The following is a 72089-nucleotide window of genomic DNA, read 5'->3' as shown; positions in this document are numbered from 1 at the left end:
ACCTGTTTCAATATCCCTGAGAAAGACTTCCAGCTTGCTTTCAAATGCAAACACTGCTTGTTGAAGGGATGAGATTGTGTTTCCAATACCTTGCATTTTCACATTGAGCTGGTTCAGATGGCCAGTTATGTCCACGAGATAGTGAAACTGCAGGAGCCAGTCAGTGTTGTCTAGCTCAGGATGCTTGACGCCTTTCATTTCTAGAAAAGTCCGGATTTCACTCAGGCAAGCTGCAAAACGGCTGAGCACCTTCCCCCTTGACAACCAACGCACGTTGCTGTGTAAAAGCAGACCGGGATAATGATTCCCAACTTCTTCTAGCAGAGCTTTAAACTGGCGATCATTTAAAGCGCGGGAAACAATAAAGTTGACCACTCGAATGACCAGCGACATCACCTCACCAAGCTCCTGGCCACACGTCTGAGCGCAAAGCGCCTCCTGGTGCAGGATGCAATGAAAACTTAGGATGGCTCTCTTTTCATGTTCACGGAGAAGCGCTACAAATCCTTTGTTCTTACCCAACATACAGGGTGCACCATCAGTACATACAGAAATAAGTTTATCCATCGGTAGTTTTTTTTCTTTAGTAAACTCCATGAAAGTCGTGAATAAATCCTCTCCTCTTGTTGTCCCTTTCATTGGCAAAACAGCTAAGCTTTCCTCACGCAGTGTGTCACTTGCAGCATACCGGGCAATTATACTGCACTGAGATAGATGGCTAACGTCTGTTGACTCATCTAATGCGAGAGAAAAGTATGTCCCGGCGTTTATGTCCTTAATTTGTGTTTCCTCAACTTGATTTGCCATCATGATGCTACGATCATGCACAGTTCTTGCTGACAGGGGCATGTCTTTTATCCGTTTGATTATTTTGTCTTTATTTGGGAAGTCATCAAACAGTTCATTGGCCACATTAAGCAGGAATGTTTTGGCATACTCGCCATCTGTGAATGGCTTTCCATTCCTTACTATTGCCAAAGCACCCGCAAAGCTAGCGGAATTCCCGTCACCTTGCCTGGTCCACACGCGTAGTTGCTGCTGACTCGTATGCACTCTCCGCTGTAGCTCCTCGCATGCCCTTTTCCTGCTGTCCCCCGCTGGATATTTCGATGCAAATGAAGCATGGTGCGTATCGAAGTGCCGCTTTATATTTGACCGTTTCATGGATGCAATTTTATCATTGCATATTAGACATACCGCAGATCCTGCTCTGTCCACAAATGCAAATTCCTCTGTCCACGCAGCCTGGAATGCACGGTAATCATCGTCCTTTTTTCTTTTCGCCATCTTTTCTGTTACAAGGGTTGAAGCGGATAAACTAGTTGGCTATCTGATCAAATTGATTTCTTCACCTTTACAATGACCCGGAGATGCTCGCGAGCCATTGGTCCCCCGACCTGTGACCCGCGAAATTTATTTTCAAAACTAATTTCGTTTACTTTAAAATGACACAGTATTATTAAGAAATATCATAAGTATTGTAAAATCATTTTCAAACTGATTTTTTTTTCAACTCAAAATTGTCTGGGAGCCATATGCCGTCACCGGAAGAGCCATATATGGCTCGCGAGCCACAGGTTCCCAACCGCTGATATAGATAATGATACAGATGCTTTAGGAATGGCTTTTAAAGACACTCTTAACTCCATGGGCGTTTGTCAACATGTGTCAGGACCTACTCACCTTCGTAATCATACTTTAGATTTAATATTGTCTCATGGTATAAACGTGGACGACGTAAAAATCCTTCAGCAGAGCGAGGACATTTCGGATCATTATCTGGTATCATGCTTGCTTCACTACCCAATGGTGGCAAATCAAACTCCAAGTTACAAATATTGTAGAACAATAACTTCGACTACAAAAGGTGCGTTTCTTGATAATTGGCCTGAATTGTCTCAAATCTCTAGCATGAGTAATAACGTTGAAGATCTTGACTTTACCATTGAAAATATTAATGCCACCTTCTCGGAAACGCTAGACATAGTTGCTCCTCTGCGCTTAAAGAAGATTAAAAATGACAGACCGACACCGTGGAAAAATGAACTCACTCAGGCTCTAAAGAAAGCGGCACGAAAAATGGAGCGCAACTTTAAGAAAACTAAATTAGAGGTATTTCATATTGCCTGGAAGGATAGTATTAAAAAATACAGGAAAGCCCTAAAAACGTTGAGATCTGCCTACCTTTCATCACTAATAGAAGAAAACCAGCATAACCCTAGGTTTTTATTTGATACAGTGGCTAAATTAACCAAAAATAAATCGTCAGCGACTTCTGATTCTGTATACCAGCATAGCAGTGATGATTTTATGAACTATTTCACAAATAAAATCCAAGATCTTAGAGAAAAAAATTATAACTATGCAACCAGAAGTGAATCCCGCTGAACAAACGACTAACTACAGCGCCTCTAAGGAGAAATTACGTTTATTTTCTACTATAGATCACGATGAACTCTCTAAAATCATTAGATCATCTAAATCAACTTCATGCATGTTAGACCCTATACCTACAAATCTACTGAAAGAGATGCTCCCAGAAATTATAGATCCTCTACTTAGCATTATTAACTCATCTCTGACATTAGGACATATGCCTAAAGCATATAAGGTGGCTGTTATAAGGCCCCTTGTCAAAAAACCCCATCTGGACCCTGGGGAACTAGTTAACTACAGACCTATTTCAAATCTACCTTTCTTATCTAAAGTTCTGGAAAAAGTAGTGTCAACTCAAATATGTTCCTTCCTCCAAAGGAATGAGATTAATGAAGATTTCCAGTCTGGATTTAGAGCACATCACAGTACAGAGACTGCTCTGATTAGAGTTACAAATGATCTGCTTATGGCATCCGACCGAGGTTGTATCTCCTTATTGGTCCTGCTAGATCTTAGTGCAGCATTCAACACCATTGACCACAGCACGCTCCTACATAGACTCGAAAATGATGTCTGTATTAAGGAAATAGCTTTGAAATGGCTTAGATCTTATTTATGCGACCGTTTTCAATATGTAGCAATAAACAATGAGGTATCACGCAAATCGAAAGTCCAGTACGGTGTACCACAGGACTCAGTCTTAGGGCCTATGCTCTTCGCATTATACATGCTACCTCTAGGAGATATAATAAAGCGACACGGAGTAAGCTTTCACTGTTATGCTGATGATACGCAACTTTATATTTCCTCGAAGCCTCATGAAACACAGCAATTCCATCGAATAGTGGAATGCATAGTCGATATAAAAAAGTGGATGAGTAGCAATTTATTATTACTGAACTCGGACAAAACTGAAGTGTTACTTATCGGACCGAAAACCGCCCTACGTAACAACCAAGAATACTGCTTAACTATTGATGGATCTTCCATAAAACCCTCATCTTCAGCTAAGAATCTTGGCTTTATATTCGATAGTACTCTGTCATTTGAGAACCAGGTCGCCAACACCTGTACAATTGCGTTTTTCCATCTTAAAAATATATCTAAACTACGTCATATGCTGTCACCATCAGATGCAGAGAAGCTTATACATGCCTTTATGACATCAAGACTAGATTACTGTAATGCACTATTAGGTGGTTGCCCTGCAGGCCTATTACAAAAACTCCAACTGGTCCAAAATGTGTCAGCTCGAGTTCTTACGTGTACAAAAAAGTATGAGCATATTAGCCCGGTTCTGTCAACCTTGCACTGGTTCCCTATAAAGCATCACATAAACTTTAAAATCTTTCTTATTACCTATAAAGCCTTGCATGGTTTAGCTCCTCACTACTTGAGAGAACTTGTCACGTATTATAGTCCATCACATGCACTACGCTCTCAGGTGTCAGGTCAGTTGGTAATACCTAGAATTTCTAAATCAAGTGCAGGCGGCAGATCCTTTTCCTATCTATTTTTTTATTTTGCCTTGTTGTGCAAGCACTGTCGAGCTTGTGCAGAGGCAGCAGTTTTTGCCAGAGGGGAACTGGAATCCCCTGGTTAGGCCTGGTTTCCCTCTGAGGGTTTTTTCTCCTACAATGGAGTTTTGGGTTCCTTGCCACCGTTTGCAGACTGTTTTGCACTGTTTGCCTGGCCGGGGGGCTGCTAGAATTTGATAGTCTTATTTAAGTAACACTGCATATAGGAATTTATTGTGTGTCTGATATTTGACCTGTGTTTTGACTTCCATAACCTTTTATGTTTTACTTATAGTCAATATTTTCTTGTACAGCTGCTTTGTAACAACGAATTGTAAAAAGCACTATATAAATAAAGCTGACTTGACTTGACAAGAAGCGAACCTGGATCAAAGACTGCTATATATCCTGGCATTGTGGGAGGTCATCAAAATGTTAAAATGTATTGACATTCACATCAGTAGAGCAGACACCGCAACGACTGTTTCAAATGACAGCACCACCGCTAATACCGGTTTACTTAACAATATGGAAGAGAGACTTCTCATCCCGAAGCCAACCGACAGCAGAAAGGTGTTGCTAAAAATCGTTAAGGTCATCTTCATTAACGGGCCACCCAGGATGAAAGCCTACATGATACTATATGATGGATCTGAGAGGTCCATCCTTCTGCACGGTTCTGCACAGCAGTTTGGTCTTGAAGGCAAACAAGAGGACCTTCAGCTACGGACAGTCAGGCAGGAACTACAAACATTGCGTGGTGCAATGGTATCATTCCACATCTCCCCCTGTCCCAGCCTAGCAAACTGTACCACATAAAGGGTGCATTCACCACCTAACAGCTCAGTCTTGCCGAACACACGCACCCAGTTAAGACTTTGAGGGAGAAATACCACCATCTCAGAGGGCTTCCCCTGCGAAATCTACTGGTAATTCACCCTGTCTTGCACATCAAATCCCTTTATCCCCACCTCATTACTGCAGTAGAGCCAATCCGCCTAGGCCCTCTAGGGTGTCCAGTAGCCATCAAGACCCTCCTTGGCTGGACTTCACAGGGCCCAGTGCAACACATGCAGCATAAGGCCTACACAACGGGAAGAACAGAGTGGTATTAAACTGCTCGTTCTACTATCAGGGTCAAAATCTGAATGAGCTCTTACTGCCTGGGCCAGTGTTAGGACCATCTCTTCTCGCAGTGCTACTCAGATTCAGGGAACACTCTGTTGCCATTAGCAGTGATATTGATATTGGGATGTTCCACCAGATCAGACTGCTCCCAGAAGACAGACCACTGCTTCATTTCCTTTGGAGAGACCTGAAGGTTGAGGAACAATCCAGTATTTATAAATGGCAGGTCCTTCCCTTTGGCACAACATGCAGCCCCTGTTGTGCAGTCTTTGCACTGGAAAAACATGTCTGGATCACAGCCATTTCTGGATGTCTGGATCAGATTTTTTTTTTAGTCCTTCTATGTCGACAACTGTCTGCAGAGCTTTACATCATTGGAGGAAGCAAAAGGTTTTGTCAACAATTTTCGGCACTTACTGGCAGAAGGAGGTTTCGAGTTGAGGTAGTGGGGCTGTAATCAGCTTTCTAATATAAGCCATTTACTTCCAGAGGCCAGATCAGATGGCGCTGAACGTTGGATATCCCAGGACCAAACTAATACCCAAGAATCTACACTCAGGCTTCTCTGGAATCACCAAACAGACAAATACAAATCCTACAAATACAGGCCCATTCAAACAACTGAGAACACCATGCGCAACATTTACAAAATTCTGGCAAGTCTGGACAGAGTGGAAAAGGGAGCTGCCCACCTTACGGCATATTGTCCTGCCGAGATGTTATACTAGCTCATCCAGAGACACAGATGTGAACCAGCATGAGCTACACATTTTCTTTGATGCATCTGAACTGGCCTATGGTTCAGTCGCTTACCTCCGCACAACATTCAGACTCTTGCCGATTTAAGGTATTTGTTGGCACTCGTGTAGCCAAAATTCAAGACATCGCTGAACACCAACGGGTATGTACCTTCTGCTCATAACTTTGCAGATGATATAACAAAAACTCCTAAATGAGCAGAGAACAAAGAGCCATTGGTACCAGGGATTGGACTTTCTGAAGGATCCTACAAACCTTTGGCCAGAAATCCCACATCCGGTTGTTCGGAACAATAAGGAGCTCTGTAAAACTTCTCCCTGTTTCCATGTATGCTTCACAACAAGTGTAGCATTCCCTGATATCAGCCAGTTTAGAACTTTCAGAGAACTGCTGGAATCCAGAGCTCGGCACGGGGTGGCGGGCACTAGTCTGATAGCCGATGACTACAAAACTGAGTTTTACAGCAGGCTCAAGAGGAGTGCTTCCCCTTTGAACTGGAACAGTTGAAGGCAGGTAAGCCCCTTCACAGAAGCAGCCAGTTAAAGACTCTATCCTCAGAACTCGAACAAGAGGTCAACTGCGCTATAGTCCCTACTTAGACCCTGAGGCAATGCACCCTATTGCCTTAGACCCACAACACCCGATTTCTTAACTCCTCATACAGAGTTATGACTCCACACTGCATCATCCAGGCCCCGAAAAATACTGGTGCCACGCAATTACTGGATTCTGTGTGCAGCGAGGTCATTAAGCGGTTTCAACACATTTGTGTGGAGTGTCAGAAGCTGAGGAAGATGCCTGAAGTACCCAAAATGGCAGATCAGTTTATATTGATCTGCTACATAGCCTTGATGCAGATTAATTCATCATGGCTCTCAGACACATTATAGCGAGGCGAGGTAAGCCCTTTTAGTTATTATCTGATTAAGGCACAAACTTCAAAGGAAGTGAGAGTGAACTGAAGCTTTTGCCACTGAACTGCAAAGGCAGCTGGCCAGCCAGCAAATCCATTTTCGCTTTAACCCTCCTAATGCTCCGCACTTTGGTGGTTGCTGGGAACGTGAGATTCGTTCACTGAAACAGGCCTTGACAACCACTCTTGGAAGTTCTACAAACTGTCCTGGTGGAAATCGAGAGGATCCTGAATTCCAAGCCTCTGGGCTACACTCCTTCTGATGTGTCTGATCAAGAACAAATTGTCTTCTCATGGTGCGGCCAGATTCATCACTCCAATAACGATAATTATACGTATTTTACTTTGAGCTTAACTAATTCCTTGACTGAAACTGAGGTTTTAAATAACTCAGTTCATGGATATGATCTTGATAGATCTGGTGGATAGTCTTATTTGGTGCAGTGCCAAAACAGAGACCTTAAAATTAAGTGTCTTTTATTTTTTACAAACAACATAACTCCCGTATTTATTAGATTTTTTTACAACAAATTAGTTTTTTATGGGCCTAGTCCCATATGATCTTTGGACCAAGCTGCAAATAAATTGCTGAACAGATTTGGAGAAATACCTCTGCAAAGACTGTGCCTGTGACATTGTCATTTTCTCGTATTCAACTACTTTGACTGTATATAAGGGGTTGTGCATTACTTTGCAACATTGATTTTCCTCTGTTTCATTGTCACTTTTGATATCTGTTTCTCTTGTAGGTTGCATTTCTGTCATTTTTGCTCTACACTCTCATTTCAGCTCCTCCGGGGATTGGATGCTTGAAGCTCTGAAAGCTGTCCTCAGCAGGCTGGGTGCACTTGGCAATAAAATGTACATTGTGATTTCATTCTCTGCTGTTTTTTTGCTGCACCTCTATCACGATTTCTCAGCAGCCCGGTTGTGTGTGGTATGTTGGATTCGGGGGCGAGACTCGTTAAGTTACTAGCGTGGAGTCTTTGGGGTCAGTGGTTCGAATCTGGCTGTGTTCCGTGCTTGTGTGTGTTTTGAGTTTGTTTTCACCTATTCTTCTCGACCTGTTCCTTTTTCTGCCTATTTTTGCTTTCATTGCTGTAGTGCATCTAGGGAAACTAAGAAGTTTACCACGGTAAGATATGTATAATTAACGGTGATTAACCATACCTATCTTTTACACTTTACCTGATGCAGCAGAATCAATAATAGCGACAACTAAAATACACTCGTCCAGCGGGTGATCAGCAAATCGTATATTAACTCTAAGAAATATCACCTTCCTGGCCTTGGAAAACAATACTCTTACTTAGGGATGGGCCGGTATGAGATTTTGACGGTATGATAACCTTGCCCAAATCTATCACGGTTTCACGGTATTACTATAACATCTCTTAAATGTGTTATTCTTTCAATAAAAACAACTTTTCCACTGAACATAATAAAATAATAATTTTATTTTGAAGAAACCTATACAACATTTTGGAACAGTAAACATGTCAGGTTAAATAATTTAAATGAATATGTGAGTTCTTCTAAATTAAATTTGTCATCACAATAATGCTCATGCAAACTTTTTTAGATGGTGGCAAATGTTTATTTAAAGACAGCATTGCCTTGAATTTAGCGAAGAGTGATGGGTGGCGCTCCCGTAGATGGACTATCATATTTGACGTATTGCCTCCCCGAGCAGCCACTCTTTTTAAACATTTTTTACAAGTTGGATGTCCTTCCTCCTCCAAGCCACTGCCGTCTGACCTTTTTCGGTACCCAAAAATTCCCACACGGCAGACGTAGTCTTTTTTGACGGGGGAAAAAGTTCCAAAGATTCACCTCATTCGGCCATCCTCCATACACGTGACTCACTTCCTCTGACTGCGTGTACCAACCGGAGAGGGAGGGGTCATGTGACTCGTTACGTTCGCACACAACCTGAGGGATTCCTGTATCTTACTTTTCATCTATGATGACGACAAAAAGCTGCGCATACCGCAGAGACGGTATAGCGTACATTTTTAGTGGTTTTGAAACCGCGGGAATATTAAACCGCGGTAAACCGTGAAACCGGTTATCGGCCCATGCCTACTCTTACTGAAACACAGTACCACTTCAGTCTTATAACGAAATCAAGCAGTTTCAAGTGACGTTGAGATGTGATCAATAAACACAGAAACAATTCTAGCGTGACATACAAATTGGGGTTTATTGACTACGTAAAAGGGGAAACAAACGAACTAACTAAACAATGATGAACACTAAGACCAAACACACATGAATGTAAAGGCGGTAAAGAATGAAAGTAATAGACCAAGAAATAGGGGCAGTATTACATTAGCAATTCACATCTGCATAAACCATCAAGGACAATCTCCTTATTAAAAGGGGCAAAGCTTACGCGCAGCTATTTAGAAATAGACCAGATACTTGAATTGGCTTTTAGATGTGCTGGGATAAACTCTGGTTTGCGTTGATGGAAGTCCTGGTGCGTTTAAAGCGAGTGGTGAGTCCGTTGGGTTCTCCCTGAGAACCGGATTGGCTGGCGAAGGAAGAGAGAAGTTAGCCGAAGCAAACTGCCGGAAAAAGGCTGTCTCCAGGGAGGAGACAGGTCTCGAGAAATTGAAGGAACAGCAACAAGCAACGTTTCTTCCGTGCACAGATGTTTTAACCCTGAGGGCGTCACGCCCCTCCAGAGAGTGCGATCCAATGTAGTGAGCTGATTTTGAGCGGGAAACATGTTTCTTTGTCCGCCTCAATAGCTCATTTGCATTTATGGTCGCCTGGAAGTTTTGGCGCTGTAATATTCTTAGACGAAGATAGAATGAGCATGCTATACAATACATTACTGTGCTATACACCATCATTTAAAGAAGGAAAAGGGGAACATTTATATATGAAACATTATAGGGTTATTAGAACATTGACCTATAATTTGTACAAGAACACAGTTATGAGCCTAGCTACGGTGAAACACCTATGCCTTTGATATTATGGTTAGGCTAGCATACCATGGGAACAAACATATACAGTATAGATACATTTATTTACACTTTAAGCCTTTCTTAGGTGGCAAGAGGGGAGAAAGAGACATTCTTTGGTAGAATTTGAATCTCTCTCTGTTGGTTGGCTTTTGTCACCTTAGGACACATTCGGGACACCCCCAAGAATGCCTTTGAAGCTTGGGGAGAGTGTCGCAATGTGCCCTGATCAAACCAGAAAGGTGATAACTGACATTTTACGACCCCAGGTGTTGACCTTTCCGACCCGACTCTACACTGCTCTTCGCTGGAGTTGCTCCGTCTTGCAGTTGAGGCGCCTTAACAGGCTTGGCGCGTATCGCTACTTGCAGCCATATTTCTTCTTCTTCTTCTTCTTAACCAATGTGAGTCTATGGCAGCCCTATGAACCGAAACTTGGTACACTTGTAGTGGTGGTCGTCAACAGTCATGTGGCCAAGTATGGGATCTTCTAGCACTCACTCTACATACTCTACACACTCATTCACTTTTCAACCAAGCTTTTTAAACCATTTATCTACTCTGATGTAGCTCAGTGGTAAGAGCATCGCGTTAACAATGCAAGGTTGTGGGTTCAATCCCAGGGGATTGCAGATAACTATGTATAAATGTATATGATAATACAATGTAAGTCGATTTGGATAAAAGCATCTGCCAAATGCATACATTTAAATGTAAATGTCATTCCACTCATTCATATTCAATGCATTAAATTAAGGCTCTTCCCATTACAGAAGTGGCCATCTTGAAAAGTACAGTATTGCATTTAATCGCTACTAGTCAAAGAAATTTCTACCAATTGTCATGAAGATAGGCTCGGACGATTTTTGGCCATGACCTGATAGAATTGCGATTCTAGGCACTGTTCAAAAGTTATGAGGCTGCAAACTTTTCAAAGTTGACCAAAAAATGGATCCGAGGGTGTATCTTGGCAATTCTTCAATCTGTCTGTACGAAACTTTGTACACTTCATCAACACCTTGGACTGCGGATATGTGCCATTAAATGATTATGTAATGCAAATTGAAGTGTTTATCTTTGATTTGCCATCACTTCTCGTAAACCACCTCAGGATTCTTGCTGGGGGGGCAAAGGGAGGGGGTGTCACGTTTTGAATACTACATAAACTCTGTTGTGCAGGAGGAAAGAGGGCCTTTTTTCTGCAACATTTCATTGCTTATGCAAAGAACCTCATGCCTCTCTGTGCGTTGCGTTTGTCTGGGCTGACTCACCTAGTTTAAGGAATAAGAAAATTCCACGACATTCATCTTTGTCTGCTACAAATAAATGAGAAAAAAACACTAACTCTTTCTCTCAACAGGTAGTGGTCTGGCTTTTGTTGAAACTAGTAACTTTGTATTAGCACCTGTTGTATTATTGCTCCTTTATGACATATCGCTTATTGCTCCCTAACCTCTTTGTAAATCGCTTTGGATTAAAGCGTCTGCTAACTGACTAAATGTACATTTTATAAAATTGCTTATAACTCTTGAAGACTTTGTGTGAAATTCATATTCTGATGGTCATTATTTAACAGAATTTTTATTTCTTGGGCATTTTTTCAAGAAATACCTCTTCAAAGTTGACTGTGCCTGTGACATTGTCTCTTTCACATAATGAACTATTCTGACTGGATGTAAAGTTTTGTGCATTACTGTGCAAAATGATCTGCTTGAGTTCATTTCCACTTCTGCTGTCTGTTTCTCAAATACATTGTATTTCTGTTATTTCTGCTCTATTCTTTTCCTTCAGCACTTTTGGGGATTGTCCTTATCAATGCTTGCAGCAACGAAGGCTCTCCTCTGCATTCTGGGTCAAGCATGTCAACTGAGTGGCACACCTGATAAACTGCAAGCCTCATGTAAACGTAAAGTCTAAAATTGCATTTCTTTCTCTGTGTTTTGTCTACAGTTTGATTTAATTCTCACCTGTGCATATAGAACTGTCTATTTTCACTTTGTTCTGTGGTTTTTGCTCTAGTTGCTCTGTTGCTTCTTGAACCCTTCAGTGCAAGTGCACAAATCCAATTCAAAAAATCACAAACTGATACTTGCGCAATCACATTATTGCTACAATTACTGCAGTAAATGTGGTGCAAAACACATTCAAACACCTGCACCAAAAGACAAGCATTCGTCTGGAAATCAATATGTACATTTATGCTATGGAAGTTGAATGCATTTTAACAATACATTTGACCTTTTAGGCATTTGGCAGACGCTTTTATCCGAAGAGACTTACATTGCATTATCCTATACATTTTACATAGGTATCTGCAATCCCCTGGGATCCAACCCACAACCTTGCGTTGTTAACAGAATTATCTTACCACTGAGCTACAGGAAAGCTACAATGCTTGTACAGCACTGTTTCTAGGCATACGCAAACTAGGCAATTTGTGTGGGGGCCAGTAGTAGGGGGTGCCCGTGAGCTTGCTTACCTGGATTAAAAACATGTTATTCATAATTTAAAATCACAATGAAAAGGTCAAGCCATCAGGGGCTCAGTATCGAAAAAAGAGGATGAGAAATAGAAAGCAAAATATAGAGGTATGCTAGAAATAAGTAATTGTTTTGAAAACTGGTCGCTGGTCTATCATCATTACCAGCACAATATGACATGCATAAAAGCACTGTAGCATGTGACCATTTCAGAAACAAGATATATTAGCATAGCAAAGTAGAATTCAAATAAATTCGACAAGAAATGGAATTCAAGAATTTTATGTTAATTTATTGAATATCAAGACAAGAATAATGAAAAAACATATCAAATTAATGAATGTTTACAAACAGACAGGCATTGATGTAGGTGTGGATCTGTTTAAGTTTAAGGTACCAGATATACACTCACCTAAAGGATTATTAGGAACACCTGTTAAATTTCTCATTAATGCAATTATCTAATCAACCAATCACATGGCAGTTGCTTCAATGCATTTAGGGGTCCTCGTCAAGACAATCTCCTGAACTCCAAACTGAATGTTTCTGACCAGACTAACCCATCAGCAGGTATGTGTGTGTTTTCTCATAGTAAATATAGCTTTACAGTAGTTACTTAAATGGACTGGATAGTAAGGAAGCCGTAAAGTGCCGAACGAAACAACAAATCGCAAAACAAACAACAAATCTAAAGCCAAAAAACGAATCCTGAATCAAAATGACAAATCTGAAAACGCAACACCAAATCTGAAAACACATTAACAAACCATAAAGCACAACAACAATTCCGGAAACAAAATAACAAGTCAGAAAACACAACGACAAATCAGTCAAACCGGAAAAGGTAGGTCTTTTGGTAGGTCTCTGTCAATCAAGATAAACAGTCAAGTGTGTGTTTTCATAGAAAGAAATGGAGTTTGTTCAGCACTACTTTCAAGAAGGACATTCATATGGCGTGATTCTAGATATGTGAGTTGCTCTAAGAATTGCTGCAATTACCCAGTAAGTGTGGCTTGAGTAAAGCCTAAGTGAGTTAACATAGCATCCGTCTCCGTGTTTCTTCATGTTATATAAAAAGACTCAAGATATAACATTGGCGACGAGAATTGTTTGAACGCTCAATGTAGCTTTGCGACGGGAAAAAGACTGGCTACGGAATGTTTCTTGGATTTATGGATCAACACCCAATGCTATGTCTATGTTCATAGGCCACATAGATGCCTTCGATTAATCTATGGAACAGTGGCCTACATACTGTGGCGGAGAGTACAGATCCAGGATCAGCGTCACCTAGGAAACAGCCAGGCAGCTAATGCCGATCACCCACACCTGACACTGATTAGCTGCCGGACATCAAACCACACACACTCCACTCTGGGGTCAGTTCTCAAAGAGACTAATACTGTGTCTTTTCTACCCTGCAGAGTCAAGTGAATGTACCACAGAGGAACCCTTTTTCACGAGCACGGAGTTTCATCAACACGAGCACCCCGGGTTGTCACATTGGGAGTTTATCTACCACCAACCCTCCGGGGTTGTTATACCAGTCGTGTTGTGTCCCTACAGACAATGTCTCTTACCCTGCCACAATACATAGAAAGGTATGTTCTGAATTCGGTACGCGTTTGCAAGATGCATTACGTGATCGCTTTGTGTGTGGGCTAAAAACAGAGTCTACGCAAAAAAAGCTACTGACGGAAGCAGCACTCACGTTTAAAAAGGCAGTAGAGATAGCAGTGTCGATGGAAACGGCTACAAGAGAATCTCAACACTTAAGCAGCTCATTGAGATTGCATGCGCTGTCCTTGCAAGAAAAAGGAGGAAATAAGTGCTACCATTGTGGAAAGACACACCGTAACATCAATGGTAAAAATGCCACATTTCCAGAGTCTGTAGGATAAAAGGGAAAGCCATGACAGAAGGAAAACAAACCAAGTCAAAAAGGGTGAAAAATGTCCAACAGAAAAGTGCATCAGATGGATGAGAAAGACTCATCAAGTGATGACGCTACGGATACAGAGATTTCCACTGTACGCAATGACTAAAAAGGAGGAATTGTCACACATTTGTCTTAAACTAAAAGTAGAGGGAGAAATCCTATTAGACACAGGAGCATCTGTCTCTTTAATTTCAAGAACACTAACACTTTCATTTCACAAACCGCTGTGTACAACAGATGTATTCCTGAGAACATACACCGGAGAAGTGGTTTCGCCTGTAGGGGTCATCGTAGTCTTAGTGAAGATGAACAAAAAGAAAGTGAAATGTCTTGGTTACGTATGTAACCTCGGTTGTGTCGGTTGTGTCGAGACTGACAGAATGGGGTTTGACTTGAGAACCAATCATCTCCGACTCTTTGAAAAGGCCAATGAACTTGGCGAATGGGGCGGCCCATTCATTCACCCCTTGGGCTGAGGAACTTGAGAGGCATTCTTGTTCGCTGCAGCGTGCCGGCGCAGCGCTCGTGGCATGATGGACACAACGTCGAGTTCCCTCCATCAGGGAACCGAGGTTACATACGTAACTGAGACGTTCCCTTTCTTTCGGTCTCTCGACGTTGTGTGGAAAACGCCACGGTGCTGCGCCGTGTCACGATTTACAGTGGAATGACACTGACCGGCCTGGGCGAGTCACGAATGAGCGTCCTTGCGAATCATAACCATTCAGTGATGTAGTACTTTCATACTAGTAGGTTCATGTAGTAGGTTCATACTACTGGTGTACAGGCGGTGGCCTTGCTACTCTGAAGGCGAGTAGGCCGCCCGACACCGTTAGGAGCACTGGGAAGCGGTGCTGCGGGGGGTACGCTACGGGGACCACATCTGCCGAAGGGAGATCATATGTGGAATACCTACACGGTCTCACCAGTGGGGAGAACTCATGGGAGTAGTAGTCCAGGCCCAACCCAGGGGTGCACGCAAGCTTTGGAGACCACCAAGGGGAGGTCACAGGTTCGCCGACAGGGGAACCAAGAGTGAGAAAGCGTCAGATGGGGGGAGTCACTACGTGTGGAGCACTAGCCCAGGTACAAGGATTCACCTCTGAGGGACACTCACATATACTGGGCGTGAATACGAGCTGCTCCGCGAGGCTCGTACTCCCCAAGTGCTTGGTGATGGAAGGAATGCCTATACTTCGTCTAATGGAGGAAGTAGGGAGGCTGGAATAGCGCGCTTACTTGCCTGAAGGGGGGAGAAGGCGCTTTGCAGGCGTACGCCCTGCCACCGGCGGTCTCACTCAAGACCTGGTCCGACACAGGTTTGATGCCCGTGCAGAAAAAAAGGCTGGACGCAGCCCAAGCCGCAGCTCTGCAGATGTCTGCCAGAGAGGCGCTCTGAGCCCGTGCCCACAAGGAGGCTGCACCCTGGCGGAGTGAGCGTCACTACAGTGGGAAGGGCCTGAGATCGGCAAGCCAAGGGATGGTGTCCATGATCCAGTGTCCCCTGACACAGACAAAGAGCTGCTCAGAGCAAGAGCTCTGTGTTCGGTCCAAGTAGAGGGGCAGGGCGCGTACTGGGCACAACAGGGAAAGGGTTGGGACTATTTCCCAGGGGGAGCGCCTGCAGGTTCCCCATCACCTAGTCCGCGCGGGGGTGGTGGGGACTCTGGGCATGTGGTCAGGTTGGGGTCTACACCACGCTGGGTACCCCAACTCTAGGCACCCGCTGGACACGGAGAGTGCGTGCTGATCTCCTACCCTCCTGATGGAGCACCAACAGAAAAAGCATCTTCATCCTTTAAGAAAGGCCGGGTTCTCCAAGGGCTCCAACGGGGCCTTACGCATGCCCACCAGGACCATGTTAAGGTCCCAGGACGGTAGGGATAATGACAGGGGGGATTAGCCCCCCGTGTGCCCCTTAGGAATCTGCTGATCGGGTCGTGCTGCACGACACAGATCAAGGCACTCTGTGCTGCAGGAAGAGGCGCCCCCAATAGCGACAGTCGCCTAGTGGTAGTGCTCTTGCCCGAGGGACCATGCTCACGAGAGCGGGAGACAGGTCCCTTCGGATCTTCTCGTCCCGTCCAGGGTCCAGACATGGGGTCCCAGAGGTCTGGTCTCGGGTGCCAGACTGTGCCCTTCTCGTCAGAGTGTGTTCTCCGAGAGCCAAGTCTGGTTGGGCCAATCGGACGCAAATAGCAGACATTCGAAGCTCCTCTACCCTGGCTCTGCACAGTACCTTTGTGGGGAGGCTCACTTATTTGCTTATTTGATACAGTGTCTAAACTAACCAGTCGTCAGCGACTTCTGATTCTGTATACCAGCATAGCAGTGATGATTTTATGAACTATTTCACAAATAAAATCCAAGATATTCGAGAAGAAATTATAATTATGCAACCAGAAGTGAAACCTGCTGAACAAACGACTAACTACAGCGCCTCTAGGGAGAAATTCCGTTTATTTTCTACTATAGATTCCGATGAACTATCTAAAATCATTAGACCATCTAAATCGACTGCATGCATGCTAGACCCTATACCTACAAATCTACTGAAAGAGATGCTCCCAGAAATTATAGATCCTCTACTTAGCATTATTAACTCATCTCTGACATAAGGACATGTGCCTAAAGCATATAAGGTGGCTGTTATAAGGCCCCTTGTCAAAAAACCCCATCTGGACCCTGGAGAACTAGTTAACTACAGACCTATTTCGAACCTACCTTTCTTATCTAAAGTTCTGGAAAAAGTAGTCTCAACTCAAATATGTTCCTTCCTCCAAAGGAATGAGATTAATGAAGATTTCCAGTCTGGATTTAGAGCACATCACAGTACAGAGACTGCTCTGATTAGAGTTACAAATGAACTGCTTATGGCGTCTGACCGAGGTTGTATCTCCTTATTGGTGCTGCTAGATCTTAGTGCTGCATTCAACATCATTGACCACAGCATGCTCCTACGTAGACTCGAAAATGATGTCGGTATTAAGGAAATAGCTTTGAAATGGCGTAGATCTTATTTATGCGACCGTTTTCAATATGTAGCAATAAACAATGAGGTATCACGCAAATCGCAAGTCCAGTACGGTGTACCACAGGGCTCAGTCTTAGGGCCTATGCTCTTATAGATATAATATAATGAGATATAATATTATGCTGATGATACGCAACTTTATATTTCCTCGAAGCCTCATGAAACACAGCAATTCCATCGAATAGTGGAATGCATAGTCGATATAAAAAAGTGGATGAGTAGCAATTTTTTATTACTGAACTCGGACAAAACTGAATTGTTACTTATCGGACCGAAAACCGCCCTACGTAACAACCAAGAATACTGCTTAACTATTGATGGATCTTCCATAAAACCCTCATCTTCAGCTAAGAATCTTAGCTCCTCACTACTTGAGAGAACTTCTCACGTATTACAGTCCATCACGTGCACTACTCTCTCAGGTGTCAGGTCAGTTGGTAATACCTAGAATTTCAAAATCAAGTGCAGGCGGCAGATCCTTTTCCTATCTAGCGCCTAAACTTTGGAACAGTCTTCCCTGCACTGTCCGGGAGGCAGAAACACTCAGTTTAAATCTGCACTAGTTAGATCAACCGGAACCAGGGACACTTCCAATAACAAGTGATGCATTTGTTGCATCAAAGAGTGCAGAACAGTACTCTACTCTCAGCCAGTCTTGTCTCATTATTCCAAGGTTACCAGAGCGGGCAGGATGTAGTCCAAGGTTACCGGAGCGGGCAGGGCACAATCCATTCCCAGACCTGACAAATGCTGGACGAAGGACGTTATTATTCAGCCGCTATTAGATTATTAATGATAATTTTAAATCTAACTTTTTTATTTTGTTGTGCAAGCACTGTCGAGCTTGTGCAGATGCTGCAGTTTTTGCCAGAGGGGAACTGGAATCCGCTGGTTTTTTTCTCCTCTAAAGGAGTTTTGGGTTCCTCGCCACCGTCTGCATACTGCTTTGCACAGTTTGCCTGCTAGAATTTGATAGTCTTAATGAACACTGCATATAGGAATTTATTGTGTGTCTGATATTTGACCTGTGTTTTGACTTCCACATAACCTTTTATGTTTTACTTATAGTCAATGTTTTCTTGTACAGCTGCTTTGTAACAATGAAAATTTTTAAAAGCGCTATATAAATAAAGCTGACTTGACTTGACTGGGGGGGGAAGATGTTCTCCCGCTTGTCCCGTTGTTAGCTGTGCGAGAAGGCATCCATACCGAGGTCTCGGTTAGGGAGTACCTAAGCGGCCAATGGGAGGTGTGTAGGGCCAAACAGGACTCCCTGTGCCTGCCCGCACTGCTCCCAATGCGCTGGACTTTAGGGATGGAGTCGCCAGCTTCCGGGGAGCGACCTGCAAAGAGCACATTGGCTGTCTGATCGAGGTCGTCCGGGATATGGATGGCCCGCAGGGACACCACCCACTGCCCGACTCTGAAGCCCTTGGCTGAAGTGGTCTCATATGCATCAATCTGAACGGTATGATTGCCGACAAAGACACGATATGCCCCAGGAGCCTCTGAGTGTTTCAGGGCGACCACTGACTGTTGCCTGACAAGGGCCAGGGCACGCTCACATGAGGCATGCTGTATGGTCCAGGTTGACCCGTAAGCCCAATTGGTCGAGGTGCTAGGCACATGGTCCCAGTGCGTAGGCCACAGATCCCACGAGTGCCAAGATAGGTCAGTCATCAAGATAGTTAGCATACGCACGCCCAGACCGAGGGGGAGGAGGCTCTACTTGTAAGCTCGACCCTTCAGAGTAAAAACAGAGGAAACAGTCTGCTGGAGAATCGAGGCACGAAGTACGCGTCCTTCGGGTCAATAACCACAAACCAATCCTGATGTCAATTGGACTCCAGGATGCGCCTCCGTGCAGCCCCCCACCTTACTCAGGGGAAATGAAGTAGAGGTTGTCACCCAGAGACATCTCGGCCAGAGGGACGGGCTTGATTGCCCCCTTCTCCAGAAGGGTGGCGACCTCGTGGCGAAGTAGGGGAGCAATCTCACCTCTGAGGATAGAGAATGTCCCAAGACTTGGGCGAGTGCCTCGCAACCGATCGCGAGGCCGAGATGGATCATCCTCACTAGGCACCGTGACGTGCTGGGGAGCTGTGACCTGGCCCCGAGACATTGTGACGGAGGAACTAGCGGGGAGATCTGCTTCATTGCCCCGTGGGGGGAGGTTCTGTGGTGGCAGGGAGAGGGCCCTGGGGGGGCTAGCGGGTCTGCTGACTTACCTGCCTTAAGTCTTCGCTGAAAAAAAAAGCACCGTCGCGTGGAGAGTGCGGAGGGCTGGGGAAGTGGCATGTCACAACGTCAAATTGAGGCTGTTGCATGCTCTGGGCACCCAGGGAGAAGGACGCTCTCCTGGAGACCAAGTGGGCACCAGTCCCTGAGAAGAGTCTGGCTTGATGCGGGACGTGGCAAGGACCATCCCATGCAGCTTGACACCGATCGTGTGGCCCGAGCTGCACCCGATGTCCTAGGTCTCCCCGGGTGGCTCCTGCCAGCCGTTTCCTGGCAGGGAGCTGACGTCCTCCATTGAAACCACAGTCTGGGACAACGAAGTCTTCGACGATGCCCAAGCAGCCCACGCTGTGCAATGGGTGCATCAGGAAAGCAGACTCTCTCGACGCCTCGCATCTGCGCAGAGTTGAGCAAGAGTGGACATCGTCAGACCCAGTGTGCGCGCCGTCACTTCGGTCGCCCGGAGAGCGAGGTCTGTGGAGGTGCGCAGGCCCTGCATAACCACTGGGTCCTGCTTTCCCTCATCTAACCACTCCAACACCTTAGCCTGGTGGATCTGCAGGATGGCCATGGCGTGAAGGGCGGAGGCAGCTGACCTGCCGCAGTGAAAGCCCTCGACATCAGTGATGGTGAGGGCGAACACGCTTTGGAAGGGAGCCTTGGTTGGTGCCTCCAGGTAGCACGTCTGTGGACACAAGTGCCTGGTCCGTCCAGCTACAAATGGCTTGGCGGAACGCATGGTGCAGACAGTAAAGCATGTGCTATGTTATTCAAAAGGATCAATGTCTATTCAACAAAGGCTGGACACCTTTCTGTTGGCGTATTGAAACACACCACACGCCACAACAAAAGAATCACCTGCCACACTGCTTCTGCATCGTAGACTGCGCTCTCGCTTTGATCTGTTGAAGCCAAATGTCGCCTCAGTGGTTTCAAACGCTCAAGACAAACTGTGCCAGTGACGTCACATTCATGCAAAAGAAAGAACATTTGAAAAAGGTGACAAGGTACTAGTTTGTGATTACCAACAGGGAAGGTAGTGGATGCCTGGTGTAGTGTTAGCAAAAACGGGTCCAGTGTCATATACTGTTGGTGTGGGACTTTCAGTTCACTGGAGATGTTATGTTGAGCAGATTTTGGCACACCAGGATGTTAGTGACAATGGAGATGAGACTCGTCCAGAGACTAGTGATGTTCCTGAGAGGGATATGTCAGATCTGTGTGAACACTCAATGTCTGGAGAGACATCAGATTATATTCCAACAGGACGAGCACAATCAGGACTCACTGGGTGAGTGAGGTTGTGTTACACACTCCACACAAAGAGACTAACAGTTATCCAGAACGAAATATTAAACCTCCGGTACAATTTAGTCTGTAAAGTTTATTTTAAATGGCTTAAGCATGTTCTGTTGTTTAAATGTTTATAGTAATGTTGTTGACATTAATTTAAAAGGAAAGAATACAACAAGGTTTAGTTTACAATTCTAATGTTTTTCACAGTTCAGTATTTTTGAAGGGAATTATGATCTTTTGTTGTGTGTTTACATATTGTCAAAAGAGAAAAAGTGATTAATGTGTATTCATGTTAATATGTATGTATACAATTACACTAACTGGGGAGGAGTATATATGTATGCATATATGTAGTTTATGTGCAGCGCAATAGAGGGTAATACTTTACTAATAACGTAATATATTGTTGCGTTAATTCAAGTAAAAGAAAGTGTTTTTCTGCTGAATTGTAATATACAGTATATGTTTAAATATTTGAAGTTAGACAATTTTGCATTAATTATTAAATGTTATATCCCAAATGTTTCTTTTTCTTTCTTTGGTTGCAAATGATTTGTGTGAGGTGGAGCATGGTGGTAGGAGGGCAGAGCCATTTGGGGTGACTATGGGAATCTGGCCTAGTGTCCCAAAAAGGCTAGAATCGGCCCTGTGATGGTAAAATATTTTCTCTGTTCCTAAAGGTTTTATTCTTGGACATTTTATTAGCACAAACACAACAACATCACTACAACTGCTTGAATCTGCCACTGGGAGTCTCTGACACAAGTTCGCACACTCTCATTTTACATCACATATCTGTGTGATATAGCCTATTGCAGTGGCGGTTTTAGGCACGGACTCTCATTCGAACAGACGCCGGTTCGAGGCCCGCGCAGGGCAGGTAGAACCGGCACCACTTATACAACAAATTTGGTTTTAAGTCAACAAACACGAGATCTTTCACCATAATATTGTGCTTTGCAACAAAACTGTTACAAGTTCAGTTATTATTATTTATTTCCATCAGTTGGGTTAACGTAAGGTCCCGTAATGGGCAAACAGAATTTTCCAATCTGTAGCTAGTTTCTAAGACGAACATAACCTTTGCTATTTATTTGCTACATCACACATGTCATGAATATGAAGGTTTTATGCATGTTTATGACAACTGTCATTAAGTGTCATTCGCTCAATTATGACATTTTTAATGCAAATATTGTTTGTTTGAGGTCTTTGTTGACAACTTTACATTAACCAATACATCTTAACCTGTCATAATTGTCATAAAAACATGACATAGCAGATTAATAATTGAATGTAAGACACTACTTAGCTGGTGTTTCGGCATCTAACCATATTGCCTTAGAGACTGAGAAACGGGGACACTTCTGTACGCGTCACAGTTGTTTTATTTGACAGAACAAACATTTTACTTGTACGGTCAACAGAAAGTTGGCCATCCCATCGCTCACCCCCTACCAACCACGACAAACAATATAACACACCGGATATAAAGGAAACGGAAGTGAACACAACAAAACACGTGATTACAAATAACCAATAAGAAGATAAATGAATTAAGGCCACTACAGCTGGGTTAACCGTCATATTGGTTTTGACATTGGCTGTCATGAGGCCATTATAACTGTCATGAATCTTTTTCTGACCACCTTTTTTCCAGTGGTACAAATTGAATGTCAGTAAAATATCATTAAGTGTTAATACTCTGTCAAATTGTTTTATAACAATGTCGTGTATACTTTTCTTGACCTCAACTACAGTGGTACAATTACATTTTAATGACAAATTCAATTTGTACCACTGTAGTTTAGGTCAAGAAAAATATGACATAATTTAGTTTTTTCGAGGGGGGGCGCTCAAAGATGTTCTCGCCCGGGGTGCAATTCAATGTAGAACCGCCACTGGCCTATTGAGAAAATGATTTGGGCATTTGCAGATGCCAAACGAGCTAGTTTGGGCGGCCAGCAGGTGGCGCCATAACGTACAAGTGAAAAAGTCCACGAGAATCATCCAGAGGTGCTTTTTGTTCCTGACCATCCCTTACCAAAATAAACTTTGGTGGTTTTACAGTTAAACAAACAAAGGCACGTTTTCAGATAGGCTAAACGTGGTTACTGTAAAACAAGTGAAGTGGGATGTACATTTCATAGATCCTTCTCGCTAAATTGAGTGAATGGTCTGTCCCATGCAAAGTCCCGTAGTCACCAGCTGGTTACTAATTACCTGGATTATATAGCTCTTCCGGGTCCTGATTTTGGCCGGACAATCCGGATTTTAAGACCCCTGTCCGGCGCAGCCTCAAGCCTGACACTCCATTTGTCCTCCTTTCGGAGTTGCGCTGAATCGGCCTTAAAAAACGCACTTTATAAAAAACCTTTATTGGGACGCAGCAGCAGCGTCTGACGACGTAAGATCTCCGGTCAAACAAATGATTGGCTGAAAGAGGTGTCAAATAAATATCTGATATATAATTGGTTAAAAACTTTTCAGAATCACTGTATCATGATACCATCGACATGATTGAATCAAAATTGTATTGTATTTGCGAGTACACCAGATGCAGTTATTCTTGCCTCACTAAGTGTCCTCATTTTTGGTGTTATGGAAATGGCCACCCTAGTCCGGGTCATTTACAACCCAGTGTGATTCTGGATTAATGCTGTTGGAGTGGCATGTTATGTTTAAATGTGTTCCAAACATTTGCCCTGCTTACCATTCTGTTTATGACAGGATATCCATGTAAGAACAAATATATTTATCTGTGGTTATGTATTGATCAGCATGTGTAATACTTTTCCTTTATCTACCGCTGGAGCGATATAGCTGTCTCGGGCCACATTCCCATCTCTTACAGGCGCTCAGTTTTTTGCTATAAAGATGCCTTCATATCCAACTCTCATTCATTACAACCTGCATTGTTGTCTGAACAATATGCAGCTCCAAGATGTGTAGCCTGTTTTCTACAAATCTTTTGTTTGCTAAATATAACATGCTGAATTACTGCACTTTTCAATCATGTTAAGTGCTTCAATTACTGGAAAGGTGCAGAGAAAACCCACCTGGAAACAAGGCTCTAAACCTACTTCTTTTTTAAACCTTTAAAATGTATATATTAAAACGACTACAAAGATTTGTGTCACTGTAAATTATAAAAAAAGTTTTATTTAATATTGACAAATATTTACACGAAAGAAAAATGCAGCATTTTTGTGGTAATTTGCACAGAAAACAGACATGCACAAACACATAGAGACGAGCACAGCGGGAAGAAAATAAGTGATTGTTTAAAGGCCTCCTGCAGTTTATAAAGATTTAAACAGATATATTCCAACCATAAAATTATGTTGCATGTCACTTACAAATGGTGCCTTTTACATCTTAGTGTACGGTTTAACTTTTTTAGCAATTGTTGGCATCCATGTTTAATACCAAATCAAATGATCAAAATGATATTTCATATAATAGGATGACAAACTCCTAAAATACAATGGAAAAAACATTTTACATCCCTGTGGTTGCTACTTAAAAGATGCCTTTATAGACATTAAGGCTGTGAAGAGTGTGTGGGCTACAAAAATGTTCACAATAGAGTATTAATGCACATCAGCAGCATATTGCAATTTATGATGAAATCTATAGTTTCTGGACTGAGTAACGGAAAAGGGATGGTCAAAATATAGGAAAGCACAACCATATGCCTTTATATTTCATTATCCAGTTTTTGAAAATTAATTTTTGAAAACTATTTTAGTATTTTCTATAATTACGTTATACATCATGGAAATAAGGCTACAAAAAAAACATGGACTTTTTGTTAACACAACATAACCAGATAGTGAGAACCTATGGGTAGCATTTGGTCAGGTTTACACACCAGGCATATAATGTGGTTGTAGATTCATGGGAAAGAGGTGGTGAAGAAAGGAATTCCCAGTGTTCTCTTAATGTTTGTTATTACCATAAAAGTGGTTTACTGTTTCACTGCAAATGGAATAATTGAGAGCTTCCTGATAGAGGCCCACAAGTTCTTTATTGTGTTACTGCACTAACCTCACAAAGTCTAAATTTAAAAATTAAGATTTCACATGTGTCCAAATTGTGAGGGTTGTGTGCTTATAAATGACCGAGACAATGGCTGGAAGACAACTTAGTGACCCCAGTAAAGCAGCATTCCCAAGCTATGGGTAAATTTAGATTTGGACAACAAGGCTGACTGAAGACCACTGTCATCATCGAGAACGTTTGCGAGTAACAAATATTAGGACCCTGTGAATGGCGACTAGTCTGTCTTTAAGGGTATTCATAGCGAGGATGGTAAGCTGGGCTCGGTTTTCCAATGGCAACACAGCCAACAGCCACCAACACCAAGCTGGACCATTGGGGTTCGCCTGAAAAAAACAAGACAAGACACAATTATTAGTGTTTATTTATTATTTTGAAATTATTTGAAAAGTAAAAAATACTATTCATATTTAGTAATTATGTTTATAAAACGGTCAGTTCTGGTCCTTGATTCTGATTGGTTGAGCGGAGATCTAAGCCGTTATAAAATACCCCGATATATAACGGCTGACCGCATTACCTAGAATCACTGCGCCACTCTTGTTACGTACAGTAAAATAATTGTCAAAATGTCAGATTTTGTGAAGAGATTGACATGACAGACAAATTAGACCAATAACAAAGACGACACGCTGAAATTAATGAAAGAGAAATTGAAGACATCAAAAGTCTAGAAATGAGGTGAATACTCATAAACAGACTATGTGCTCTGTTCATTGTTTTCAGTCCTGGTGTGCCGGAAACGGTATTGTAGTGAGGTAGGGGGGACGAGAGCCGGGATGCTAGGCTCGTATCACGGAGGAGATTGTGGAGCATAAGAGGACGAACGATCGGACCGTCAGTGAGAGAGGAACCGGCCTGGATTTTATGGTGTGGTATTTACGTGTGAGTTATTTATTAATTAAAAGTTCGTTTATGTTCGCCGGTTCCCGTCTCCTTCCTTACCTTTTATGGAACTTTGTTACACGTATGTTTATTGACTTTAAAACAATGTTCATCTATAAACATAGAGACATGTTAATGTTAATAGATAAACACCACCGTCTTTAGGCACATTTTTCATTGTGTTCTGCGTCTGTGTTGCTTGGCAGCCGCACCTGTTTCTGAGGAACTACTTTGTTTGGCGGAAGAATATATTTCTATTAAAATAATTACATAATATTTGTTGTGTTTTATTTCATGAAACTTTACTATGCATATGGATTAACCGTTTTATAAAAGCAATAAGCCGTGGGTTACAGTGCATTTTATAACACAACGCCCCTTAGCTGTTATAAAATGCACTGTAACCCACGGCTTCTTGCTTTAGTAAACATCTTACGTGATACAAACATTTACCTGTGGGTCTGAATCTTTATCAGGCAGTTGGCCAAAGTGACTGGTGATTTGATTCTTCATGTCATCTTTGAGGGAGGTGAACCAGCCTGTGGCCTGGTCATAGACGGAGTCATGCAACTTCAGTAGCTCTGCCAACTCATCTCCTTCAACCTGAAAACACACATACAAAGTCAATATAAAAGACTAGTGATTGTTGTTTTGCACCTTCTCCCAGAGACAAACATAATGCAACCTTACCATGCTCTAATGCACCAGTAAAAAAAGATAAAGCATAAGTACCTTCTTATCTTCCAAATATTCAATCTTGGCTGTGTGGTACCCATCTCTCTGGCCGTGACTGAGAACTTTGAAACGAGCAACACCTTTGGTGTCCACCACAGACCGACCATCAGGAAAAAACTTTACATCTCTCACCTGCAGCATACACCCATAGTCTGCAAACCTGAAAAATGACACCAACACCTCTATTTAGCTTCATGCCACTGAATAACTTCTATGTCATCAGAGGGTAATTTTTATCTCCAACGTAATGTATAGCTGATGTTTTGGTTGTTTAGAAGTATTTTCATATTTTAATGTAATCTTGTAAACCTTTAAGCAGTTTCAAACATAGCAGGCTTTCCTATTTAAAAATAAAAGGACTCTGGTTGACTTGATTGTCAACAAGATTTACATTTAGAAGACTTCTCATAATCTCAAGTTGACTAGACTGGGCACTCAAGAGAGTTAGCTGGTGGCTAGCCATTTACAAAATACTCTACAGTTATTTTTCTATTGACTTACATATCTTTTTGGTGGTTATTTGGCCAAATGGAAAGGCGTGTAACTAACAAGGTGCTTGGTGAGTACAATACACTTCTGTGCATGTATAAATTAGATGAGATCTGGTGCTTCATGAAATCAAGTATCGATTATGTGGTTATTGAAGAGCAAATAACTGTAAATCCATACTTTAAAGGCTTCTCACCCTTTTAGTTCATCAGCAATGCACATGCCAAACTGCTTGGTGCCTGTTTCCATGGATCTGCGAATCATAAGCCTGTATCGAGGCTCGAAGACATGCAGTGGGCATGGAATTGTAGGAAATGCCATGGTGCACACAAAGATTGGCACTTCTTGTTTCAGGCTGCAATGAAAAGAAAATATTAATACATGAATGAAAACATCTGTACAAATACTACAACAAAAGGGCAGAAAGCCAACTTGCTTTGAAAGTTCTTTCATTTCTTCTTCATGAACTTTTCTTCTTTCTGCCAGCTCATCAGACAGGTAGAGCTGCAAAACTTCTTCCATGAGAAATGTTTTGTTGTACGCTCTAGTTGCCAGATACTGCAAGAGAATTAGGGCTGATATTACCATTATGGACCAGAAAACATTTTCTTTAAAAGAATAGTTAATCCAAATATGAAAATTATCTCAATTTAGTCACCCTTGTGAAATCAAAGGCATTTGACATTAACAAATAATCGAATTATTAAATTAAAAAACACTTAAAATTGTGATCAAAGCTCAGGAAAAAACCTACAATGTACATTCAAGTGATCCAATTGACTATGTTGGATTAATTGGTCTAAGGTTTGTGAGAAAGCTTAATTAGCAAGCAATGTGTACCTATTTTATAAAGGCCTATCCAAAATCTATGTGCTATAAAACAATAGATGCATGACTAGCAATGTGTATGTCTTGGATAGATAACTATTAGTTTTAAAAAGCCAAAAAAGGAAAAAGCTATCTGTTGCTTTTATTATTTTAATATACAGTTACCTCAATCAGTTACTCATCTTGTGTAAATGCAGTTTAAAACTGAGGTTTGTGAAAAATAAATCACAAATAACATTTGTAGATCTACATAAAAACATGGTGTCAGTACAGGACACAACTTTGTTTATACTGTTAAACCTATGTCCTGGCAATAATGCAACTAGGTACATAAAGGCACATTTACCTCACAAAGGTTCTCTTTGCACAGGGGGCAGTTGGGGTTGTGGTCTAAGCAGCGCTCCAAACACTTGAGGCAAAAGGTATGTCCACAGGGAGTGGTGACAGGCTCATAATACAGTCTGGAAAATAAAATTTGTCAGATATCTTGGTCAAAGAGGAGACATTCCCATTCTTGTATCTGCATAACATTTATTTGACTAAATTAATTGTATAAACAAAGAAAACACTATTTATAAACATATAACACAAATGAAATGCCTAATAAGTGCCTACTCAACCAGAATGCTAGGGCCATATGATTTACGCTATGCGAAAAACGCGGATGAAATCTCAGAATCCAGGCATTAAAGGGGACGGTGTTTCATGCAATCTGACTTCATTACAATGTGTTGTCTGCTCATGCTTGAAATGGTCAACTTGTCAAAAAACAAGTTTGATGTATGACGTAGTATTTCTGTGCTCTATACACTCGCCCCAGCATCCGTATAGGTTTTGGAAAGTTTTTTTCAAACATGAAAATCCATTTTAGTCCCTTATTGGACAATTTTCCCGGAAAAGCAAGCAAGCATGCCCACGCGTCAACCAATGAGAGCAGGAGAAGGCGCATGGGCACACGTCAACAAACTGGATCTGCTTTGCATTTCGCAAAGTTCAGCTGTCGTTGTTTGTTCACTACATTTCGGTGAAGAATGTTATATAAACAGTGTATTTGTAGATAGTTTGATATTGATAGATGGAGCAGTCCCAGTGCTGAAACTGAGTCATATGTCTGCGTTTTGTTGACAATGGGTGGGCTTTAGTTCTGTACTGCACGCTTGACACTTCTCTTCACAGCATCTCAATATTTGGGGATGTGAACAAATCTCCAGAGCTGCTCTGAGTTTATTCCATGAGCATGTCACTTCTTCATTTGAGTAAAGCAACTGTCAAACATGAAATAGAAATGTCTTTGCGACAGCCCATAAAAATAAAATTCAGTTTAACTAATATACTAACTATGACACACACACGTAATAACTTTGACACAACCACATGAATAAACTATTGTATATTATATTATTTCCTTCATTTAAGTTCATGTAAAAGTAAAATAAAACAATCTTACATTTCATTTTAAAAGAAAAACTAAATGCAGTGGAGAGATGCAGCTTCATATTAACATTAAATTACACGAGGAGCCAGTAGTAACAAGAAACTAGAGCTGGGCGATATGGCTTAAAAAAGAAATCTCCGATTTTTTCACACCCGATTTTCGATTTTAATCGATTGATTTTTTCTATTTAAAAAAAACTACAACTGACAAAGAACTTGCTCAAAACAAATGTACTCTTTATTTTGTTCTGATTTTCCTTTATGCAGTTTAATCTAAATTTCCCATTGGGGCATAAGTGTAACAGGAAACAAGCCTTAAAACATGCTTGTAAACGAGATGGCAGGCCCTGCCGTTGTAAACAGTGAAAATGTAGCTTATCAGTTTTCTAATAACCTCAAACTTACAGTGACACAATGCACCTTCAAAATAACTTAAAATATAAATAAATAATTTAATTGTGTGTCCCTTTTTGGTCAAATAAATGTGGTAAAAATTACTAAATTAGATTGTATAAAAATACATACAGCCGTGGTATTCATAAAGTGCATACAAAACTTTAAACGGTTTTCCTGAAATTGTGAACAAAATGAAACATCTGCATCCATTTCTTTAGTTTCAACATTCTTCTTTTACACATCTTTAGCCAGGAAGACAAGCCTGTCTACTACCTCTGGCTTGAGGCATGCCCGGTTACATGTAACAATGCCCTCTCCCACACTGAAAAGCCTATCTGATGGGGCACTTGTAGCAGGGACAGACAAGTGTTTTTTGGCCAGATTACTGAGCCTTGGGAAGTTTGGTTCGTGACGCTTCCGCCACTGAAGTGGATCAGTGTCTGGGTGTGCCGCTACCCTCTCAACAAAATCCATGTCGCAATTCGACGAGAGCCGCTTGCCAGAAGCCCCTCCCATGACGTGTATTTCACTCACTAATGGTGCGAATTACACGTGTGAATGAAGCGAGTAAACTCAAAATGTTCCAACTACTGGCGAATAGCGTGTTTTATTCGTGCAACTCGCGTTTGGTGTGAAGACTCGGGAGCGTCGCTCGTAGAAGTTAAAGAGAAAACCGATTTTCATTTTTAAAAAAATCGCCCTAAACGTAAAATTCGAGTTAATCGATAAAATCGATTTATCGCCCAGCCCTACAAGAAACTAATTTTATTAATCCAAAGAAAGTAGATTGGAGACAGGACCACAGCAAAATCCGTATACAGAAACAAAACCTGATAAAGACTAACAGAAAAGACTGACTATATATACACATGTGCTGATGAGGTGATGGCAGTCTGGTGTGCCGATGATGGAATACTGTGCAGGTGTTGGGCAGAGAGGGATCTTTGGAAATTTAGTGCTCTGGTGATGACGGGTGAACAGGGGATCATTGACAAGTTGTGCATTACGCCATATTTTTATGGATTTTTCCATAAGGTAAAAAAACACTGTAGTATTTAGGTGTCTTAATATAGTTAATGAGTAAATTCGATGGTATTTTGAAGTATTTTTCATGTGGGCAAAAATATTACTATTGTATCGTAAAAAAATTGAACACACAGAATCCAGAGTGGGCTACACCCGTAACTGCACCACAGACAACATTAAAGTCACCTCTTCACATTTCTGACCACTTCTTCATCACTTTCAACATGCTCTTCCCTACATGCACTACTACCAATCACTACTCTCCTCTTTCTCTGCTAGTGTTACCACAGTGAAAAAAACTTTTTTTACCACTAAGTTGAGCAATGCACCTAACACTCAGCAGCTTTTCAAGACCTTTAACTCTTCTTGCCCCCCACCTCCCCCGCCCACTGGCTTCAAAACAAACCACTCCACTGAGACTGCACTGCTATCTGTCACAGAAGCACTGCGGCTAGCCAAGCCGGAATCCAAATCCTCGGTCCTGATTCTGCTAGACCTATCTGCAGGGTTTGACAGTGTCAATCACCAGATTCTGCTAGCAACCCTGTCATCCTTAGGAATCTCAGGCTCCCCTCCCCGCTGGTTCCAATCCTACGTCTCCGGGAGATCATTCAAGGTGTCATGTTGGGGCTCGCTGTCCACTGCTCACCACATGATCACTAGGGTCCCTCATTGATCGGTGCTTGGAACGCTGCTTTTTTCTATTTACATGACATCCTTTGGACCCATCATACTGGCACACGGCTTCTCGTATAACTGTTATGCTGACGACACCCAGATCTACATCTCGTGCAATGATCTCACGGTGCAACACGATCTCACCATCCAACTTGGCAATTCCACTATCACTCCCTCCGAATCAGCCAGGAATCTCAGAGTCATATTTGATGAACAGCTGTCCTTCAATGATCACATTGCAAAGACAACGTGATCCTGTCGATATGCCTATTCAACATTCGAAAGGTTAGACCCTACCTCACTGAGCATGCGGCACAACTCCTTGTCCAGGCCCTGGTAATCTCAAGGTTGGACTACTGCAATGCTCTCCTTGCTGGTCTTTCTGCAAAGCCTATCAAACCACTCCAGCTGGTTCAAAACGCAGCAGCACGCCTCGTCTTCCAACAGCCCAAGAGGGCTCATGTGACACCCCTTTTCACCTCTCTCCACAGGCTACCGGTTGAAGCCCGTATCAGATTTAAGTCACTGATATTTGCCTAGAGGACTACCACTGGATCTGCACAGGCATACTTTCACACCTTTCTACACCCCATCAAGAGCAAACGAGCGGCACCTTGTAATGCCTTCTCATAAGGGTATTAAATTGTTTTCCAGCCTTTGCTCGACAACGACAGCATCAGCAGCAGGTCATCTACATTCATTTTAGTGACTGTAGACACAGCAGCATGCAAGCTCTAATATAAACATAAAATTATAATAATCTTCCACTGGAGTGGATGCAAATATAGTTACAGGTATCGTCATGACATGGCTAAAACAAATAGTATCGTTTGTTTAAAAATGTGGAGAATACAGCGTTTTTAACCTTAAATCGTGTATACACATTGTATTACAATGCTCATCACTCTGAAAAGTAAGGTGTGCTATGGTTGTCCAGTTAACCAGTGCACAGTGTTTGGTTGAATACTGCAAGCGTGAGACTTAATGCCTGCTTTATGCTCACACAACTCATTAACCCCCATCTGCTGCTGCAGGAACGAATCGTCTTAAAACCTATTTAAAACCTATTTAACAAAAAAATGAGAAGTTGCATATTACCAACGAACAGAAATCCTTTAACTGGGCGTTTCTTTTACCTATTATTATTATAAGTGAAAGTTACCTATTTGTCAGATATGGTGACCCATACCTGAAATGTGACCTCTGCATTTAACCCATCCAGTGACATACGTACACCCGGAGCAGTGGGCAGCTATCACTGCAGCGCCCGGGAAGCAAGTGGGGATAAGGCACCTCAGTCGTTACCCACTGGCCCTAAGAAACAAACCAGCAATTGATAATCTCTCGCTCTGGGGCTCCACGCAAGATCGTAAAATATGGGGTAAAAATTATCACAAGAATGGTGAGCAGAAATCCCAGAACCACACGGGGGGACCTAGTGAATGACCCGCAGAGACTGGGACCAAAGTAACAAAGGCTACCATCAGTAACACACCACGCCGCCAGGGACTCAAATCCTGCAGTGCCAGACGTGTGCCCCCCCTGCTTAAGCCAGTACATGTCTGGGCCCCTCTAGAGAGCATTTGGATGATCCAGAAGAGGATTGGGAGAATGTCATATGGTCAGATGAAACCAAAATAGAACTTTTTGGTAAAAACACAGCATTCTTTCTCCTCCAAACACGACATGTTGAGTTACATCCAAAGAACACCATACCTACTATGTAGCATGGGGGTGGAATCATCATGCTTTGGGGCTATTTTTCTCCAAAGGGACCAGGACGACTGATCCGTGTAAATGGAAAGTATGAATGGGGCCATGTTTCGTGAGATTTTGAGTAAAAACCTCCATCCATTAGCAAGGGAATTGGAGATGAAACGTGGCTGGGTCTTTCAGCATGACAATGATCCGCCCAGGCAACAGACGAGTGGCTTTGTAAGAAGCATTTTAAGGTGATGGAGTGAAAAATCTTTGGAGGGGTTGAAAATCTGTGTTGCCCAGCGACAGCCCCAAAACATCACTGCTCTAGAGGAGATCTACATGGAGGAACCTTGTGGAAAACCTCTGTCATTGCCAACAAAGGGTATATAACAAAGTATTGAGATGAACTTTAGTTATTGACCAAATTATTATTTTCCACCATAATTTGCAAATAAATTCTATAAAAATTAGACAATGTGATTTTCTGGATTTTTTTTCTCATTCTGTCTCTCATAGTTGAAGTGTACCTATAATGAAACTTACAGGCCTCTCTCATCGTTTTAAGTGGAAGAACTTGCATAATTGCTGGCTGACTAAAAAATTGTTTCTTTCTAAAAAGACCACTGTACATGCTGCAGAGAATCTACACACACCTCGACAAGACTGGCGAGCTGTGGTTAAGAGTTGTGTTCTTTCTTCCTCCAGTGCTTCGAAAAAAATATCCAACTAGTTTTACTGAATGTTGCGCACATACAGTACACATTGAAAACACAAACATGCTTCTAATTAGAATTTCATCCAAAGGTCGTCAAGGACGCATTGTAATCGGATCTCAATGTAATGTAAACGCAATCCCGCCAGTTAATCTACATTTACTGGTACAACTTCACTGAAAACCCCGCCCTCTATTATTACTCTCACTAGTCTGTTCCAATTCTGTCAGAGTAAACCAACTGCGGAGCAGGTGACACATACAGCATAAAGTTTGCTCTTGCTCCGGAACGTTGTTCATTTTCTTTCCCACAAAATGATTGCGGATACTTCACAGTGTAACGTTATCATTATTTGCAACCTACAGATGATGTATGTCAAAACAAACTAGCTGTTTTACTTGACCACTCTGCTTTTGAAAAAATCTTTGGAGGCAGACTCGTGTTTTGTAAGTGTCTGACGTTTCCTACAAAATGTTTTACAACAAACTGCGGAGTGCTGAGATTGTTAAATACTATTGAAGATAAATTATGGCGAAATGTGATGTAAACAATGGATTATATATCAATATTTCACGGATTTTACCCTCTTGGATAACAAAGGCTATTATCTGTATACTACTAACGTCAGATGTTTTACCCAGCTGCGACAAATTCAACCGTTGGTCGTTATATCTAAACATAGGTATGAAGTGCTGTTATTTGCACTTCCGTCACAAATTACTATATTACTGTTGCTGAAGCATCTGTATCGTAAAACAGAGACCATATCCTTATGATAATGGGAGGGAACCTAGAGATCCGATCAGATATACAAATGTGGAAACCACTTGATGTTGACAAGTGTAAAACCTCCTGATTGTATGAAGATTCAATCTGCTTATTCGGATCACAGATATCGCATGTTAATGACAAATGTAAACGCAGCCTTTGATGGTAAAAGCTTTAAGGCTATAGCTTAGCATCAGTGTGAACAGCTGCAACAAAGTCTGGGATCCTTTTTCAAGAAAACTTGACGTAAATACTCACTCCGTATTAACACTTTAGACCACATGTACACACTCTTACTGGTGTGAGTACTGAAGTTTTATATACATATTTGATCAAATATTCCACTTTCATTAATGGAATTAAGCACTCATATTACATCTTAAGTTAAACAAAAAGTAAAAATGTATTTTTTAGTGTGTATGCTGCTTTCAAATACGGTCCAGTGGCATTCTGCATTTTAAAGTTTTAATGACAGTGAGAAGAGTGAAGTGCATGATAATTTCTCTTTAAAGAAAAAAACAATATTACCTCATGCAGAGAGAACATTCAAAGTCTGCACTGTCCAACAGCTCCAATGGAACCTGCCTTTCTTCAGAAAGAGTTGGCAGAGATTTGGATGACGATGCCTCATCTGGTAGCCAAAAAAGGCAGAGGAAGAAAAAGACAGTTAGGCTTTGAACAAAATACAACCAAAAAACACTTATAACCGAATCAAAATGCTAAACGAGTATTAACTGTACCGATGGTTTGAGTTTCATAAATACACAATGTTAATCGGGTGTATGCATTAACAGTATATTTACTCATCATTTAAAGGGGCAGCAATTTTAAAACAATCATAAAGAGTGCTTGTGCTCCAATAATCCTTAGAAGAACAATGATGTTTTATGCACTTTCAGGCATTGCTTTAATCTACATTCTCAAACCTCTTTTGCACTGTTTGTTGGGCATCTGAAAGTCATTTGGATCTTCTGTCCGTTTCCTCTTAACAGCTAACGATACAGAAGAGATGCCAAGAGAGTTTACATGGTTTTCAGTCTGGTTTGAAAAAGAGGAACTCCCATCTTGGAATTTACTGCAACTGGATTCCTAACACAAAGGACAAACACAACAGTTTAGATATTTCCCAATTCATTTCTTTCTGGGGAAGTAAAGTCTTTAAAGGTCCAGTCAGTAATATCTAGCGAATTGCAACCAACCGCTCACTCCACCCCTCCCTTTTAAAAACACTACGACGGCTGACAACATTGCTAATGACATGCAAAGGAACCTGCGGTGTATGTTTACTGTAAAAATAAAAGCTGCCTCAAATATCCCGTTGTGTACTTTGGCTGTCCGGTTACACGGAAACGGCGTTTTAGGGGACTGATAACACAAACTTTTGAAAATGGGTTTCAAAGTGCAAGTTTTTGAAAACAGTGGCGGTCTCATTTCTGTGTAAACCCCGAAGTACGCAAGAATGAGGAAACGACATCGTGCGCATGCGTATTTGGTGTGGTATGCACATGTACACCTAAACACAACGGAGAAGAAGAAACAAATACAATAATGGCGGATTACATGGGGATTTTTTGTGCTGCGCAATAGTTTGTTAACGCTTAATAACCCCATTTTCAGTTCTGAAGTCACCTTTACACTACAGCGGGATCTCAAACTTCTTTGCAGGTTATTGAAGAAACTCAAATTAAAAAAATTTGTTCTTGTAAGATCTGTAAACTTGTAAGTGGTCCTAGAGAATCTCTCTTGCACAAAACAGAATCTAGAGGAGCCCCAAATAATTCTGCATTAATTTGGAATGTTTAGTGTCTGATCATTTTGATGCTTTTTTTAAGAATAAGAAAAGTCCAAAGTTAGATTTTTGTCCCTGCTATGTGAATTATCCATTATAAAATCATGCATATGATAAGTAAGGTTAAATGTTCTTTTGAAAAATGTCAGCAAGCTTTTCCATTATTTATATTTATTCAGTTGATTTTATATTAATTTTAAGTACATCCTAAATCACTGTAATCTGTTGGAAAAGTAAATATTGTGCTTTCCATCCAAACTGCAGCTGTCTCACCATCCACAGTACTGTGGCGCTGTTGGCCCATTGTCGCAGCATTAATGCATGTGGTGCTATTCTGTGAATATTTGTAAAAAGTTTATTGCAAAACAACAATTTACAGTTTGCTTTGCATTTGGTTGTAGTATTTCTGCTTAGTTTATAGTTGCCATTCACAATATTTTTATGTGAAATGGTGCCTTGAAGCACCCAAGATGGTTCCAGGCCATTTTAATAAAAGGGATCTCCAAGAGGCCTTGAGGGATCCTCAGAGAACCACCCTTCATGAAGCGGTGCCTTGAGTGTCCCCTGGGGTTTCTGCCGGTGTGGCAATGTGAAAAGCCCCAAATGGTTCCTCAAAGAACCTTTCATTTTTACAGTGTATATAGAAATAGCTCCTAAGGAAATAAAAACATAAGGCTTCATTGTGTAAGCTCTTCATACACCTTGAAGACATAGCTATGTATATTAAATTGCATTTCTATAAATAGATCATCCCAAAAATTACATCCTGGACCTTTAAAAAGCAATATAAAAATCGTATAAAACATTAACTGTAATATCACAATCAAACATATTTGCAAATGCTGAAACTGATCCGTGTGTGAACACTGCAGTAACCTTGGAGCTGGCCGCTTTGTCGCCATCTCTAGAAATAGGGGAGTGAAGAGAACCGAGGAGGGATGAGGGTTTGACTCGAGGGTAGGAGCCAGCCAGAAGAGGTTGCTGGGATGTGCCCAAACCGTCGTTCACAAACACTGAAGTGAACATGTCACTCAGGATCTGTTCAAATACACATGGCCATAAACCACACAAGTTGACATCCCAAAATCAAGATAATGACTCTCAGAAAAACATACATTTAGAGTGATGTACCTTCTGAGCATCCAGTTTTACGGTGATCCAGTCAGCTTTTAGAGCCACGCAGTATAAATACTCCCTCAGAGCATCTTCACCTTGGTCTATGCTTCTAAAAGCTGTGGCCTTAATGTGGTGAGCCTGGAAAAATCAAATCGTAGAGTGAATGGACAGATGACCCTTAGGCCACATTCACACAGCAACAGAATAGGATTTTCAGTCCTGTATTTGAGCCGTCAATTTGCATGCACTTCGGTTATTCATGGGAGTGACATTCTAAACAAACTTAAACCTATACATTTTCCAAACTCACAATCACATTTACAGAGAATCCCTGCAGTGTGACCTGAACCACACCGAACAGCTGCATGTCTGTCACAACACCTGTCGCTCTATTAGGTTGTAGTGCATGGGTCTCAAACTCAGTTCCTGGAGGGCCACAGCTCTCCACAGTTTAGCTCAAACCAGCTCTAAACCACACCTGCTTGGAAGTGTCTTGTAATCCTGAAGATGTTGATTAGCTGAATCAGGTGTGTTTGATTAGGGTTGGAACTAAACTGTGCAGAGCTGTGGCCCTCCAGGAACTGAGTTTGAGACCCCTGCTGTAGTGCATGAAAATGACTACACCGTGCAGCAAGATTGCTTCATAAGGCTTTGACCAGTCAATCTCCCGACAGGAAACATCTGCATTGCAATACGATATAACATAAGCCTTTAAAGATGCCAAAGTGAAACGCAGACTCTCCCGTAGACATACTGCACGCATGGGAGAGCTTCTTACCGTATTTACATTATGGACATAACATCTAATACCATGTGTGGGATATAAAGAGTACTTCAAGGCAAAAAAACAAAACAGTAAAAGTGGTACTGAACAATTAATAATAGAATGGTAAATTCATGATAAAATGTATTTAGGAATATTCGTTGCAGTTTAGTTGTTTACCAGTAGATGGCAGCAGGATCTCAAAAAGTAATAAGTGAGGCTTCCTGACTAGTGGTTGGCTTGGCAAAATTGTGATTCAAGCTGCTACTGAGTTTCAAGATCATTTACTGTATGTTTACAAGTAAGAGCTTTTCACAACACACCATTATTTTTGCCAAAAATCTGTTTGTATTTACTATAAGAGAGCATTGAAGATGCTTGTCTCTTCTGTGCTTGTCTACTCTTTAGTTTCTGTGTGTATATTGCAAAGATATCTGCTTATGATAATAATAATTAAAAACATTGATTTAAATGTGCGCAGAAATCATTCTCTGCGTTCCTTTCCGAAACTGATCATCCCTATGCCCTACTCCCTTCAAAGCTGTTGATCTGTAAACTCTAGAGGGAAAATGCAACTGTATCTCCTTATCTGTCCGTTTAGAAGTCATTTGGAAAAAGGAGCAATAAAACCAGTAATTTTCTCTATGTGGAGTGACGTTTTTTTTACTGTGTTGATCTGAATTTTTTTTTGCATGTGTTAACGTTGACAGCCCTAGTTTTTATTTATAGTTTGCCTTGCACAGTTCAATTCATGAGGCTGAGGCTGATTCTATGGCACTTACGCATTGCTGCCCTTCTGTTACACTGATTCCTTCCATTGTTATGCCTCATTTGTAACCTGCTTTTATTATATAAAAGCATCTGCTATATGACTTACCTTTGGCCACAGGGGGCGCAGTTGGCAAATGGTGTCTCCATCCTGGATTGCTTGGCTGAAATTCTTCATTTCCATATGTAGCTCGGCCCGTCTTGCTAGGAGCCTACATATAAAAGGTGCTGTGCAGATAAGAAAAGGCTTTTAAAGATTGTACAACATAACCCTTAATATTTGACCTCACATGTAATATTTTTTTATAAAAACAAATATTTTTAAGGTAAGTAAAATAACTTGCATCACAATGTTACTTGTTTTGTCTAGAGTTTTCTAGAAATAAGTAAAAAGTTTGTCAAAAAATTTGAGATTTTCATTAAAAATGTATACGTTGCCCTCGTCTCACGATCCCAATGCTCAAAGTCATAATTAAACATCTAAAATGATCTTCATTTGTTTAAGTTTTCTGAGAGATGCACCTTTACTAATACAAGCTGAATGCGTGTTCATTGGAATCAAAGCTTTAGGGTTTTGGTTTCAGTTTTAAACATGATGGATTGAGAAAATAAAGTGCAGGACTGATCATAAGAGAGTTAAGAAAGTAAAAGTGCAGGACCTGAATGATTTGAGTTATAAGAGCTTTCATAAAAAAAGGTCAAACAGCAGATACAAGCAATAGAAAAGTAATTCCCACGGCTCCTGACGACATATTAACGTATTATGAAGCGATTTGATCGGTCTCTAAAATAATGATTAAATATTCTCTGTAAACTACAGCTTCTGCCACTGAAACTTCGGACCAATATCAATTGCACCCAAGTGCCTTACTCACTGAGAAGGGCATTGCTCTAGAAGTGGAAATTCAAAAGGGAGACTCGCAACTGTCTCTCATAACATAGCCATTTCCATCACACGGGTGACCTGAATAATAAATATCAACGCCATTTTCTCTTTGACAGACACTTTGCAGTTGTCCCTTTTGAACATGATGTTTAAAACGCGTGATTCTGGTTCACCGAAGGACCAAAAAAGACGTTGCAGTTAGCTGTTATCTTGATTCTGGTTTGCCAAACGAATCCAGGTGCTGGACCAAAGACGTTTCAGACACTCGAGAGTAGATGCCTTGTTTGATTAACGTGTGAGGGAGAGAGACCGTTCAGAAACCGACATGTTTGACTTCATTAATCGCTGCACAGAGCGATAGGAATATGACATCAATGTTCTGTGAGTGTATTTCAAAAGCATATGGAGCAGTCCGTCCTGTGATGCTTTATGCTGATTGGTCTGCCCAACACTAAATTAATTCAAAGACACACTTCAGTTTGAAGACAGAGGGAGTGCACAAGCTCTCTGCTTGCTCTTTCCTGTACCTATTTACCACTCAAATTAAATGTTAAAAGAAATCATTGGCAGGGCAAAATTTTGTTGAACCCTGTGAAATTTTACCTTGCACGTTATAAAAAATTTGCGCATTCGAAACATTTTGGTCGCAGTCTAGAGCCCAGCGCAGACAATTCAGCGCAAATTCAGAAATAGGAGCGAATACACTGTTGCCGTCACACTTACACAGAGAGTTAACTACAGAACCCACACCTCATCGTAGGGAGGGCGAGAGCTCGCACACAGACTCACACAAAGCACATAGTCATGATAAACGTTTAACCGTTAAAGCAGTCATGCAACAGTGTTTGTCTTCTCATGCTTGACATGGTCAACTAGTCAAAAAACGAGTTGGATGTATGATGTAGTATTTCTGTGCTCGATACACTCCTCCAGCGTTCGTATAAGTTTCGGAAAGTTTTTTTAGAACATGAAAATCCATTTCGTAGGGACTTTTCTGAGTCCCTTATTGGACAATTATCCTGGAAAAGCACGTGGCATGCCCACGCATCAACCAAGGAGAGTGGGAGAAGGAGCATGCGCACAAGTCTCCAACAGTCAAATGTCGTTAAGCAGTTGACCAAACTATAAAGTTTTGAGCTCTGTTGAGATTTATGCCACTTAAATTGAATAGGGCTCCATATTTTATAGCTAATTTGTGTGGAACACTCAAAAAGTTTAGAAACTAAACAGTAGTGTCATGACGTTATCGGCGTCATGACGCTCTGGTGGGTGGGTCTTATCTCTCCCTCAGGAAAGCCGAGTCAGCCATCTTGAATTTGCCTTGATGCAGGGAAGTTTTGGCCAGCCGGTGTGGATGTGGAACACAGTTTAATTTGTTTTTATTTATTTGCAATGTGCACTAAATCCCCCCGCTTCAAACCACCACAACCTCAGTTTTTTCTATTCTGTTCTTAGGCTTCTATATATGTGACTATAAGATTGTAGCCATATTTCTGCTAGATATATATTTTTTGATACAAATGTTTATGCACTGGCCCTATTTAAATACACTAGCTCAAATCTTTCTAAAATGTCATGCAGATGACAAGCTCAACCTAGATGATTATCTGTCTGAAGTCCCCAGAAGTGCTGTACATTATTTAATGAGTAGGGTCAAGTTAAACATTTAAGTTTGAATTTTATTTGATACTGTGCATTGTTGCAATGTGCTAAATAAATATTTGCATAATTTGTAATTGATTTATTCTTTCAAACTTTAATATTAATTTATGCAATTGCAATGCCTTGATTTTAGTAAAGTTAGTACAAGGAAATAGCTATAAATTCCATGGTACTAATAATTCGCATAATTTATTTCGGTTTTCGGCCTTGGTTTGCTCTTTTTCGGTTTTCGGCCAAGAATTTTCATTTCGGTGCATCCCTAGTAAATAGTTTACAAATTCAAGTAATTGTAACTTTAGAAGTTGTTGAATTTGACAAATACCAATCTTACAATGGTAAAATGTTATCAGCGGGTTTTCCTGGATGAACTACATTTCCCATAATGCATGTTTGCCCAGGAAACTGACCGTGAAGGAAGGGCCATTAGTCTGACCTCTCTGGCGATTAATGCACGTATATGTAAACTTATTTTAATAAGTCTCCGCTTTACACTGTCAATATTTTACGTTGTCGAGCTGTGTGTGTGAGTTTAACAGTTCAGGTAGGATATATTATGAAATGGTGTTATTAACAATTGGTTTCATTTTGTGTTTCCACAGTCATTCTTTTGCTATTTCTTTAAGTGTATTTATATCAACTGTGGCCCACAGTTGAACACTTTATTAATACTTTGTTAAAAACATCAACAACAGAAATAGCAGATCTATTAGCACACAACCTTGATGCTTTACTTGTTAATAACTTGCTCCTCTTTTAACATTCAAATATTTTCTAAAATTAGTGTAAAATTAATATTTTTGATAGATTTGAAAACTTTTTATCTGTATATTCACTTCTTTAAATTGTATTCATCATTGTTTTATTTAAAAAAAAAATTGAACATTAACAAATCATCTTTGTGTGCATGTTATGTACAGATATCGGACTACAAAGAAAGAGTGCTACAGAGAGTCATCTTTTCACCATCAGACAGGTGCCAATAGGTGAGTTTTGTAAATTGGGTACTAATTTTTATTACAAAAATGCAAAAAACAACAACACTAGTTAGCACTTGTCATTGCTAAGTGCTAAGTGACAATAATGTTTAGACATCATTGATTTGTATCCTTGAGGGGCTGTACTCATTCTTGTATTATTTGTGTTTTCTAGTCAGCGGATGGTCAAGACCTCACTGACTCTCCGGACAGTCGTCACGGATGACACAACTGAATACTGATATTCTGTTGCCTAATGCCTAAACTTGATGAACTACCTTGATGTTGCCAGTACTGTACAGTAGAAACCAGTATTTTATTTGAATGTTTTGTTTAATGCCAAAACGTTTTTAAACTGTGTTAAATGGCTCCACATCGTAATAGTTGTCATTGCTGTTGAGGATGGATTATACTAAGAATCTTATTGAATTTTATCATAATGTTAACTGAATAATGGGAGATGGAGACCCAAAATACTGAATCTACCCTCTGTATCAATGACCACTATCAGAATATGAAGCTATTAACACTTAATATATGTTAAAACAGATTTAGTCTTTTATGGAGTAATTTTCTTTTGTTTTAATTTATGCCAAAGCACTTTGCTTTGACTGAGCTTATTCGTGCCTTTTAAAACGCACATTGTGTTAAATAAAAAAAGTTGTTCAATTGTCACTGTGGTGTCACTTTCATGCTTTCTAACGTTATTAGCTGATTATAACTAAAATATTGTTGTGTAATCTGTTACAAAATAATTGTTGAGTTCTGTGAACTTGTCAGGGTTTACAGTGCACATGTGTGCAGGAGAGAGAGCACTATGTTCGTGAAGTTCAGCTGTGGTGTTTTTTCGATGCATTTGGCTGATGAATGTTATATAAAACCATGGATAATTTTTACGATTGTTTTGATAATCGATTAATCTAACAATTATTCGACATATTCAACTAATTATCAATTATTTTCTCAGATTAATCGGGTTTTGACACATTTCACAGTTTGATATTTAAGCTTTCAATTTATTCCAAAATATAAATTAGGTTCTTAAGAGTACGGATTAAAAATGTATAGCTTTAATGCACTGTAAATCGCTTTGGATAGAAGTGTCTGCTAAATGCAAAAATGCAAATGTAAAAAAAGCTTTTTTAACGAAGGAAAACTCAACTAACGATGTAAAAACTATACAGCCAACCAAGCCATAAAATGATACAACTTATTTGAATTCAACTGCATATACTCTAGATTTTAAAATAATGATGTTTAATAATAACTAATGATTCTAAAGATTGATCAATTACATAATTTATTTAAGATAAATATAGGCTACCCCAGCTGGAAAAAAACAATAGAAACTCAATAGAACCCATGAAAAGAAATACTATTATAATTTACAAACCATAAACTTAAATCATTAAAACCGTTATAAAACTAATTTCTGTAGTGTGTTTTGGGCATTATTCTCACTATTAGAATTGAATCACGTACCAATAGACATTAGACCATTATAGTTTCCATTAAAAGCAAATCAATTACAATCATTTTCTATGGTATTTTGGGCAGGGTTCTATTTTTTATTCCACTGGGACGTTTATACAGGTACAGATGGAGCATTTTAAATGATACACTACACTTTTAAGAGCACATGTTTTTGGAGGGGCAAGAAAGAGTTTGCAGTATATTTCCTCTTCCCTCATGTTATCATTTTATTGACATTAATTCATTTGAGCATGTGCTTGTTCGAATCACTCCTGGACTCAGCAAAAATTCAGTATTCCCGGGAGTTTCTTTTACAATGTTATAAGCCAAATAGCAGGAAGCAAGCTGGGGAACTTGTGTTTCCCGATCTAGGAAGTTTATCACCTTTTAATAAGAAAAAAAAAAAAAATCGCACCGGACAAAATGATTCAAAAGCTAAAATTCGGAACAGAGGACGCAAAGGAGGAATTCGTCAGAGACTGAATAAAATAATTTCCCAAAAACTCCTGCAATTATTTTGGCAAACGTGCAATCCCTCCGGAGAAAAATGGATGAGCTTCAAGCTATGGTGAAGTTCCAGCATGACTACAGGGATGTTTGCTTGATGGCGCTCAGAGACATGGCTTTCAGAGGGGGATTCGGAATCGGGCCTACGGCTGAATGGCTTCGGAGTGTTCGCATAGACCCGGGATGCGAGGGAAACCGGTAAAGTAAAAAGGGCTGCACGCTTTGAGGAAAATGTCACACTGTGATTATTCAGGTAAAAATTGTGATGTGCGATTGCGATACGATAAACTCAACTGAGATATACAGTTCAAACTAGCAACAAGAACTAGAATTGTACAAAGTTTTCAAATTAAAATAAAATGTTATAAAATGAAATAACAGTAACATCTTTGCATTACTGAATTAAATTAACTTAAAATATATATATATTCTCAACAGTATAGGTAAATTAAACAAATAGAACATAAATACGGATGTACACATTTTTAGGAAAATAATCCCAACAAACAGACATTTAAGCAGATTGTAGCAGATTACTTTAAATGGTTGTTACTCAACCAACTGGTTGAATCCTCTTTCTAAAACATTTTATTTAGTCAGTGGCGTTGCTAGGCCCTTTTTAGGGGAGCTAAAGCCCCCCTAAAATATTTTAAGTACAAGTCTGTATAAGTATTCGAGATCACTTTATTGTCCCCTTTAAAACTCTTATTATGAAAACGGCGGCAGGCTACATTATTTAGTGCAGGGGTGGCCAACCCACGGCTCGCGAGCCTCATGCGGCTCTTTAACTAGTTTCATGCGGCTCTTCAAAGCTTCAAATCTTCAGCGTCCCTTCCGCTCACTCCACCCTAACTGTGTGTTCACACCGGGCGCGAATGAGGCGTCAAACGCTAGTGATTTACATGTTAAGTCAATGTAAAGACGCGCTTGCGGCGCGAATGAGGCAGCGCGAAAGACGCGAATTGCGTTAGTTGAAAAATCTGAACTTTGGCGAAAATTTGCGCCGCGTTAACCAATCAGGAGCCTGCTCTAGTAGTGACGTAGACGACGTAGCCCCTCCTATGAAGCGAATTTCACGCGCGAATAGCACGAATGACACAAAATGTTCAAGCGTCCAACTACTCGCGAATAGCGCGTTTTTGACGCCTCATGTGAACACACAGTAACATCGAACAGGAATTTCCAAAAGGGACTGAACTTCGCAAGAACAAGTTAGCACACAATGTTAACTGTTGAAAATTACTGATATTATCATGTTGGTGTGGTTATTTTCATTAGATCTGGCTGAGCAGAGGTCTGTGAATGCGTGCATACATGATTAAAAGATGATGTTAATGTGTACCCATGTGTATGATGTGGCTCTTTGCAGTAACACAGAAAAAAAAGTGGCTCTTAGTCTCTGACTAGTTGGCCACCCCTGATTTAGTGCATTCTTCAGTTCATAGCAGCAGACTGGATTGAACATCATAAACTGAGTACAAGGCATCTTTTTTACTTTTGTACTGCATCTTAGCCATTATTTGTTATAAATGCAGTTTACATAATATGATGCAGGAGCGATACAAGACCCTTACTCCTCCACTGTAAAACGTTTTGTCTGCGTTCACCCCTCGTCACACTGTTAACTAGTTGTTTACGTTACCTCTAGCAAAATAAAATAATTTCACACCAGTGACGGCAAACTTTATAAAACAAGCATGATGATGTTGTTGCGCACAGAACTGTGTCATTCATGATGATGTGCCGTTTTATTTTTCTGCACCTAGTTATTGAGAGCTGATGGTAGTTTCGAGAGCCCCGGAAAGACGACGGGCAGCTAGAGTAACTGTAGTTCAGCCTGGTGCGGCTGCTGTGTAATTTTTTTCCGGAAGACGAATATTTTTATTATTAATTTTAAATATATTGTGGATGTAATACATGAACACGCAGTCATGCAGTGACAGCGCTCGTGCTAATCAGAATGAATGGCAGGGAAAACATATCAATATCATATCAAGTTTCTTGATTTCTTTCAGAAGTTGATTGTGACATTTATTATGTGGATTTGTGACAGTTGTTGTCACTTTAAATTATAAATGTTGCAGATCGATCAATTCACCCAAAATGAGCATCAGTAATTTGCAGCCAAAATAAGAATGAAGGCGGTTATATTGAATACTGCGCTGTAGAGCCACACAAAATAGACAGCGCGATCAGCTAAAATGCTGTGAATGTTAGGGATGCACCAATACCACTTTTTAAGGATCGAGTACGAGTACCGATACTTTTTCCCTGGTATTCGCCGATACTGATACCGACGCCAGTTTTTTTTTTGTGGCAACTTTCTAAGAACAACACAATTAGACTAATGAACATATCAGCATCTTTATTTTTAACAACTTCAACTCATATTATGGAAAAAATCTATCTTATGTGCTTATCAAAAAATTTCAAAGCACAAAAGTCACAGTGTCCAATAACCTCCAAAGGCCAAAACCGAGGACGTAAGCATGCAGATTGTCATGCGTGGGTCGTCATCATTGATTTTGAAATATTTCCACACTCCTAAGCGCGAATGAAGCGTTAAGAGAGCGTGATTTACATGTCAAGTCAATGCAAAGACGCGATAGACCTACTTGCGGTGCGATTCACGCGAAAGAGGCGGCGCGAATTGAGCGTTCTCGTTATTTACGCGCGTTGAAAAATCGCTAATTTTCACCACGTTAACCAATCAGGAGCTTGCTCTAGTAGGGACGTAATTATGACATAGCGAGCGGAGGCAGTAATCTTAAAACAACAATGAAGGACTGCGCCTCTGAAGGATCTGTAGGACCCAGACACAGCACCGTACGAGTCTATCTTCAGCCTTCCATAGTACATTATGCGCAGCTACCTGCTCAACAAAATCCATGTCCGCCATTTCGCAACAAGACTGGAGCCGCCTGCCAGAAGCCCCTCCCATGATGCGAATTTCACTCGCGAATGAAGCGAATTCCACGCGCGAATGAAGCGAGTAAACTCAAAATGTTCAAGCGTCCCACTACACACGAATAGCGCGATTTAGGTGTGAACACTCTGATATTGTGTCTGCTACGGCAGGTGTCTCTGTGTGCACTGAAACGTTCTGTCAATTACGTCACATGAGGTATCAGTCTTTGGTATCTGGGAGTTTTTACAAGTACGAGTACATGAGCTTGGTATCGGGCCCGATACCGGTATCGGTGCATCCCTAGTGAATGTGCACACTTGACCAAAATATTTGTGAACACTGAGTGCTAATTAACTTAAATTGACTTTGACACACCCAAATGAATAGACTATAGTATATTATATGATTTTCTTTACTAAGTAAATGTACCAGTAAAATAAGAAAATCTTAAATTTAAGTAGGTGTAAAAAACTAAGAAAAATAAAATAAAATCCACTGGAGAGATGCAGGTTCATAATAACATAGTTGTTCATTACACCATATTTTGATTGGTTCAAAAACACTGTAGTATCTAGGTGTCTTATAGTTCATGAGTAAATGCTATCGTATACTGAAGTGTTTTTCATTTGGGTAAAAATTATAATATTGTATCAGAAATAAACTGAATAAATTCAACGGAATTTGAAAAAAAAAATGATTTTAAAATATTTGTATACTTTAAATTGATTTTTTATTGAAAAAAAATATAAATATATTTGATCAATTTATTATTGCCCTTAAAAACATGGTTAATTTGTTAATTTGTTAATGGTTAATAACTTTGCATTGTTATTTCATTTCGGTAATATGGTTAAAATATGGAACATTCGAATAATTGTGTGTTGCATGTCAATTTAAGGTGTCCCTACGTATTTTCTGTTTGTGCCACCAAAATCTTCAATAAGGGTCTACAGTCCTAGCAAAAATGTAAGTCTGGAGCCCTGCAACATATTATACTCATAATAAACTATGTATACACATTTTCAGCAAGCAAGCCTCTAACTTTCTTTTTCTATTAGTACCAATACTGTCCTGTTTTCATACAGGAAGAGATTTTTAGTTAATGCCTACATTTTCCCTTTCATTGAACCTATAAGTGAGCACTCAGACTCACTTGCAAAGACCTGTCTGAATTTACTCTGGTTTGACAGTCATATGATTTTAAAACGCAAAATTTCAGACTATGGTGTCTAAAAAAAAAACTGTAAATATGTAGTACCATGCCATCATCATCCTTAAACCTTTGGTTTAATTTCTATAACGACATAAGCATTCATTACATGACCTACTTAAACGAAACATTGAAATTTGACCCAAAACAGAAGCCCAACAAGCCCAACTGAAGCAAATAAACATTGAAAAATATTCAGCAGACAAAAAAATGATGACTGTAGTTTTTTATCTGACATGACCAGCAACATTTCAATGTACCTTTACCATGAAAAGCTTACTCTTATCCTTATCTCAAGCATTTCTCTTATCTGCAACAAATAAGAGGAAATAACTAAAATAATATTGGAAGCTTTATAAACCTCAATTTTAGATCATAATCAGATAGGAAATTTAAGAAATCAATGTTAAAAAAGTCAAAGGGAGATATCACAATGTCGCCCCATATAGCGGTTTCATAACCGTCTCACAGAAAGTAGGTCAGTCCATTATAAATAACTGCAGATGTAAATTGAGTTCAGGCCACGTATACATCTTCATATATAATACTTCAATCACTTACCTATTTCATCCGCTTTGTTAAATTTTTCGATGGCGCTGGATAAATCGTCTTCTTTCCAAAGACTTTCCCCTTCCAACCAGAATCGCCTCGCTTGGCTTTCCGAGTGGAACCATTTATCAATCAAACCGCTGACTATAACGTTCACTCGGAGTCCTTCCACGTTAAACTTTTGGAGTAATGTGGTTGTTTTTACGCAGCAACTTTTGCACTCTTTCACCGCATCCTCTTCAAGGCAGCGCTTACAGAAAGTGTGCCCACATACAAGGGTCGTTGGCTCTGTTAACAAGCACTTGCAAAGACGGCACGAAAACAAGTTTAAATTCTGTTCCTCCTCTAATTCGTCGCTCTCAAACCCTCCGTTGCCCACGTTTGAGTTCTTAAGGTCACTTTGCTCTTTCACGCGTATAGTTAGGGCTATAACATCAACTAAAACATGCAGTTCGTCGGGCTGTAGTGGCTGGATGTTTGCAGCGATGCGATAGGAGTCCAGCGCCTCGGATATCCGTCCTCCGCGACTCAAAGCATCGGCTTTCCGGAGGCAGAGGCCGCGGTCGGTGTGCTGGAGCTCGGCGAGCTGAGACGAGTAAATTTCCACGGCCAACTCGAAATCTCCAGCACTGCACGCCTCATCGGCCACCCCGAGCATTTCCGCACACAGACCTGCTGAGCTCGGGTTGGAGAGGCCGTACACATGTTTAGTGGGATTTTGAATTCCTGCATCCATTTTCTGCTACAATACATAAAATGCCATGCTTTTCGAGATAAGGGGTAGACATAGAAGATGCGTTGTTGTTGTTTTTAAAAAATCAAATAGAAAACAATCTTATTTCATACAAACTACGCGTTAGTCAAGAAAAGAGGCATCCATATAAACATTTAAATACCGTCCTCTGGAAACTACATTTATGCCCCATCAACTTTGCTAGCCCAAAAAAACGACGAATTTATCGTGATGTAACGTCTCAAGAACGACTACTTCTGAAGTCAGACTACAAACGTATGAACATTTTGAATGAACTGTAGAGTGGTTTCGCCAAATCTCCAAACAAGCCGGTGATGAATGACCCAAGAAATAGTTTTTGATTGGAGTCAAAAGCCGATTTTCTCATACCATGCATATCAATTCCATACAAGTAAATGATGCTGATAATGTGAGAGAGCTCCGAATAAGCGTAAATTAACCGGATGACCCACTGGTTTTATGTAAGTCCCAATGTCTCCAACAATAGCGTCACTTAGCGTAATCCTCCTCAACTCTACTTCTGAAATACTCTTCAAAATGATTCTTAAAAAGGTCCCTTTGGCGTGTGTTTTCATCCTAAGGATATCCGTAAATGAAACGACGCAGTAGAAAGCGTAAATATAAAATCCACATGTCAGAAAACGAAGATATCTGTAACAACTGCACAACTACATGAGTGTAATATTCTCGGTCATGTAAGAAGCACGTGACATCAGAGAGGCGTTTCTATTGGTGTGTTATATAGCGCCCTTATATAATGAAAACAACGGTTGTGTAACCTTAAAGGGGCAGGTATGGAGACCTTTTTACATTTAAACCCGGTTTTGGTAATGCGCCTATCTAGGATATACGACAGAAAACTATAGAATATGGAGTATAGGGATGTGCCGAATAAAGCTTCTGAATCAGTGAGGCTTTTTCTACGAAGTGCGTCGGTGCTTCGAAGCTTTTAAAACAGTGCTCTACTTGAGACTGGTCAATACAAAGTCCTACACCGATTGTGTCACTCAGATGTTTTGTTTCCATCGCCTTTCCAAATTCCGTTGGCATTTTGCACAATACAATTACAATGGAGACGTTCGTTCTTAGTTGTGGCAGCTGCGGTGGTTGGGAAGTATATATTATTTACATATATAAATGATGTTTATATTATTCAATTAGCTTGTAGCGACCACATGACGAGTGGAAGAGAAATATAGATGTTGTTTAAATACTTTCGTTCCAGATGCAGGCGCGCAAATGACACTGACTCCGATCCGTTTCCCTCACTCTCCCTTCGGTAAATCTAATGATTTATCCGGGTTTCCGCAGTGTACATTAACCTTAATAGTGGCGGAATCGGGTCGGGGCTGACCCACAATAATAATCTACCGATCACCATTACTTTGTACCCACGTTCTCAATACACGCTGTTCTGTTGTCAATAAACACACGCAAGAGTGCTGCCATGCCATTGAGAGATGAGCCGAATCTTTGGCCCAAGGCACGGCGGAGCTTTATTTGGATGGGCACACCACGCGGCCAATCACACGGGAGGACAGAATAGGATCATACCATTATGTGAAAGAAGGAAGGGGAAATACCCTCCGATGATGGCGATTGTATTGGCACAGGCCAGGTACACAGAGCGAGAGGCGGGGGTGCCGGATTTATGTGAAAGCGTGTTGGAAGAAATAAACAAAAAACGACAAATATTTTCGAAATTTCAATAACATTGAAGATTGCTAGCCCAGTGAAAAATGTGTAAAATTAAAACATCCGTCAGAGCAGGGTCAACAACAAATCTGCACAGACATCTAAGTACCTCCCACAAATCCGTGCAGCTGGAGAAATCGCATCAATTCAACCCATCCAAGCTGAGGTATCTACAACCTCTGGCAAAAACACTTAGATGATGTTCATTGAGGTTTTTACTGCAAACTGAAAAATCTTTTGATGGCTTATGTTTTTAGAGATAGGAGAGGAAAAAAGTATGAAATCTCCAAAAAAATATGAAATGCCATCGCCCATCTGCGCCCCTTGCCAGACGACGAGTGGAAGAGAAATGTAGACATTATTTATATTTTGTAAATTTATACTCTTGTAAATATGATATCTGAAATAAATGTGGATGAAACATCAGATATGTTTTATGCGCGGATCCATCCGTGAAACGCCACACAGAGCAGTAATAATGGCACACAAAGCTAAGTAACCTTGTCTCCCCGCAACCGCTGCAACCTGGGCGCACCCTGACATAGACTCATAGCGCAGAGACGCGCAGTGCAGAACAACTCGGCCACACCGCATGCGTCGGATAGGTGTACTCGCAGCATTTATTAAGGGCAAACAAATGATTGCGTCATGTTGTCAGCCACTCTCTCACCATAACACGAAGAGACACCGATGAATTCATATGATAACTCGCTTTTAAGATGAGCCCGTTTTAACTTTATTAACTAAATGTGGCCTTTTAACGTTAATCGACGAATATGCTCTGTATCACATATGGCCTTCATATCTTGATTAACATGAGTTTCATCCAATCAGCAGTATCCCATTCCCAAATAAAGACCTACCTTTTCCAGTTTGATTGATTTGTCGTCATGTTTTCTGACTTGATATTTTGTTTCCCGAATTGTTGTTGTGTTAAGAGGTGGACGAAGCACACAACTTCCATACTAGAGTGAAAGTGCAGATAGGACTACTACTGGTCAATTATTATTCTGTTACCAGTAAAAGTTGTAAAGACAGAGGCTGAATCCAAAATCACATACTTTCATACTATATAGTGGGCAAAAAGCATTGGGGGAAACAAATAGTATGTCTGAAACCTTGTGCTGCGTCCGAAATCGCATTCTGTCCTATCTGTACCTATCTGCCGTTAAAACAGTTCTGTATAGTATGAGTGGGAGTTGTATGAATTTATATACAGCGTCTGTCATGTTTTAATGTCATATACGCTTTGACCTATGACGTTTTAACAACAACCTACATGTGAGCATTGATAAAAAATATAATTAAGTTGTGAGAAGTTAATTTATTGGCACTTACATCAAAATCAGAAGTCCGCCTTAAAGTTTTCCGCAATATTTATTTGATTTACATTTGAAATTTGACCGTTGCTCAGCTCCCGTGGCATCATGGGACAGATAAGTGTCCATCCGATCCACACTCGTGAATCTCGGCGGAAGAAGTAGACCATACGGGTATTTCTCGCCTACTGGTTTTTGCATACTGGGGTTTCGGATGTACTATTTATGACTCAAACTCATTTTCGCCTACTATATAGTTTGGAAGTAGGCGATTTCGGACGCAGCCTCAGTCTTCATAAAACAGAAGGCGAGAAATGCCCGGCTGGTGGATTAGCCTACTTCTTGCGAGATTTGGATGTGGGTATACTAATGTTGCGTCCGAATACGCCTACTTACCTACTATGTAGTAAGAGAAAACACTATAATACACTCACCTAAAGGATTATTAGGAACACCATATAACACTGTGTTTGACCCCCTTTCGCCTTCAGAACTGCCTTAATTCTATGTGCCATTGATTCAACAAGGTGCTGAAAGCATTCTTTAGAAATGTTGGCCCATGTTGATAGGATAGCATCTTGCAGTTGATAGAGATTTGTGGGATGCACATCAAGGGCACGAAGCTCCCGTTCTACCACATCCCAAAGATGCTCTATTGGGTTGAGATCTGGGGCCTCATTTATAAACGTTGCGTACGCACAAAAGAAGGCGTATGCCGCTCTCTACGCAATAATTGGTATTTATAAAAAGCAAACTTGACGGGAAAATGTACGGTCCTTCATGCAAGCTCTGACCCAGGCGTACTCACAGAAACAGGTGAAAGGAGAAATGGCGACACCGTCGGCAGATGGAAGAAACACGTGAAAGTGTGTGAAACTGTAGACCGTTGTGTAAAAGAAATGGCAATACTGCCTCTCATAAATAACACGAAGACTTCACAAAGCAAGTCTTACAATTAACAGCCTACACGAACATCCGTTTGATCGATCTGCAGTGTAAAACAAACAAAATCAAACAAATTACAACAAAAATGCAAATGAACACATATTTGCACAAAGAAAAGTGAAATATGTTCTGCAATAATCTTGGCATGTTATGCAATTCATCATCATAAATAATATGGTAAACAGAACGAAATAATGTACAAAACTGATATTCTCGTCAATGTGTCCGTCTGGCGTGACAGATGTCACGGTCGTGGTAGAAAGAACCCAATTGCAGGCAGCGACGATAAAGCGGTTAACAAGACTTTAATAATGAAAACAAAAAACAAACACCCGCGATGGGGTAAAACACTGACAATCCAAACTGAAAACAAGACTTCCCATGAAGGGGAAAAAATATACTCTGACTAAAAAATAAACTCACGACACAACGTCTTAACGCACACAGGCAGAAACATCAACGGGCAAGGCAAGAACTCAGTACATTAACAAAGAACCTGAACACGAGCAAGGAAACATGTACAATGAACGAGCACAGGACAATGAACATGAAGATGTTTTAAAGGGGAACAAACAAAGGATAATTAATAAGGGGCAGGTGTAGGCCTCAGCCATGGACAAAATAAGTAATTGGCTTAAATCTTCTTGCCTAACACTAAATATTGAAAAAAGTAAAAAAAAGTAAAAGATATACCCAACATCTATGTTAATGGACAAAAAATTTACATTGTGACAGAGATAAAATATCTAGGTGTCCATTTGTACCAAATTTGGACCAAAAACAAAAACATATAAAAAAATGTGTAACTCTATTAAATATAATATCTCCATCTTTAGACACATTAGAAGTAGTTTGACAACTGAAGCATATTTTATGTACTTAATGCCATGATCTCTCCACACATCATCTACTGTTTGTCATGTTGGTCTCAAGCCAACAAGACCACACTCAACCCACTTAGATCAGTCTATAATCAAGTGTTAAAGGTGCTTGACAGAAAAGCCCCTCGCTATCATCACTGTAATATTCTCAGTAAAGTAATTTTAAGTTTTGACTCACTGATTCGATATACAAATTTAAGAACCGTTTTCAAAATTATCAATAATAATGCACCACCATCAATGCAAACATTTATAAAATTGTATTCTGAACAAACAAACCGAACATCCCGCTCTACTGCTCAGAGAAATTGTGCTATCCCGAAAAGATCTTCTGCCTTTGCACAGACAGCATTCTCATTTAAAGCCATTAAACAATGGAATCAACTCCCAGGCAGTCTCAAGCTGTCTATAGATTTAATAAATTTCTCTCGCAATTTAAAGAAATACATCCTTGATAACCAGCTGTGTCAGCACATTTAAGGTTTATAAATGTAATATTGAAGTAAGTGTTATTGACTAGGTTGTACATATTTTTGGCTATGAGGGTTTTGTGATTATTTTTTCATTTACATATTTGATTAATTTTAAATGATCATTGCTTAACTAATATAATATGTATTGTTAGTGTTATTGACAGTTGTTTACAATGTTTTAATATTGTGTGCACCTGCCCGGGGACAGCAGATGGTACAACACATCTTTTCGTAAGATTAATGTATTTTGTACGATGTCCCTGGCAAATACATTTATTAAATATGTACTCCACTGGACACAGTCCCATCTTCCTCCTTTTCCATCGACACCCACGTCTGGTGGTCATGACTGCCTGTCCCATGGGAGATGACTTTGACATTGCTGACCCAGAAGATGACATTGACACCAGAGTCAACGAAAAGAAACTTCTCAATGAAACGGTGTTGCGAGCAAGGTGCAATGAGAACCGTGGTGGTACGGCACGAGGCCGGTAAGGTGAGTGATATCGTGCGTCAGCTGCACGTGCCCCGGTCTCGCATCTCTCACAGAGGAGCTCTGGCAGCATAAGAGAGGAGCAACAACAGGGATGGGCGAGAGAGGACCAGGCCTGGACTGGACAACTTGGACAGAGATTTGCACACTGGACTAGGGTGGGCCATATGTCCGGATTTTGGCCGGACAGTCCGGATTTTAAGCCCCCTGTCCGGCGTCCGGCGCAGCCTCAAGCCGGACACTCTTTTGTCCTCCTATCAGAGTTGCGCTGAATCGGCCTTAAAAAACGCACTTTATAAAAAACCTTTATTGGCTTTACTGCCTGTCCCATGGGAGATGACTTTGACATTGCTGACCCAGAAGATGACATTGACACCAGAGTCAAAGAAATGAAACTTCTCAATGAAACGGTGTTGCGAGCAAGGTGCAATGAGAACCGTAGGGGTACGGCACGAGGCCGGTAAGGTGAGTGATATCGTGCGTCAGCTGCACGTGCCCCGGTCTCGCATCTCTCACGGAGGAGCTCTGGCAGCATAAGAGAGGAGCAACAACAGGGATGGGCGAGAGAGGACCAGGCCTGGCTGGACAACTTGGACAGAGATTTGCACACTGGACTAGGGTGGGCCATATGTCCGGATTTTGGCCGGACAGTCCGGATTTTAAGCCCCCTGTCCGGCGTCCGGCGCAGCCTCAAGCCGGACACTCTTTTGTCCTCCTATCAGAGTTGCGCTGAATCGGCCTTAAAAAAAGCACTTTATAAAAAACCTTTATTGGGACGCAGCAGCATAGCAGCTGACGGCGTAAGATCTCCTGTCAAACAAATGATTGGCTGAAAGAGGTGTCAAATAAATATCTGATATATCATTGGTTAAAAACGTAAACAAGCCTCCAGGGCGTGGAGGTGGAGTCCACGTGCTGGCTACGTCACATCATAAAGTTAACATGCCGAAACGTCAACCATCATTTAATCTGGAATGGACAAAAGACCACAAATTCAAATAAAAAAGCAGTAGAGATGCTTTCCATGGATTTTGCACACTATGTCGCTGTGAAGTGGACGTTAGTAGTAAAGGGAAAGCCGCCATTGACTTGAGGTCTTATTTTCGAGAGGCAACATCACCTCAGGATGACAAAATCTGCGCAGCAGAGCTTTAAAGTCTATCATGCAGTCAAGCATCACCAGTCATACAGGAGTATCTTGAATAAATACAAATACTGTGAACAAACACTTTTTTGCCTCTTCTGTTAAACACAGGTCTACATCAAGATATGTCGTAGATCAAATTGTCTGGCAATGAATAGAGTAGGCTATTTCAGAATCACTGTATCATGATACCATCGATATGATAGACAAAATTGTATTGTATTTGCGAGAACACCAGATGCAGTTATTCTTGCCTCACTAAATGCCGCAAAGTGTCCTCCTTTTTGGTGTTATGGAAATGGCCACCCTACACTGGACAGAAGAAGCGTCCCAACTCCATCAGCGAACCCTTGAGCCTTTAGGATGCAAAAATCCATCACCACCAAACTGATACCCAGCAGAAAAGTAGACCGATTCTGCTCCGCCGCCATGTTGAAATCGAAAGCGAGGCAGAGGTGGAAAGAAAACCGGAAGGATAGATAGACTGCAATGGTTGGACAACCAACCTGGAGTAATTAAAACGGCTTATGATCTTAAATGTGACGCATTGTCACACAAGCTGTTTTACTTGATCACTTAAGCCGTATCATCACATATTATTGACTGTTTAAACTGCCATAAGCGGGTTTTATTAACGCACACACAGCCAATCGGATGTTGTTTTTAAACGCATCATTAGTTTTTGTGGCCATTGTCAAAGACCTACATTCAGCATGGTACTGACTAGAAAGTCACAGAGACTGATTCCGTGGGGAGGTGACAGAGTCTGTATGTTTGCGGATATACAGGGACGATCAAACAAGTGTCCTCAGAAAGGTACTGAGGGGTCAATTCTCTAAGGCTCTCTTTTATTTCAGTATCAAGAAGACATGGAAACATTTTTGGCATACTGTATTGATAAACAAGGCCTAAAGGTCCCTTGTTCCTCAATCAGCAATTTAAGTAGATGAATAGAGGAGTGAGTGTGTGACTGAGAGAGGGAGGGACCGAGGTAGTCAGTGAGTGAATGACTAAAGAATAGAAGGAACGAATATATAAATAAATAAATTGAATGAATAATTGAATACATTCATTCTGTGTGTTTCTTAAATACAGACATGTGTTAAAGTATGCTAAAATATGTAGAGCATAACATATAAATAAAACACGCACACTTACCTAAATTGTGTCTAACAAATGTAAACTATTGAGTTTAATTATATTACACTTTGCAATTTCAATTATTTAATTGGGGTAATAATTTGTGCCATATTAACCTTGACATATTTTGACAAGTATTTAAGAGAATCACTAATAAATCACTAATTATATTTTAGTTTTTCTGTGTATATATATATATATATATATATATATATATATATATATATATATATGTAAAACTCTTTTTCTCACTTCTGACACATACTATTTTGTCATATTATATTTTCATTAGTATTAAAATTTATATAAAAAGGCAACATAAAAATAATAGAAAAAACGATTAACAGGATTCTCGTACTTTTCTCCACACCCTTACAAATTGTAATGTGTTTCATTTATTTTAATGTTAAGTGCAATGTTTAATCAAGAGTTCCCTTAAAAACTGTTTCCGGTACGGAACGAGCAGTGTCAAACAACTTTTGTTTTAAACTAGCGTAAATTGTTTCGACCGGAAGTAGACGCATCTTCGCCCATGCGCAGTACAAATCGTGTTTCCGGGATGGCTCGAGTGGTGACAGTACCATAGAAGATGTCGGAGCAGGATCATCTGTCCACCTGTCTGTGCGATTTATTCCGGTAAATACTTTACATTTTATGCCCGGTTTCATAGACAAGTCTTGAGGCTCGTCTCAGACTCAAATTGATGCTTAAGCTGTCTTCAATGGACAGCCCTTAACTACTTACTTTACTCAGTCACTTTATTCTCTTCTCGAGTACAACGATTATTTGACTGAATCTGTAGCTATCTGTAACATCACCACTGAACAGATATCCACAGCGAATTGACATCCACTTGTTTCAGTATTCAGATTAATTCGCATTGTGTTAAAGATTACTTGCCATTCCTGTTTGAGGAAGTGTCTTAAACCACAGCGTTCGTAGGTATTCTACAATAACATTACGTGTCGCTCATTTGTTATATTGGTAACATATGAATGTGAACTAATATTAATAATAAGGGTTATGTGCGTAAACTTATATTTATGGCACTTTGTTATTGTGTGTTTCGTTTCCTTAGACTGCTGTGGTCTCTACTGTTGCCATGCGTCTATCTGAGTCTTGCATTCACAGCCATCTTCATCCTCCTTATCACTGGAGTGAGAACCTGGTTTCATTTGAAAAGAAAAACCAGGAAAGCTCAGGATAGCCAGCTGACCGTGGCGTTCTTCCACCCATACTGCAATGCTGGAGGAGGAGGAGAGAGAGTGCTTTGGTGCGCTTTACGCACGCTTCAAAACAGGTCAGATATTTGTCATCGGAAGATTGTACATTCTAGCATTTCTATGGGGAAGAGGGGTTCACAAAATGTAAATAAAGAAAAGCGTAATACCACTTTTTGTCTGAACATTAAATATGCTAAATCATTTTCATAACATATATATAAATAACATATTTAAAGGGAACCCTGGGTATATAGAGATGTATGGCTTAATATATTGTAATACATTTATACTTCTAGAATAACTAGTAATCAATTATTGACCGTATTGGTATTGGCTGATAAATAAAAAAATTATGTCACTCACTAAAACAGTTGGGTTAAAATTGACCCAACAAGTAACCCAATGCTGGATTACTATATCACCGACCCATATATTACATTACAAGTTTAACCCAACTGTTGGGTATATAAGAAAACTAATTTGATGGGTTATTTTTGCCAACATGTTATTTCTTATTTTATTATTATTGTAATATGTGTTGTTACTTATTTTTGGGTGTCATATTTATTATTATTTCATATTGCAGTGTAGAAAAATAATGCACATCATAGAATTTTATATTTATAAGTCTATATTTCCAATACAATAAGTTTTGGTTACAGTTGTTTTATTAATGTACTTATTTTTATTAATAAAGTTATTAGCAATTAAGTATCAATTAACAAGAATCAAATAATTGAGTAAACAGAACAGGCTTGTCTAGCATTGAGCTCCTTCCCCGGTTGTTTTACAGGTTATCAGGCACGGCTCACTTGCGAGCAACGTGCTTCCATTTGGGAAGAGTAAGCGCTGAAGTATGTGCTTTTAACAACCAGACGCATTAAGACTTGATCAGTTTTGACTGGAATGAGTCCTAAAACACCTAATGAATAATCAAACTTTTTTAGTTTAACCGTGTTAATGTCTTAGTTTTTGGGATAGGATAGTTGAGGCATTTGTAGTCGACATATTGTAGCATAAAAAAAAGAAGGAATGCAGTATTTGGAATAGTGATTCAATGTGATCCATTTTAAGGTTTTAAAATGGAAAAGGGAAATAAGGGTATTCCTCAACGTTATTTACCCCTTGAAATAATTAGGGTTTTATAAATGAAAACTGATGACCGATGGGATTAAGTGGTTTAAAAAAACAATCAAAGCTTTCCTTAAACGCTTAAATCAGTAGGGCTGGGATACACCACAAGCTTGTTATATAGTTGATTTTTTTACCTTTCTGTGTTTTATACATACAGGTACCCGAAGGTTTCCTTTGTGGTCTACACAGGAGATCAGGGTGTAACAACAGAACAAATTTTAGATGGAGCAAGACGGCACTTCAATATCAGACTCCCCCGAGCTGTTAAGTTTGTGTTCCTGAAACATCGTCAACTAGTGGATGCAAAACATTACCCATACTTTACTCTTCTGGGGCAGAGCCTGGGGTCAATGTTCTTAGGATGGGAAGCCTTGACTAAGTTTGTTCCAGACCTCTTCATTGACTCAATGGGCTATGCCTTCACCTTACCTGTGTTCCGATACCTTGGTGGTTGCCATGTGGGAAGCTACGTGCATTACCCCACCATCAGCACTGATATGCTGTCTATAATTCGTGAAAGAAACCCAAGGTTGGTAAACAAATATTCAGATCTATTGATTTGAAGCCTAAAATTGGGAGTACAAACAGAGAATTACAATGTTTTTTCAATTTCAAAAACCTTTTAAAATCTGTATGGGTGTTATCTGTGTTTTAAAGAAGGGAGTCGTCATCCACAGTAGTCTTGCATTTCAGGTCTTTCGCCATTCTTGGCATGAATTATTTTTTGTCTCGGTCACATGTTGATATAGAGTACATGTCAAATGACGTACTATAGACAATTACATAGACAATTACATATGTGCTTTCTTTAACTTTTATCCGCAGGTTCAATAATGCAGAATACATCTCCAGTAATCCTGTTCTGAGTATCATCAAATTGATTTACTATTGTGTCTTCGCAATATTCTATGGCTTGTCTGGCTCCTGTAGTGATGTGATCATGGTAAATTCCACTTGGACGTTAGATCACATTCTCGCTTTGTGGCATGCTTCTCACAATACCAGTGTGGTCTACCCACCATGCGATGTAAAAGCCTTTCTTGAAGTCCCTCTAAAAGAAGAGAGCGAGATGAAAAAAGGTAAAAAGTGTCAATCTATAGTCTCAGTGGGTCAGTTCAGGCCTGAGAAGAACCATCAGCTGCAAATCAGGGCTTTCAAAAAACTTTTGGACAGGATGCAGACAGAATCTGCTGATCAAGAGACCGTGAAACTGGTTTTGATTGGTGGATGTCGTCATGAGGATGATGAAAACAGGGTATTGATGCTGAGAGGATTGTGTCAGGAGCTAGGTCTGGCGAACAGGGTGGAGTTCAAACTGAATATTTCTTTTGAGGAACTAAAGAAAGAAATAACAGATGCCACCATCGGGCTGCACACAATGTGGAATGAACATTTTGGTATTGGTAAGGATATTAAGCCTTTAATCATGACCCAATACAACATTAAAGCCAATGATCAAATAAATTCCCGAAGTCCTATCTTCATTGCTGGCAGTTAGCGAATAAGGATTCTTCAGCCAAGAAACCAAAATGATTTCCTCATGTTTTACTCACCCCTCAAGGTGACCTAACTGAATATGACTTTTTTTCTTGAAGAATAATTCGGTCCGAGTTATAATACCTTGAATCTCTTAAACAAACGCATCGATTTGCTTCAGAAGACCTTTAAGACCACGGAGCTGTGTCAAAATGTTCTTTGATCGATGGATGCTCTTTTTGGAGCTTCAAAAAATCTCCCCTCATTCACTCCCATTCTACCACCAGGATATGTGGTATTATAACTCCTACTGGAGTATTCTTCAAGAAGAAAGTCAAATCCAGTCAGGGTGCCTTGAGGGTGAGTAAAACGATGTTTCTTGGCTGAAGTATCCCTTTTAATTAAATCTTTTTTCCTGTTATGCACATCTATACATTTTAGTAACCCCCTAAGTAACAGACAATGAGAAATCTAATCTCTTTCCTCATTTTGGCAGGTGTGGTGGAGTGCATGGCTGCAGGAACAATCATTCTTGCTCACAATTCTGGTGGTCCTAAGTCAGACATTGTACTACCCTATGATGGTGGTCCAACAGGGTTTCTGGCAGACGATGAAGACAGTTATGCAGACACTATGGAAAAAATCCTTTCTCTGACTCCAGCTGATCGGATGGAGATTCGACGGCGAGCACGTTCATCTGTCAACCGCTTCTCAGAACAAGAGTTTGAAAACTCCTTTCTTGCTGCCATGGAACATATGATGGCTACACTAGGGCAGTGAGAGTAACTGTTTGTTTTTGTTCTTTTCTTACTCAATATAGTAAGTTAATCAAATATGCTCTAGTGTAGTCCAGTCTGTGCTGGCCCAATTTCTTTTACATTTTTGACTGGTGAGATGTTTTCAAGTAGCTCGCTGCTGCCCTCATCTCTTAATGAGGATAGGCATTCAATCTACAGTTAGGGTGAGGCTCTTTCCTGCTTGTAGCTCTCCCGGCTTATTGGAGTTGGGCACATACTTACTTTTCCTTCATACTTTGACACAAGTGACATTTCTTTTTCTAAATGCAGAAACATGCTATTTTATTTCCATGTATGTTTAAAAGATAGTCCTTAACTAAGCCTGTACAAGTTTTAGAGGCTTCCACAACAAACTACAGTGTATTAATAAATCAGTTCTTCTCTTTGAGTGTCACCTTCAAACATTATAATTATTATATAGGCTTTTATAATGTCAAGACTTCTTAATCTTGGGACTTTGTCTTAAGCTTTTACAAAATCCTTTTACTTGGCTCTTGACAAAGTTTAAGAAGCTGGTCAGCGTTTCCCCAGTGCTAGCTTCCCTGCAGAGGCTCCCAGTTAATTTTAGGGTGAAGTTTAAGGTTTTACAGTTTGTTTTTAAGGTCTTGCATTGTCCACAACTGAAATATATTTGTAGAGTAGGTTTAGAGATGACAAAACCAGACAAACCAAACCTGGTTTATTTCAGGTTCAGCTGCTGCACAACGCTTGGTATAATGGTTCTCTGCCAACTCAGGTTTGATCCAGAGTTTGTGAGGCGCATTCAGTTTAAATTGTGACATGGGGCAAACCGCCAATCACAGGGTACATGGAAAGCTTCATTGGTTGGATTGAGTTTTTGCGAGTGTCAACGCAATTCAATTGCAGATAATGAGATCATTATGAAAAAATCTCCTCAATTGAAACATTTGAAGGCAGGATTAAACACTGCTGTGATGAAAGTTTGAAAAGACAGCTACTGAGTTGAATATATCTATTCAATTGAATTTAAATCATTTATATAGATTTACAAAAGGGTCAAAAGATAACATGTATTGAAAAGTTGACTATATTGACGTAAAGTTATATTAATTTAAATGGTATGTTAAATGTGTGGAATTATACATTATTATAATCAATAAATATACAATACAAATAAACACTTTTCTGTAATTTGGAGCGAGATACGAGGGGAGTGGCTTTATTGCGTCATATGTCACTTTGCTCCAGTTGGTTTGCAATCTCTTACCCAGAATAAAACCTGCTCCGTAGCGTAAATTACCATGGTGACAAAACCTTCTCAAAACCAATAAACCTTCTTGAGCACAAAAACTCTCGAGTATGCTCAAACTAAACGCGAACTTACCTAGGTAAAAACTGAAACCGGTTTTGTGCAACAGGCATGATGTGTTTTTTCTGTGTCAAATTTGATTCGTTTACGAGGATTTCTCTTATGACAGCAGAACTTATAATGAAATAAAATGTTGCTCCCTCCCATCAAACAAAAATAAGAGTTCTTAATTTTACTGACTTTGAACTGAGCCGCACATACATGACCTGATAGAATTGTGAATTTCGCAGTTCTTCAAAGGGAAGTCGCAAACTTGTCAAAGTTGACCCAAAAATGGATCAGAGGCTGTATCAGCCATGCTTCATCGACACCTCGGACTGGGGTTCCGTGGCAAATTTGGGAACAGCAAAACCTATGGGTCGTGAGATTTGCTAAAAAAAAACAATTCGGAAAATCTTGATTTCAGTTTCTACAGATTTCTGCCACAGTTGAATGATCAGACTAACAGCCATTTTGAAATGTGTCATACAAACTTTTGAACGGCATGACATGTCAGCGCCAAATTTGGTAATATTGTGAAATAAAACAACAGATAACAAAAGATATTAAGACGTATTTAGAAGTAAACATCATTACTCCACCGCCTGTATGGCATCATCAACTTGATCAAACGATTGATCTCTTACGGAGTTACTATGGTTTCGGGAAACAGTCGTAACTACATCATTAATTTCCCCAATCATGCATTTTTACTATGGTGGTTAACCAGGTGTGATGTCGTTTGGGAAACGCACCCCTGAATGTTCCTGTGACAGCACCACTTAGCATTAATAAAATATGCTTTTTAATATGCTAGTTTATAACGATTTCATTTATTATGGAATTTTCTTATTTTCATTCTCACAGCTCTGAAAACTCTCCTCGGCATTTAGGTGCAGGCAAAACCTGATGAACTACAGGCCTTGAGACTTTCTGTGGGTTTTAGTCCAGACTGCATACTGTTTGTGCAGCTGAGTGGTGTGACTTGTTAGACCACAAGCCTGGATAGGGCTGGACGGTATGACGGAATTGTCCTTTACCACGGAATAAAATGTCAACCGTAAGATATTTTTCTATTCCTTGTATTCATCGGAATGTAATTAAGTAGGCTTGGTTAAGGTCAGAGTAAAGTGATATGAAGATACGTGTTCTGAGTTTGTGACACAACAGAAAAGTGTGTTATTAACTACCCAGCCAAATTTGAACGGAGAGAAAACATCTGAGTAAATAAAATAAGTTATCAAAATCTTGCAAAAATAGGCGGGACTCTCTGCTCTCAAACGCTGGGGGCGTGTGGGCTGTTACCACTGAAACCATGCCCACTTGCAGGAAAGTGGCTGTTGTCATGACACCGTTTCTCAACTGTCTAATACTGCTACAGTCAGAATGGATGCTACCAATGCTGCATCGAGTAGTTTCATTGGAATATTCCAACCGTACATGCACATTGGCCTGCTACACGAGATTCAACCTCATCCCTCTCTGTCACAGAATGGTAATTATTTTCTCCCTTGTTTGAAACTGGTATTATTGCTTGAGCATTACAGGGTGTCCGCGCGGTAGTAAAAAGAATCTACCGCAATATGGCCCTTTAAAGGTAGTAAAAGGTAAAAACGCAATTTGACTTTTTCATCACCACCTCAATATATAATGAGTTTCCATTTTTTGCTTAATATTTGTGTCTCCATGTTTAACTTCATCTAGCCTAGTTTTAAAATATATACGGTGCTAACAGGACCCTGAGTGAGTTGATAGCAATGACGTAGAAGTAAACTGTGTAGAGTTCCGTGGTTGATAGGCTATCAGCTACGCCAACAACATTTTCCGCCTTTTTGCCTCAGTTGATATTAGCCACTTGCTTCCATTTTCTACCAAATTTACAGTGTGAAATGGGGAAATGTAAGTTTTCGCGAACTTGGGTTGACGACCCATCATTTAAAGACTGGCATAAGCCCGTCAGGGGGAATGACCGGGAAGCATTATGCACTGTCTTCAAAAAAACTATAAATGTTACATGGAACGGCATCACCGCTATGAAATCACACAGTGGATCGAACATTCAGCAACTGCGGCTTGGCGTGAGATGGGAGCAGCTCCCTATTTCGTTGTTCTAGTAGCACTACACAGGTCGCGGCAAATCATGCCAACTCAAGGTCAGCTGTCGTCGTACCACCTCAGCAGCAAACCAGTGCCACCAGCATCACCATGACAGCGATAGCCAGACAGCAGACCATACCTCAGGGCTGAGGTTCTCTGGTGCCTGAACCATCATTCATATAATTCGAATCAGGGCATTGGGGAATTGTTCCAAAACATATTCACTGACTTCGATATAGCCAAAAGTTTCTCGTGTGGCAACCATAAAACGGCGTACAAACATGGATTCGGCATTGCTCCACATTTTAAGAAGCTGCTTATAAATGGCTATGGTTAGGATAACTCAAAGGCTAGGGTTAAGGTAAAGACAACTGAAACTCAACTCAACACTACAAAAAACATAATTCACAATGACAATACTTAATGATCACAATTAAACATTAGTGTACCTAATATGTATGATGGGTGTGACAGTGTTATGATAGAGTGTTCACCCCAAACGCGGAAAATCGCGCTATTCGCGTGTTGAACGCTTGAACATTTTGAGATTACTCGCATCATTCGCGTGTGAAATTCGCTTCATTACAGACGCGAATTCACGTCATGGGAGGGGCTTCTGCCGCTCGCTCACGGCCCTACTAGATCAAGCTTTATTAAGCCACCTTATTCACACGAATCGCACCGCAAGTAGATCATCACGTCTTTGCATTGACTTAACATGTAAATCACTCGCGCTTAACGCTTCGTTCACGTTTGGTGTGAACACACCCTTATAGTAAGTTTGCATAACCCCCCACCCCCCCAAAAAAGGGCTGCAGCTTGATTGTCGTGTTGGTAGTAAAAAATATTTTGGAGGTGGTAAAAAAGGTTAAAAAAAAGGGTAGTTAATTCATCCCTATGATTCCTGCATATACCCTGGCATTAATAAAAACCTTTGTAAGAATGTTTTTGCGATTTCTTTTTCACATTTGCCTTTTCATTTTCATATTGGCAGTCTTGCCTCCAGATTTTAGTGAAAATGAAACTTCAAATCACCAATTGCATTTTCTTTTCCAATTTGACAGCGACGACGCATTGCCAGTGTAAAAATGAAAAGAAATACATATTACTCAACATCGTGAAATTATTTTTGATGGAGGTGGCTTTTAAAGGGTTTTGCATCTTAACACTCTTTTTAATTATTTAATGCAGAACAACAGGTGCAATTAGAATTAAGTTTTTTTCTTTATACACCTAGCTATCTTACGTTAAATATTTATTGTCAAATGAAGCTCATTGTTTAGCCTGCATATTTGCCTCAATACAAAACAGAACACAGAGGAGTCTAAATAAAAGGAAAATAAACCAGTATCTGTGCAGCAATAGCCTACAGAAACTGGGCGAACGAATCCATTAAGGTATGGCATTTTAATGAATAAAATTTCCCGTAATAGCTATAACTTATAATAAGCTATATCCTCATTCCAAGTTTCCTAATAGAAAATATGCTGTGTGTTAGTAAAGGGATAAGTTACAGAACAAAGAATATACAGCCATCCCTCCCAGCTCCCACAACAACAACAGGAGTGAGGCACTGAATGAACTGTACCAGCACACCCGTGAGCAGCAAATGCTTTTCTCATCTCGGCTGGTGATTTCAACCCCGCAGACCTAAAGAGTGTGTTCCCAAAAATACACCAACACATAGACTTTTTAACATGAGGAAACAACACTCTGGACTTTACCAGAGAGGATCTTACAAGGCCCTACCCCTCCCTATCACATCACTGTCATGCTTATGCCTGCATACAGACCAAATGTTAAAGCAACCAAACCAGTTCGTAAACAGATACAAGCTTGGCCAGAAGGGTTGTCAGAGGTACTTCAAGACTGTTTTAAGAGTTTGTGTTGAGAGATTGTGCTGTAGAACTCACTGATGTCTTCACAGACATTTTCAACATCTTGCTGAGTCAGGCTGTTGTCCCCACAAGCTTTAAAGCTACCACCATCAATTCCATCCTGCTTCAATGACTACCGTCCAGTTGCACTTACTCCTATTTTCATGAAGTGCTTTGAACGGCTAGTCATGCACAACATCAAGTCTGTCCTCCCCCACCCTGGACCCCTTCCAATATGACGGTTCCAAGCGCTCAACCGATGATGCCCTCAACGCTGCACTCACTCATCTGGACAAAAAAGACTTGTACGTCAGAATGCCGTTCATAGACTTCAGTTTAGCATTTATCACAATCGTCCCTCAACAGCTAAACACTTCTCTGTGCAAGTTCTATGGCTGTTGGATTTCTTGACGGGGAGACCTCAGGCAGTACTGGTTGGCAGTAACACATCCAGTACCATTACACTGAACACGGGGGCCCCTCAAGGATGTGTGCTTTGCCCCTCCTCTACACCCTTCTGACCCACAACTGCACACGACTCCAACCTCTTCATCAAGTTTGCGGACGACACGACTGTGGTGGGTCTCATTTGCAACAGAGATGAGACAAACTACAGGAGCAAGGTGAACCACCTGGCCAGGTGGTGCATTGACAACAATCTCTCTCTGAATGTGGAGAAGACGAAGGAGATTGTTGTTGACTTCAGGAGAGTACACACTCACCATGCTCCTCTGACCGTCAATGGTGTGACTGTGGAGAGAGTGGGCAGCACCATGTTCCTTGGGACATCACTGAGGATCTCTCCTGGACTAACAACACTGCAGCACTGGCCAAGAAAGCACAGCAGCGTCTCTACTTCCTCAGCAAAGTGAATAGAGCCCGAGCGCCAGCACCCATCATGTGTACTTTCTACAGAGACACCATAGAGACTCTTCTGACTGGCTGCACCATTGGTGCTTGTAACGCTTCCTGCCGCAAGACTCTCCAACGCATAGTGAGAGCAGCTGAGAAGATCATTGGTGTCTCTCTCACCCCCAGGACATTTTTGGAACCCGTCTCACCCGCAAAGCCCTCTGGATAGCAGGTGATCCCACCCACCCGACACAGCTTCTTCAGGCTGCTGCCATCAGGGAGGACACCGCGGAATCTCCAGGCCAGGACCGGCAGACTAAAGGAGAGTTTCATCCACCAGGCAGTCAAGAAGCTAAACTCCCTCCCCTCTCTTGCCCCATGCACCACGGAACTCTGACCTCTTCCGAAGATACATATCTATGGTGACGACCGTCTGCGCCCACTTAAGGCTTTAAAATTGCTCTTTACAAACCTACGGGGGACGTCACGGACACTATGTCCATGTTTATACAGTCTATGGTTGAGGCCGGCTGCGGAGAAATGTACTCCTCCAAAGCTGCATATTGCCTTGTTTTAAAGGTTGCTAAACGTTAAGAGTTTATTAAACCGTAAAATAATATTCACAAAAATACAAAGTAATTTTAAACTTTAAAGTTGAATTTAGTGGCAGAATATGGTGCTTTATTTGATCTCATACTGCATTGTTATGGTAAATACGGTGTTTAATAAACTGAGCTTGCTGATCTGTATCAGTACATAGAACGATAGATTTCATGCTTAAGAGATTAAGAGTTGTGAAAAGCGTGGTGTAGGTGTCTGATGCAGTCGTTAGATGTGTTGTTCTGTCGAATTGTCCTACCTTGTCAGATTTAACTACTGCAGCTCAAAATTGTATATAATCTAAACCACATTGACAGAATAAACAGGGAGAATGTTTTTACAATGCAAAATACCCTGTCAGATTCTCCTACCAATTTAAAATAAACACATAGAATGCGTTTAAAGGTGTAAACACCATATAAAATAAACATGTAGGATGTGGAAAAACATTGGTGATTGGGTATATATATTGCTACCAGCAGCTCTGTGAGGTCTGATCAGCGTCCAGGTTGTCAGCTGAGTGGCTAAGCCACCTGCTTGAAGTTCCTGTAGTTGTGGGTCCGAATCCTCTGTTGTTTTTGTCTATTGAGCTAAGGTAGTCTTTATTTTAAGTTCTCAACGAGTGTGTTTTTCACATATGTTCCATTTGTTGTGTTTTTGCTTTTGTTGCTCTGCGCCGGTAAGGCTCTGCACCATGCTTGCGGCACCGTCATCACTGAGCTTGCAGCTATATTTCATATATATTTTTTATATCTGACTGGGCCACATTAAATAAATGGTTCCATGGCCCCTCTGGCATGTTATGCATATATTTCCCTTATTAAAATGTCACAGCAATCTAGAGGGAAGGCTTGACAAATCAGGGAAGGATACACAATGATTAAGAAGGGTGAATAGCCATCAAGATGATCGGCTGTATAGTGGCTGTTATCAATATTGAAACAACATAATGAGATACTACACAGAAATAAATTCATTTCTGAAAAATGACATGTCAAAATATTAAACAAATATCTTTAAATAAAGACTTCATGTCAAAATAAGACTTTTTTTTCATCCGATCTCAAAAAAGCAATATTATGAAACGATGAGGCATTTTCTTGAAATAACAACATAGTATCTTAAAATAACGACAAATGTCTTTACAGGTAGTGTAGTGTGTAGAATAAACAAGAAATTGCTTTGCTAAAAGTGGAAGAAATGTTTATAGTCCCAAAACACTTGAACTACCAACAAGAATTTATTGTTTTCAATACAACCTTTGTAGATAACACCATATAAAAAACTAACTTTGTAAGATGACTGTAAAATACTGAAAGAAGATACTTAAGACATCATTTATATTTTATCTTTGAACGCCAGACACCCAAAAAGATCTGCAGTGGAGTTCAAAAGAACATAAATATGGGGAATTAAAAGGTATCCCCCATTGTAAATTCCTTAAGTCAAAGTTCAAGTCTGGTGGGCCTGGAAATGATCTGAGAGTAGTTTGATTTCCTTTTGGGTTTGTATTTGAGCAGTTTACCAAAGTCAGTGAGCAGCCTCTCCCAGTAGAAATATATGTCCTCAATGCGGAGGTGATCCAGAATAAACTTCTTCCCCCTAAATAAATAAGCATAGATAAATAAATATCAGCATGTCTTCAGTCTGGATTTGTATGAAAAGCAGTCATACAACCATGAAAATCAACAGGAAAAAAATGCTACCTCATAGCTATTTCTTTGGCCACACCATCATTTTCTTCGACAAACTGAAGAAGCTCACTAAAAAGAGAGACAATTTAGGTCATTTTTTTAAATAATATGAAACAAGACAGGCACACACGTAGATGATAGGATTACCTGATGTTTGATAAGTCCTGTTTAACAGGGATGTAGTGAACCCAGGGCTTGAGCTGAGGATAGAAAAACTCAAGCCATTCCTCCCCAATGTGAAAAACCAGCGAGCCACACAAGAACAGATGCTTGAAACGGAAACTAGCAGCAACCCCTCTGAAGTTGAAAAGGTATCTGAGGAAAGGATAAGATTGACAAATATAACTGAAAATATATATCCACAGTTTGTATAAAATGCCGATTAAAATAACTCCAATAAAACTTTTGTTTGTTAACACCAAATGGTGTTGTGGCTGGTATAGTCCAGACTAGACAGTCAGAAATAAGGGCTAAATGAAAGTCTTACTTATATTCACAGTGGTTAACTAGGGGAACCTCCTTGGCTGGGGGTCTCCCAAGAGTGTCCTGATTTAAAGAAAAAAAATAGCCAATAGCCAAATTGTCATTAGATTATATGGGCCAGAAAACTTCTGAATTGCATTTAAATTGTGTTGGTCCAGTTCTTGGTGTGCCCACAAGTTGGATTAGGCTTGATCAGACCAACTCGCAGATTCAAATACAGCTATTAAACAAGGCGGTTATTGAAATAGTTACTGAAACAGAAACAAGGTACAAAATGATGCCTTGGTCTATTTTTCTAATTACATTCACATTGGCAATCAGACATCTGAAGTGACCTGAAATTAATATATTATTAGGTATACAAACAAGGTATATACAGTGCAATACATCATTGAGCATTCATCATGATCGACTAAATGCTGAATTCTTTAAAGTATGCAAGATTCACAGCATAAGCTCATAAATGTTGTAAACTAAGGATAATGGCAAATGCACACCGGTCTGTTACTGTGGGGCAGTGGCAGTTCTACTTTGAATTGCACTCAGGAAATGAGTCACGGCCATAATCGTTTGGTATTACTAGTTTTTTATTAGCCATTTCACACAATTCAGAAAAACAAAAATGTGCAGGAACTATAGGCCTGTATTCATTGCATTATGGGTAAAATGTGCGTTATTTGGAAGAAAGTCGAGGTGGTGTGTGACTGACTTTAGCCCACTAATTGAAT

General features: G+C 40.4%; 4 protein-coding genes across 6 annotated transcripts in view; 1 reads left to right on the top strand and 3 right to left on the bottom strand.

The window, feature by feature from the left end:
• Positions 1 to 1287, bottom strand: part of LOC306897725 (general transcription factor II-I repeat domain-containing protein 2A-like) — a gene marked incomplete at both ends in the record, with an annotated part of 1938 nt that extends 651 nt beyond the window's left edge. Inside the window, one exon of the mRNA XM_079462717.1 lies at positions 1 to 1287. This exon is cut by the window's left edge and continues 651 nt beyond it. Within this exon, the coding sequence (XP_079318843.1) occupies positions 1 to 1287 (1287 nt within the window).
• Positions 1288 to 23799: 22512 nt separating this feature from the next.
• lonrf2 (LON peptidase N-terminal domain and ring finger 2) lies at positions 23800 to 51204 on the bottom strand. The gene is made up of 12 exons (XM_079461513.1): positions 48988 to 51204; positions 38916 to 39034; positions 37291 to 37413; positions 37036 to 37197; positions 35297 to 35459; positions 34899 to 35001; positions 28001 to 28115; positions 27263 to 27384; positions 27023 to 27181; positions 26335 to 26497; positions 26056 to 26205; positions 23800 to 25043 (listed from the first exon to the last, which is right to left on the bottom strand). Exons 1-12 carry the CDS (start codon positions 49709 to 49711, stop codon positions 24885 to 24887), a joined length of 2262 nt encoding a protein of 753 aa, XP_079317639.1. The 5' UTR covers positions 49712 to 51204; the 3' UTR covers positions 23800 to 24884.
• A 7125-nt stretch (positions 51205 to 58329) lies between these two features.
• Positions 58330 to 63927, top strand: alg11 (ALG11 alpha-1,2-mannosyltransferase). Of its 2 annotated transcripts, none has more exons than XR_013787070.1 (5): positions 58330 to 58455; positions 58898 to 59119; positions 60334 to 60705; positions 61002 to 62012; positions 62149 to 63610. XR_013787070.1 is itself a non-coding variant. In XM_079463213.1 (5 exons), exons 1-5 carry the CDS (start codon positions 58409 to 58411, stop codon positions 62430 to 62432), a joined length of 1503 nt encoding a protein of 500 aa, XP_079319339.1. In that variant the 5' UTR covers positions 58330 to 58408; the 3' UTR covers positions 62433 to 63927. The 2 variants fall into 2 exon arrangements, 1 of the variants encoding a protein (XP_079319339.1); XM_079463213.1 differs by having other exon boundaries at positions 61002 to 61579; positions 62149 to 63927.
• A 6261-nt stretch (positions 63928 to 70188) lies between these two features.
• Positions 70189 to 72089, bottom strand: part of poglut1 (protein O-glucosyltransferase 1) — a 13540-nt gene continuing 11639 nt past the window's right edge. Inside the window, exons 8-11 of one of the 2 annotated variants that reach the window (XM_079461893.1) lie at positions 71366 to 71424; positions 71026 to 71193; positions 70891 to 70947; positions 70189 to 70786 (exon numbers count right to left, since the gene is read on the bottom strand). In XM_079461893.1, coding sequence (XP_079318019.1) covers positions 70630 to 70786; positions 70891 to 70947; positions 71026 to 71193; positions 71366 to 71424 — 441 coding nt within the window. In that variant the 3' untranslated portion in view covers positions 70189 to 70629. The remainder of the gene's footprint in view (positions 70787 to 70890; positions 70948 to 71025; positions 71194 to 71365; positions 71425 to 72089) is intronic. The other variant, XM_079461892.1, reaches the window with a different exon arrangement.

Source organism: Barbatula barbatula (genome assembly GCF_947034865.1).
Source record: "Barbatula barbatula genome assembly, chromosome: 8".
In the NCBI taxonomy this organism is placed as follows: domain Eukaryota; kingdom Metazoa; phylum Chordata; class Actinopteri; order Cypriniformes; family Nemacheilidae; genus Barbatula; species Barbatula barbatula.
The sequence above is the reverse complement of the archived record's forward strand: the minus strand, read 5'-3'. Positions and strand labels throughout refer to the sequence as shown.

Bases quoted from the DNA above. Each gene is read 5' to 3' on its own strand.
- lonrf2 (XM_079461513.1), bottom strand. From the start codon at position 49,711: ATGGATGCAGGAATTCAAAATCCCACTAAACATGTGTACGGCCTCTCC. The intron at 35,460-37,035 runs GTTACTGCAGTG...CCTTTGTGTTAG, and splicing joins ACAAAGCGGCCAGCTCCAAG to GAATCCAGTTGCAGTAAATT. The intron at 25,044-26,055 runs GTAAATGTTTGT...TGTTTTTTTCAG, and splicing joins ATAAAGATTCAGACCCACAG to GCGAACCCCAATGGTCCAGC.
- alg11 (XM_079463213.1), top strand. From the start codon at position 58,409: ATGTCGGAGCAGGATCATCTGTCCACCTGTCTGTGCGATTTATTCCG. The intron at 58,456-58,897 runs GTAAATACTTTA...TCGTTTCCTTAG, and splicing joins TGTCTGTGCGATTTATTCCG to ACTGCTGTGGTCTCTACTGT. The intron at 61,580-62,148 runs GTAAGGATATTA...TCATTTTGGCAG, and splicing joins GAATGAACATTTTGGTATTG to GTGTGGTGGAGTGCATGGCT.